We start from the raw sequence: 72089 nt of genomic DNA on the forward strand, positions 1-72089 counted from the left end.
TGAGATGCATTAACTTCTGGCATTGTCTTCTTTAAGTTGTAATACTGTAGAATACAAACTTTTGCCTGTTTAAGTGATTTGAACACATGTTGATGGTTCTCCTGCCTCACAAAAGGGATGTATTTCCTTAAGAGTTCTATTAATGACAAAGCTTTATCAGGAAGATTGGTATGTTCAGTGCTAGCAGCCAAAAAATCTGAGCCAACTCTGCATGTCTTATCTGTCTTAGAGAGTATACCTTCAACTTTGCATTGGTTGGGATGGATCACATAAACTGAACAGGTACAGCAAAAAATTTGGTCTAACCTTCATTCACTTGGCACTTCTTGCTGATGAGGACAAGTATTTCATAATGAGCTGACACCATCAGTAAGTGTAGATTTTGGTTGTGTTCCTTTTTTGTTTTGGCCATCACCATAGTATCATTTCAACACATACACATCCATGAATGTGTTCTGTAACTCTGCCTAGACCAAAATGTAGTCACTGGAAACAGTGCCTTCCAAATCATATTCTGAAAGTACTAATTTCTTTAGATTCATTTGACTAGTGAACTGGCTAACATCCATGCTTAATATGCTTCTGAAAAAGACGTTTAGCTCCTGTGAAATTTGGCATCCCTTCCTTTAATGGGGGAATTTGGGCTCTCTTTACAGAAAGAGTTAGCTGTCTAGTATCCAAGTGTACCCTTATTGTGTCATTTTTCTTTTGCACATACATAATGAAACTGTTAGTATAGCGACAATGGAAATATAGGATTATGCCATTATGTTCCATAAAACCTCGCACGCTGTTAAGCCTCACCTGAAAATGAGAGTTTTGCTTTTTCAGCAGGTCAAGTGATAGAATTGAATCTTGTCTGAGATTCAATACAACATCGCCTTTGAAATGTTCTATGCTTTAAAACTGTAAGGGTTGAATTGTTGTGAGTCCTGAATTGAGTCAATGTGTGTCTACAAGTAATTGGTATCTTGGAAATCTAATGAATGTCGCAATATTGTGATCTGTGCGCATCAGTAATCCTACTATTGGTGGTCCACTCATGTCTAGCAAGCAGGATTACATGTAGGACTGCTAAACTTATACTTCATCATCAATGCACCAATCCAACGGATGGCTGCAGTTAAGTTTGTTGTTGTAAGTTGTGTCATTGCCTTCCTGCGATTCAGGTATATATCTTTCAGGATTCTGATTTGAAGGATGTTTCCACTAATTCTCATGTTGACTTTGGTCTTTGAATGTGGATTTGCTGAGGCATATGATACAATAATGGCAATTGTTTCTAACTGTTTAACTTTATCCACACAATACATTACATTCAAAATATGGCAATCCTGCTTATCTTCCGGTTGAACATTCTTCCATTCGGAATCTTCACCATGGTTAGTTTTGGTGCTAACCTCATGTACTGATTGCATTTATCCAGATTTCTGCTGCATTCCCTGTTTCTGCTATGATCATAATGTACATGCTTTTTGTTTGGTTGCATCCAATTTGAGCCTCTGGTCGTACCTTTGAACCAGTTTCCTTACATGGGCAAGCCCAATGTCCTTTTGCCAGGCCTGACTTACAACGATCTTGCAATACAGAGAAGCTTCAAGCCTGGTGTAACAGACTGCAATTCTGATTCAGCTTGCATCCTGCAGTTAATATTTGCACGTTATTGTTTGACTGAAATAGCATAATATTTTGTGCCATGTTTAACCAAAGTGATGATGTTATGAACTTCTTTTCTCCAAAGGGAATTTTAAAAAATCTTTGAATATTTCACAGGTATTGAAGATATAACCAGGTCCCAACTCAGTCCCCGAAATATCACATCCACATCCTTGTCATGGCACTGACTTACAAAATGATCCAGCACCTGTTGTCTTTAAGACATCAGCTTGAGACAGGGAATTCACATTCACTTTTTTGAGAAGCTATCTTTGAACATTTTCCATAATTTGCCCATACGACTCCAGTCTCGTGAGACAGGTCAGAAATATTCATTTTGTAACCCCTCATTTCCAACATTTATCTGGTTCTGCAATAGATAAATATAAAATTTCCTTACTTTTTAAAAAATGCCTCAATTCAGATAAGGAAATAAGTAGTCATTTTTCTAATGTTTCCTGTCTTTTACGAATGTTATTAATCACTAGAGGTTTATAACAATCTTGCAATTGTAAAAATTCCTGTCTGGATATTCAAAAATACGGCTGCTATGTTTCCAGTGCTGTTTTCATTTAGCCCTGCTTTGTGCTGTTTTAGATGGCAGTTTGAGCTTCTTAAGAGAAACACAACTCTCAAATTAATAAGGCAACAGAAAGCATTTGGCCCACGTGTTAGAATTAGAAAGATCGCATGTGAATATTTCACTGATTTGAAGATAGGGCTAACATTTTTGACCTTGCCGCTTCATATAACACTTCAACATTCACCCAATACTCCTTGGGAATATTTTACTTACCTCAACTTATAAGCCAGGAACAGGGTACGCGCCGTCTGCATTATGTAAAAGTGGTGCTCGGAGAGCTGCCACCTCTCGCAATCAGAGCTGCAACCTCTGAATGGGGCAAGGGTAGCAGTGGCTTTGACTGTGAAAACCCTAAGATTGTTTGTGACATAATCTTTCTCATTTGGAGAGGCATTACATGCAACATCTCCCAGTTGGCCACTCACTGCTGCATCACTGCTGTATCCATGATCAATGATAGGAGAGGGAAGTTCATAATGCTCCCTCTCAGGGTGGGATGCACGTTACATTATGGGTGGCACCGTGGTAAGCACTGCTGCCTCACAGCACCAGGGACACAAAATTGATTCCAGCCTCAGGTGGCTGTGCAGTTTGCATATGCTTCCTTTGACTGCATGGGCTTCTGCTGTGTGCTCCACTTTCATCCCGCAGTCCAAAGATGTGAAGATTAGGCGGATGAAGGGTCTAGGCCCGAAACGACAGCTTTTGTGCCCCTAAGATGCTGCTTGGCCTGCCGTATTCATCCAGCTCCACACTTTTTTATCTCAGATTAGGTGGATTGGCCACACAAAATTGTCCCATAGTGCCCAGGGGTGAACAGGCTATGTGGATTAGCTATGGCAAAATGCGAGATTGTGGGGATAGGGTGGGGTCTGCGGATGGGTCTGGGTGGGATGTTCTTCAGAAGGTTGTTGCAGACTGAATGCCTCTTTTCACATTGTACGGATTCTATGATAGCCAGGATTATGGACTTTCTCATAGGCCAAGGCACATTGACATTGCACAAGTGGCATTGCAGATTTTTTTCTGTTATTCTTCTGGGACATGGCATCAATGGATAAACCAATATTTATTGCCCATTCCTTGGTGCCCTTGAGAAGGTCCTGGTATGCCACCATATTGAACTGCTGCAGTCCATGTACTGTAGTTACATTTACAAAGACAATGGGGTGTCAGTCCCGAGATTTTGGCGCAGCAATGCTGTAGGAATGCTGATATATTTCTACATCAGGATGGACAGTGGCTTGAAGACGAAGTTGCAGGTGGTTATATTCCTACAGATTTGATGCCACTGTCCTTCTGGATGGTAATGATTATGGATTTGAAGGGTGCTGCCTAAGGAGGCTTGGTGAATTTCTGCAATCCATCTTGTAGATAGTACACTACTACTGCTACTTGTGTTAGTGGTAGAGGGAATGAATATTTATACCTGTTATGCCAATCACAGTGATTACAAGGTTGTTACTTTGTCCTGCAATATGTTCACCTTTGTGAGTGCTAGTATAACTCGCCCATCCAGTCAGGTGGGGAGTAATCCATCACACTCCTGATTTGTGCCTTGTAGCAGGTGGACACGCTTTGCGAAGTCTGGAAGTGAGTTACTCGCCACAGTTTTCCTGACATCGGACCTGTTCTTATAGCCATCGTATTTATATGGCTAGCCCAGCTCTGTTTCTGTTCGATGATAATGCCCAGGATTTTGATTGTGGGTGATTCAGTGACTGTAATGCCATTGAATGTCAACGGGTAACGGTTAGGTTCTCTCCTGTTTGAGGTGTTCATTGCATGGCATTTTGTGGCACAAATGTTACTTCCACTTATCAGTCAACACTGAGTTATGTTCAGGACTTGTTGCATTTAGACATGAACTGCTTCAGTATCAGAGGAATTGCGAATAGGGCTGAATATTGTGCAAATTTCAGTGAACATCCCTACGTCTCACCTTATTATGCTGATTATGATTGTGTCTTGGACTCTGCCCCAAGCAACACTTACAGAGATGCCCTGGAGCTGAGAGGACTGACCTCCAAAAACCACAAGAATATTTGCATGCATGACATGAAGTTTCTAGACATCGATTATAATACCTGGGAGCCACTAGCTGATGAAAAAGGAAAATATCATCATTTCCTGCAAACTGCCAATACCACCATGTTGACCAGAGGCTCTAATAGCACGGAAGCAAGTGCCAACTGCGTAGACAATGATCCATAATGACACTCAATAGCTTTGTGTGCCGCATTTGCGACAGAGACTACCTCTCAAGAATCAGTGTCAAGGAATACCATCTGAAGACACCCCATCTGACGTTGACTTGTTTGCTGTATGACTATCAGCTTTTTGTGAGATACAGTCATAAAAATATGCTCCAATACAAGTACGGACAATCTGCCTCAGATAGCTAAATAGATTTCTTCAATTATTCACATCTTCACTTTTTGAAAGCAATGTAATTGTTATCAAATAAATTCATTGTATAGTTTTTTTCCTATTCATTTCTGGACCTTTTATGGATTTCTAACATTCATTGGTTCCTCTAGCTCTATACCAAGCTTTCTCACTTATCTGTTGCCAAGGCAACAATTATCTTACCCAGGAGGGTATCTTCGCTCCTCAGATTTTCATCGGCATGCTTGGTTATGGCATCCATCATGTTATTTCTCTGTGTTTTCAGTGGAAAAATAAATGCTTCACAAGAAATCTGTCATTTTGTTATGTGCTTATCAAACTTTAATGATAGAATGAAATTGTTTTTTCCAATATATTTCAAATCAAGTCTTTTTGGTCATTCAACCATGATTAGCTCTAATTCAGGATGGAAAAATATTTGGTATGAAACATAATAGTTAACTTTCATATCACTTTTCGCACTGCACTTGTCAGCAAATAGGGTGAAATTCCAAAGAGACCAGACATCCTGTTAAAAATTATGATTTTATTTGAGGTGCAAGCTTTTCTGAAGTTACAGACCACTTTAATGTCTCTGCGGGTAAAGCCAGCTTCCTATTAAAGTACCAAATTATCCAAACTGGAAAAATCCCAGTTCAAATCCCAGATAGTTTTGAAATTGTTTATTCTCAGCAGTGATAACTCAAGGAGGATGGTGTGAAATGGGGGAGGTGGCATGGTGGTGGCAGTGGGGATTGAGGGGGGGTAAATTAGTCAAGCTTCCTAATCCAGACCACCATTCAGTAATGTCCATGAGAAAGCTAGAAAATATATTTCTGTGGATTTTAGTTAAGTATAAGCAAATGCAGAGATTTTGCAAGGGCAATATCAAAGCTGCAAAGTTTCATACAAAAACCAAGCTGACAGGCTGGATCCTTTTTACTGGAAAAAGGGAGGATAAAGGGTGACTACAGTGATGTTTAAAATTATGAAAGATTCAGTTAGAGTTGATAAAGAGAAAATGGGCTGAATCTTACGATTTTTCGCCAAGTGTTATCTCCATTGAGTTTTTAAAGGGTTATTCAATAGAAACCAAATAATGTTTCTGATCATATTTCACCAAACTTGCCTGCCTCATTAACAACACATCCTGACACCATGGTATCCCATAGCAGAGGTAATGGTTTAGTGTTATACAGTCAAGAGGGAGTTGTCCTAGGAGTCCTCAACATTGATTCCATGAAATACACTCTTTTGGGTCACAAAGAGCATCCAAAGCGTTCTGCAGATGCAGTTAAATGTAACTTGGAGAAGACTCAACAACAGCAATTTGCTTAAATATGTACATTTATTAAATAGTATTTAAAAAATTGGTAAAGAACGGGATGAAAAGCAATATGTTTCATGCCCTTCTGCCCATCAGTGACCCGTTGATCAATGGCTGGTCCAGAGGCTTAGGTTGTTCCTGGTACTGTTTGAGGTAAAGTCCAATGACTTGAAACAAAACTATCTCTTTCTTATACAGTGTAACAAAAAACAAGTTCAGAAAAGCAAGTATGGAAAACATTCTTGATTGTGCCGTCTTTGACATGTACAGGACTGTTCACAGGACTCATTCAAGGTCATGCAGCTGCTGACAATACTCCTCGCATTAAAATACAGTCTCAATATAATTCCTTGAAATTCAATATGGCTGCACTCCTTCTGCTTGGTTCCTTTACTAAAGTATGCTAGATGACCAATCCAGTTCAGTTTCTCGTCAGTGGTAACCTTCAGGATGTTGATAGTAGAGGATTCTACCAGGTAGCCCCTCAACTTCTGAAGTTCAAATGTAATAAAACGAAGTTTGTCCAATCTCTCCCCACAGTTAAAATCTTCCAAAGCAAGCAACATCCTAGCAAACCTTTTCTCTTCAAATCCCTGTGGTAGTGTGGCAACCAGAACTATACACAATGTTCCAAATGAGACCTAACTAAAGTTCTGTACAGCTGCAACATTACTTACCATTTTTTGTACTTCGTGCCCAGACTGATGAAGGCAGGTATGCCATAATGCCTTCTTGACCATGTTATTCACTTTGGGAACTGTGGACCTGTATGTCTCAATCCCTCTGCATGTTAATGCATCTAAAGTCTCAACCATTTACTGTATATTTCCCTCCTGCATTAAGCCTTCCAAAATTCATCACCTCCTATTTGTCCAGATTAAATTTCCTCTGTCATTTCTCTGCATAACTCTCCAGCATATCTATATTCTGCTTTATTCTTTGGCAATCCTCATCACTGTTTGCAGCTCTCCAGTCTTTGTGTCATGGGCCAAGTTACCAATCAAACCACCTACATTTTGCTCCATAACATTTATATGTAATACAAACAACATGGGTCCCATCACTGACCCCTGTGGAACATCACTGGTTGCAGATCTCCAGTCAGAAAAATACCCTTCCACTACTGCTCTCTGTCTTTTATGACCCAGACAGTTCTGTATCCATCTTATCAAGTAACCGTCGATCCCATGTGACTTCACCTTCTGTAACAGCCTGCCATAAGGGACCTCATCAAAGGCCTTACTAAAATCCAAGTAGACAACATCCACTGTCCTGCTCTCACCAAACATTTCTGTCACTTCCTCAAAAAAATTCAATCTAGTTTGTGAGACATGACCTCCCTGCACAAAGCCATGCTATCCATCGCGAATAATTCTATATGTTTCCAAATGTGAGTAAATCCTGTCCCTAAGAATCTTCTCCAATAATTTGTCTACCACTGATGTAAGGCTCACTGGCTTGTAAATTCCCAAATTATCCCTGTTACCCTTCTAAAACAAAGAAACAACATTTCCCTTTCTAGACTCATCATCCACAATGTCCAAATGTTAAACAAATATTTCATGTGTGGTCTTCAGTTTGGAGAAGGAGGATGTAGGTACAGAATCCAGGAACAGGGACCGTGAAGTTTTTCAGCAGTTTGACATAGAGAGTGAGGAGTTATTAGAGGTTTACAAATCCCCAGGTCCGAATGAGCTGTATTCCAAACTGCTTAGGAAGTGAAGGAGGAAATTACAGGGCCCGTAATCCAAATTTTTAATTCCTATCTGACCACAGGGAGTTGCCAGAGGACTGGAAGACGGCTAATATGGTTCCACTTGTGATAGAGGTAAACCAGACAATAACAAAGCAATGAGTGTCACATCAGTCATAGGGAAACTATTGGAGAAAATTCTGAAGGAGATATTTAATCTCCACTTGGAAAGGCAACGTTGCTCAGGATTAGTTGGCGTTGTTATCAGAGGGAGGTTATGCCTAATATGGATGTTCTGTTTCATGAGGTGATCACACTTCTTTAGATCAGCTACCTTCAATTTGGTCAGAGGTCAGTGATAAGAGGTTGTCACTACATGAAGAATGTTGGATCAACTACAATTATATTGAATGGCAAGCAGGTTCGAGTGGCCGAACATTCTACACAGTTCCTATTTCTTCTAGTCTTATGATCAAATTTGATCGAATTTTTTGAGGAGGTGACCAGGTGTGCAGATAAAGTTAGTGCAGTTGATGTTGTTTCTAAAAATTTCAGCAAAACATTTGGCAAGGTCCCACAAGGGAGACTGATAGAGAAAGTAAAAGCACATAGGATTGAGGGAACTTTGCAGGTTTTATCCAAAATTGGTGATTGATAGTGAGGAAGAAGGTCTTAGGTTACTGGAAGATATAGACAGGTTGGTCAGAATGGGTAGATCAGTGGCAAATGGGATTTAACCCTGATAAATGTGAGGTGATGCATTTTGGAAGAAGAAACAAGATAAGGTAGTACTCAATGAATGGAAGGACACTAGGAAGCTTAGATGGATAGATAGATCTCAGGGTGTGTGTCCTCAGGTCACTAAATTTGTAAGGACAGAGTAATAGGGCAGTTAAGAAGGCACATGGGACTCTTGGCTTTATGCACCATGGAATAGATTATTAGAGCAGGGAAGTGATGCTGGAGCTGTAAACAACTTTGGTCCGGTTGAAGCTGGAGTATTGAATACAGTTGTAGCTGCCTGACTAACAGAATGGTATTACTGAACTAGAAAGAAAGCTGAGGGGAATGACAAGGTTAATGCCTGGGATTGGAGATAATGGGAACTGCAGATGCTGGAGAATTCCAAGATAATAAAATGTGAGGCTGGATGAACACAGCAGGCCAAGCAGCATCTCAGGAGCACAAAAGCTGACGTTTCTCTGATGCAGGGTCTAGGCCCGAAACATCAGCTTTTGTGCTCCTGAGATGCTGCTTGGCCTGCTGTGTTCATCCAGCCTCACATTTTATTATAATGCCTGGGATTGAGTAGTTTAAATCCAGAAAGAAGTTATATAAGAACAATAGTGGCTTTTGCTTTCTATCAGTATAGAAATATAACATTTCCTCCAATAAAATGATTAACGATAGGTGATGAAGGCCATGTGACAAGCTGTGCAGATAAGATGGGCTGAATGATGTCCTTCTGCACTGTAGAACACTTCTGTGATTCTGCTCTTTGGTTGTACACACAATATAGTAAGCTCGGGTTGTTTTCTTTCAAGCAAAGAAGGCTGAAAGGGGACCTGATAGAGGTGTACATGGGGCATGTACAAGGTGAATAGATAAGAGTTCTTCCCCTTAGTTGAAAGGTTAATAACAAGGGAATTTAAGATTTAGGTGAAAGGCAATGGGTTCAAATGGGATTTGAGGGAAAAGTTGCACAGAGAAAGAGATGGGATTCCAGAAAGCACTACCTGGGATGGTAGTTTACGTGGGAAACCTCACAGCCAGAAAATACCTAAAACAGAAACTGCTGAGAAAACTGAGTCGGTCTGGCAGTAGCAGTGGAGAGAAAGCAGAGTTAACATTTCAGGTCAAGAGACCCTTTTTTAGAACAGATTGATGATAGGAAAAGCTGGGCCTGCCAGACCTGCTGAACTTCCCAGAAATGTCTGTTTGTGTTTCTGATTTCCAGCATCTGCAGTTCTTTGTGATTTCTTTACCGTTATAAAGTACTTTGATTAAAAAGTGCGATGACTTGAAATGACATAACATACAAGGCCAAGCACTAAGTCCTAGAAAGTGGGACTAACGTAGATTTAGAGTAGTTTTTATCAGTGCAGACACAATGGGCTGAAGGGCCTTTTCCGTACTTATAATTTTCTAATAAGATCAGATCAGAGGCTAGGAATCCTGCAGCAAGTAATTTACCTCCTGACTTCCTGAAGCCATCTATGAGGCACAAGTCAGGAATGTGATGGAATAGCCCCCACTTATGACTGCAGCTCCAGTAATATGCAGGAAACTTAACACCTTTCCGGACAAAGCAGCCTGCTTGATTCACACCACATCCAGACACATTCAGTCACTGCACCATAGACGCTCAGTAAGAACAGTGTGTGCTACAAAATGCACTACAGAAATTCACCAAAGATCCTTAGACAGCACTTACCAAACCAACAATGATTTCTATCTGCAAGGACAAGGGCAGCAGATAAATGGGAAGCACCACCACCTACAAGTTCCCCTCCAAGCCACTCACCATTATGACTTAGAAATGTATCAGGTTTCTTCACTGCCATTGGATCAAAATCCCCTCCTTAATAGCATTGTGAGTCTACCTCCAGCACATGGACTGCAGCAGATCACGAGGCGGTGCACCACTACATTCTAAAGGAAACCAGGGAATTGGCAATAAATGCTGGCTAGCCAGTGATGCCCACTTTACATGAGTGAATAAAAAAAATGCCTGGAAGAATGGTTGCAGATTGTGGGAAAGGAAGTTGGTAAAGATTAATAATATCATGAACAGTTTGAACCATTTCAATTAATTAAGCATTGTACAGTTTTTAAGCATAAAAAATTGTTTACTATTTTATTGTTTATGTTTCATTCTGCTGCTTATTGAATCAGCATTACAGTAAGTAACTAAGTCACAAAATACATTTGGAATCAGATGTCAACATGAATCTAGATTATAAGCATAATATTTCATCCATAAATAAATTTTATATATTCTAATTGCTAAGTTTTGGATTATTGGAATAAATGAAATGGAATATTAAGGCTTATATATGAAGACCAATCACTTTGGTTAAGATATTGAATGGTTATTGACATTTCAACCAGTCAAGAATCACTGCATTTTGAACAAAAAGTAGATTGAAGAAGAGAAAATTTAAAAGTGCCTTTGATAAAATTATCAAATTCACTATGTCTGAAAATTCCAGACGGGAACATTAATTCATTTTCAATTACTTAGTGCTTCAAATCCACCAAAAGCTATTAGTTACAAAATTGATTTCTTTATGCATGTCAATGAAATGCAGTTTGAAATTATAGACATTGGATAGCTTCTTATATCAGTTTCAAAACACCCTGATTTTCATGTGGCCATACGATATTTTAAAGGTTAAGAAATAAAGAGAAAGTCCTGAAAAAGTTTTGTGTATTCGCACTTTTAATTTTTGCACGATAAGATGACACATTTCTGGATTACAGTGATCTCTAGTGGTGAAACTTTGGACATCAGTTTAAACAGATATTCCAAGAAACCTTTCTTAAAATTGTGTGAGTTGGTGTACACCAATGAAAGATGAAATATCAGCTACCAGTCCAGGGAATTCAACCAGTATCAATATGCATTACATATTATGGGTCAGTGATCAGGTGTGTCATGAAATGGAGATAGGTTGTCCATGGAACTGGTACCATTCCGGTGTAATTTTGTTTGAACAGATATGGAATCAAAGTTGACTCACAATGAATTGAATGCTGCGATGTGCTTCTGCCTTTTAATTACAAAACTAAAACACACAATTACTGTAGTTTTCAGCAAGACTGAACCAAGTCAATTTTGCTGAAGGTCAATAACAACATCTACATAAGTCATGCCAGGGAGAGTCAATGACATGAATACTTCAACAGTTAAAAACATAAATACAAACATTATTTTTTCCCATCTTTTATACATTTCTTTTTTTCCCCAGTTTATTTCCCAGATTCATGTATTCATAGAAGATTAATCCTGGATTATTTAATCTATAAATTTGCATTAGAACAGCCTCTCAATTCAAGGATCTGAGTTACTGCATACCCTATGACACATTACAAACTTTTAATATGTTTCTTAATGGTGGCTCAATACCTCTAACACCATGCTCTCTCTTTACCTGCTGTTGAGACCCTGGTCATTGAATGAATAAATGCAAGATTCAACTACTTGAATGCTCTCCTTCTGAGGCTCTCTACTTTGTATTGATTGCATCTTACCTAAAGTATTGCATCCGGTGTGCACTCTTGTACAAGGCTTTGAATTCGCAAAATGTCCATTGAATGCTCATCTTCATGTTTAAATTTCTCTATGATCTTATTCCACCTTACAGCTGTCATGTCTCATGTCAACATGTAACCACTCCTGGGCCAATTGTTTACTTCTTGCATTCTGCTGGACTATTGGTAACTATGTTTTCAATCATTGTGTTCATTTGTTCTGGAACTCTTTTCTGTAATCTTGCTTTTCAATCCTGGTTTGTCAATCTTAGCTGAAAGTCATTTTGCTGGAGTGTCCCAAATCCTCATATTCTTTTTTGTCTTGTCATCATTGATGCTGTGAAGATTTGGTCTCCATGTGCAAGGTGCTGTAGAAGTGTACAGTATTGTTAATTGCCAGCTGAAGATGGTGAATAATACGTAAGTGCACAGTTGCACTTAAACCTACACCTTATTAATGTTTCAACAAAGTTGTTATTCCCCACAAATACATATCTATCTTTCACCCTCGTGCAAATAATCACAGAATCCTTACAATGTGTAACCAGACCATTTGGGCCATTGAACCCACAGTGACCCTCCAAACAGCATCCCACCCAGACCCACACACCTACCCCATTCCTGTAACTCTGTATTTCCCATGGCTAACCCACCCAGCCTGCACATCCCTGGACACTGTGGGCAACTTCGCATTGGTCAATCCACCTCATCTTTGGACTATGGGAGGAAACTGGAATATCAGGAGGAAACCCACACAGACACAGGGAGAACATGCAAACTCCACAGAGACAGTAGCCCGAGGGTGGAATAAACCTATGCCCCCGATGCTGCAAGGCAACAGGGAGCCACCGTATCACACAAAAGTATTCTAAAATGTTGGAAAATGATTTTCTTGCGGCGTGAGATTAATGAAGTCTCCCTCAAGGCAATCTTATACTCTTCCTTATTAATTGGCCCCTTGTTATCTCACAATATTTTTCACATTGCTGTCTGAAATTATTCTCCCACTGCTCATGCAATTTTATCTTGAAATTCCATATACAATAAAAACTCCTTTGCTAAGCCATTCATTACAATCACAACTATCTGTACACTTTTTAGGCTATCAGCGCTTAAACCAATGTATTATTTTGACATCATTTCTCAGAGGAACTGGGAGTTATTAACTGATCAGATAAGTTAGAGAACAATGATTCTGAATAACAAAAAATATCTACTATTATGTTTGCAGTATACCTGACAAGTACATTCACTCATAGGAATCCATCGGGACTAAAATATAATGATGTTAGTTCCAAGAGGTGACAAGAAATTGGGCAGCAGGAGGAAATTGGGAATTCTATATTTTGTCTCCATCCTGTTCAATTTCAATATTCCTGTAATAATGACAGTGACATTGAAGAAATGAGTTCCATGAATTACACAGAACAGGCAGAGCAATCTGAGAGTATGCTATCCACGGAACTTCCAAAAGGTACCTCATCAGAGATGCCATTACAAGACTTGGCATGCTTAGACAAAATTTCATTCACCCAGACCCAGGCTTTGCATTCCAAAGAATTTTTTCAAAGTATAACATGTTGCTGTGGTCATTGTGTGAAGTGTCTGGCTTCAGAAGTTACAGGCGGAACACAAGAACATGAATGCAAAGGTACAGAAGGAGTCTACATTACACTTTTGTGAGGTCCTGGTGATGTGATCCTGGAGGTATATACGTATTCTTAGAATGAGTAGCAGTACCATATCCACCTGTTATGTGGTTCAGCACGGAGCAGACCTTGCACCTTGTATTAAGTTTTCTTAGCAATATTCAGGCTAAATCTTAAAGACTTGACTATCCTATAACAATCTCCATGATCAAGTTCTGCGAAGTGGTTGTCCGGAGACTAGAGAATCTGTTCCATATTCTATCAAAGAATCTGAGAAACCTCGAACTGAAAATGAAACGTGATTGAGAATTGAAGAAAAAGAAAAGTCAGAACAGACAATGGATGAGGTACTCTCGGTTTCAATTTCCTTCACTATCAGTCTCCATAATCCCAACCCCAGCCCTTTCTCCTATTTGAACTAAGTATTTAAAATGATTTGGGATCAGGCCACTCCTGAAACAGCAGAAGCTACAGGCTGATTGTTTACATATTCACAAAAATCAAGAGCTACTTTGGAGGAAATTCCAGAGGCAGGCAAATCAGTTTTAGGGTCAATGTGGAAATAAATTGCGTAAAAGTGACATTGGAATAAGATTCAATTTCATGTTGATGAATTTCACTGATCAGCTTTGCAGGTGAGGAGGGATTTCCTTGGAGTAGTTGAGTTAGCAATTAGCATGTGGAAATAGTCATTTTCTGCTGTTGCAAATCAGGATTCTGTCAGTAGCAGCCAACCAATTTCCTGAGCTACCAGCAACTTGCCAGGGCCAACATTGTGAGCATACTGTAGGTGGAAAATCAGTGACAGTGTGAGCCCTTTCGTTTTTGGGCATAGGCTCACAAATCACGAGGATGCAACCGCTTCCAATTACACAGTTACATTCTTGTGAGCAAACAGCAAAACACCTCAAAGAATGTAAGATGGTATGAGAGGATGTCATTTACATATCACCACCCACCCCCACCAGTGCCCCCCTCGCCCCGTTCTTTTACGGTAGCTCAGCTAACACTCTACATTTAATATGAGCACTAATTCTTGACTCTGTTTACCCTGTCTCAAAGTTATTCTGGCCAATATTTCAAACTCTAACCATTTTCTCCAACCTTTTCAAGGATGGGTGGTGTGGATGGCATGTACATGGTTCTCTTTGTAAATGCAAGACTTTGGAAAATTGGACTTTTACAACCTGCTAATAAATTAAGTGCAAAGGCATGGTCCCGTTTCTCTATTTGCATAAACTTGAGGCTGGTCTAAAGTGGATAACAAGAATCTATGCCACAATAGCAAGAATCGTTCACCCCTCAAGTATTAAAAGTTCTGTCACAAATGCTTCATCAGGCCACCTCTCCTCTTTGTAGGTCAAAGTACCCTGGGCATGAGGTAAAAGGAGGGTTTTACCATCAGAAAGAAAAGAAAACTTCAGAAGTGGACAATCTGTGATTCTATCATCAGGGATGGGATTTCTAGCCCTGATCTACAGACTTAATATAAGATTGAATAACAGTAGGACATGTAAAGTCTGTGACATCCCTATAAATCTTGATCTCATCAGTCTGGGTTTAAATTCGATTTGACTTGATTTGATTTATTGTTGTCACATATACCTAAGTACAGTGAAAAGTTTTGTTTTGTGAGCAATACACACAGATCATATCATACAAGTACAGGCAGATCACAGGGTGCTTAGACAGAGCAAGGCAAACAAGGTTACAGCTACACGGGAGATGTACAAAAGCAAGGTCATGATTAGATTTGGAATTAGAGAGGTCCATTCAGCAGTGTAATAACAGCAGGGAAAAGCTGTTCTTGAACCTGTTGGTGTGTATGTTTAAGCTTCTGTATCTTCCGCCTGAAGGAAGTGGTTGGAAAAGGGTATTACCAGGGTGGGAGGGGTCTCTTTGATGATATTGCCTTTCCACGGCAATGAGAAGTGTAGAAGGAATACATGGATGGAAGGTTGGCTTATCTGATGGTCTGGACTGTGTACACAACCTTCTGTATTTTCTTACTGTCCTGAACAGAGCATTTGCCTTACCAGGCCATTATCCACCCAGACAGAATGTTTCCTATTGTACGTCAGTAAAAGTTGGTGAAGTCCTTAAGGAATTTCCTAACCCTCCTGCGGAAGAAGAGGCATTGTTATGCCTTCTTGACCATTGCATCTATGTGGGAGGTCCAGAACAGTTTGTTGTTTATTGTCACTCCTAGGAACGTGACGCTCTCAACTCTCTTCACCTCTGCTACATTGATGCAGATGCGGTGTGTCCTCCTCCTTTTTTCCTGAAGTCAATGCTCATTTCTTTAGTTTTTCTGACATTGAGGGAGAGATTGTTATCATTGCACCAAACAGCACACTCCTTTAGAGATAATGTGAACTGCACATGCTGGAGAATCCAGGATAAAAAAGTGTGAAGTTGGATGAACACAGCAGGCCAAGCAGCATCTCAGGAGCACAAAAGCTTTAGTTGTTTACAATAGACAGAATATCGAGTGTACACAACCAGCTTGTGCTTACAAAACTCACAATGCATTTCTTTGGTCATAAAGCTCTTGCTAAACAATCCTGAGTGTACCAATAATTACAAATTTAAGATTATAAGTTGCAAAGTAGCTCACTAATGTTTGCAAGAAGCTTTATATGTTAATTCACACAGATATTTCATTCTATCTCCCTCCTGTATTCTGACCAACTTCCTTCTCCACTTCATTTTTAAACTTCTCCTTCAAAAACTCATAATTATACTGTAGTTGATCTCTCTTTCATTAATGAGATTTTGCTAATCTAGAATCGCCTTTTGCAAACTTAAACAAAGATGATTGTTCCTTTATTTGAGATTTTCTTTTTCAGAAGTAAGATCATCAGTTGTGGATTCCCCAAATCAGCTGAATTCCTATTTTCCTCTAAGAACTTCCAGTAGGCTGTTAACAACCCTACTTGTTCTCAAAGCATTCCTATCTGTTTGCATTCTATAACTTTGCTAAAATAACACACAAACAAATATGTTCTCATAAGTTTCACAGAATTTTTATAATAATGAAACTCAATAAAAGCATTAAATTTAGTCAATTGTCAACATAATACTCGTCAAATATTCTGGCTGCCAGGAGACTTGTCTCTTATTTGATTCTGTTGTCTGTTATTGTGCACCGGACTTCCAAGAGCAGCAGCTTTTCTTTATGTACATCCATAAGTGTTGTTACACACAACTGATTGGTATTTTTCTCCCGTCACCAAATCATCTTGGCATTATTCATCTATTAACCTTCACCAGTAAAACATCCATATTTTCCAATTGATTGATTCACACGCAAGCCTGTTAATGGTAATGCAATAACGGCAAAGATGGGGGGAAAGTTGGGAGAGAGAAACGGCGCTAAATCATTGTGATATCAATCATTCATAGGACCAATTCTTTTTAAAACAGCTTGCCTCTCTCAGCCAATTTAACTAGATCTTCTTGGATTAAGGAAAGATTGAATTTATTAGCATTGAACATGTGAGGAAAATAATGAAATATACAGTCACACAGATTAGAAATGAGAACCAAGGAAATATGCAATAGGTAGAAAATAAGATACAAAAATCAATTTAGAGCGTTTATTGTCAGGAGTGGATGGTGACATGTTGTGGCCATTCAGTTGAGTGGTTCCAGTAACACTGCCCTGACAATTGAGAAGTTGGCCTGGAGATGCTTAATTTTGCAAGAATGCACCAGGGAATGATTGTATCCCACTATTTATTGAATTCAAAAAGGCATTATGTCTGAACACATTCCCTTCTCACTTTGAGATTATGTCCTCTGTTGCTAGACTCTCCAATGATGGGAAGCATACTCCTAGCATTTGCCCTATCAAATCACTGAAGAATCCGAGATAACAAAGTGTGGAGCTGGATGAACACAGCAGGCCAAGCAGCATCTCAGGAGCACCAAAGCTGACATTTCGGGTCTAGACCCTTCATCAGAGAGTGGGATGGGGAGAGGGTTCTGAAATAAATAGGGAGAGAGGGGGAAGCAGACCGAAGATGGATAGAGGAGAAGATATGTGGAGAGGAGAGTGTAGGTGGGGAGGTAGGAAGGGGATAGGTCAGTCTGGGGAAGACGGACAGGTCAAGGAGGCGGGATGAGGTTAGTAGGTAGGAAATGGAGGTGCGGCTTGAGGTGGGAGGAGGGGATAGGTGAGAGGAAGAACAGGTTACGGAGGCAGGGACGAGCTGGGCTGGTTTTGGGATGCAGTGGGGGAGGGGACGAGCTGGGCTGGTTTTGGGATGCAGTGGGGGAGGGGGAGATTTTGAAGCTCGTGAAGTCCACACTGATACCATTGGGCTGCAGTGTTCCCAAGCGGAATATGAGTTGCTGTTCCTGCAACCTTCGGGTGGCATCATTGTGGCACTGCAGGACGCCCAGGATGGACATGCCGTCTCAGGAATGGGGGGGGCGCGGGGAGTTAAAATGGTTTGCGACTGGGAGGTGCAGTTGTTTATTACGAACTGAGCTGAGGTGTTCTGCAAAGCAGTCGCCAAGCCTCCGCTTGGTTTCCCCAACGTAGAGGAAGACACAACAGGTACAGTCGATGCAGTATACCACATTGGCAGATGTGCAGGTCAACATCTGCTTGATATGGAAAGTCATCTTGGGGCCTGGGAAGTGGGTGAGGGAGGAGGTGTGGGGGCAAATGTGGTACCTCCTGCGGTTGCAGGGGAAAACCAGCTCAACTCGTCCCCTCCCCCCACTGCATCCCAAAACCAGCCCAGTTTATCCCCGCCTCCCTAACCTGTTCTTCCTCTCACCTATCCCCTCCTCCCATCTCAAGCCGCACCTCCATTTCTTACCTACTAACCTCATCCCGCCTCCTTGACCTGTCTGTCCTCCCTGGACTGACCTATCCCCTCCCTACCTCCCCACCTACACTCTCCTCTCCACCTATCTTTTCCTCTATCCATCTTCGGTCCGCCTCACCCTGTCTCCCTATTCATTTCAGAACCACCTCCCCATCACCCTCTCTGATGAAGGGTCTAGGCCCAAAACATCAGCTTTTGTGCTCCTAAGATGCTGCTTGGCCTGCTGTGTTCATCCAGCTTCACACTTTGTTATCTCGGATTCTCCAGCATCTGCAGTTCCCATAATCTCTGAAGAATCCAATATGTTTCAATCAGATTACCTCTCATTCTTCTAAACACCAGTGAGTAGAGTATCATCCTGTTTAGCCTTTTCTCATCAGACAATCCCTCCATGCTGAGGATCATCCTAACGAATCTCTATTAACTCCTTCCGATGAAACCTGATATCTTTGTTCTAAATAAAGGGGCCAAAACTGCTAACAATATTCCAGATGTGGTCTCACTCGAACATTGTACAATTACAGAAAGATTTCCCTACTCTTGTACTCCAACCCACTTGAAATAAGGACCAATACTCCATTAGCCTTCCTGATTACCTGTATGTTAAATTTTTGTATTTTGTGCACAAGTAAAGCCTCAAATCACTTTGTATTGCAGCTTTCTGCACTTTTTCTCCATTGGTTATGGATTGCCAAACGGAAAAAGAACCCCTTTATCCCCACCTGCTGTCTCCTGCCCAATTCTCTATCTATGCCAATATACAGCCTGCAACATGTGGACACTTATCTTATGACTTAAACTTTTGTGAGGTAACTTGTTGAATGCCATCTAGAAATCTAAATGTAATGCATCTACTGGTTGGACCCCGTACACAAACCCATACAGATCAAAACCCGAAATGACGCTACTCACCAGAAACAGACCGGACAGTATAAATTCCAAGTGGAGTAGAATAACACTGCTTCATCGGAGGCTCCACTGATGATGTCACCTAGCATGGTGATGAAACGTCTGAAAGAGAACAAGCTAGCTCAGCGAGTAAGTCAACAATTTCAACCACAACCCAAGCTACAAATCTTTGCTTAAACTTTACATGGGTATGAGTTACTCAACTATTTCCAAGAATCCATATATACTTTGTGATACTTACTGATAGCGACAAAGCGGGCAGAAGTAAAATACCTTAATCAAAGCACCAACTGAGAACAAACAGTAGATGAGTTACAGTATATTTTTACTCTAACCTACTCTGCCATTCAATAAGATCATGACTGATCTGATTCTGGCCTCAACTGCACGGCTTTGACTTTCCCACTTTGACTCACTAGTTGCTTAGTTAGTCTATCTACATTAAAAGAACTCAATAGCTGTGCCTCATCACTTTGGAAAAGAGAGTTCCAAGGATTCATATTCTTCTGAAAGAAAAAAATATCCTCTTCAGCTCTAAATTAAATTGAAGATGTTATTTTTAAACTGTGCCACCTGGTTAAAATCCTTCCCACAGCAGAAAATAAATGTTTAGCATCTACTTTGTCACCCTCCTCTGTCATACTCTGTCCAAACTGTCCACTGTCCTCAAAACTTCTCCATCCCAGGTATCAGTGAACTTCTCTCTAACACATTTTTACTTGTTCCTGAAAAAGAAGTATTCCAGATGTAGCATCAGAAAGACTCTATATCACTGTAGCAAAAGTCTTCCTACTTTGATATCCCCCTTGCAATAAATGCCAATATTCCATTTATCCTCCTAATCATTTGCTGTATCTTCATAGTAACATTTTGTAATTCACGTATCAGGACACCGAGAGTCTTCTGCATCGTAGAGTTCTGTGGTCTCTCTTCATTTAAATAATATGCTGCCTTTGTATTATTCCTGCTAAAGTTGACAAGTTCACATTTTTTCCACAATTTACCCCAGCCACCATTTTTTGCCCATTCACTTAACCTATCTAGATTCCTTATGCCCTCTTCATAACTTACATTCCTACTTATCTTTACATCAACAGTAAATCTAGTGATATACATTCATACTCTTCACTCAAGTCAGCTTTTTAGGTTGAGGCTCCAGCACTAATTGTTGCGTCGCACCATACATTATATCTAATGAACCCAGATTCACCCATTAACCATCCTTTGCTTCCTACTGGAGTCCATCAGGACAACGAGATTTATCGGATTTTAGTTTTAATAATATTCTCAGTACCCTTTTCCTGGTGATTGTAATTTTTTAAGTTATTCACTCCCATTCACATGCAGATTCACAATTATTTCCAGGATGTTATTTTATCCCCTTCAGTGAACTGAGCAGTAAATTATCTGTTAATCTTCCATTTCACTATTTTATGATATTTAACTCCCCGTTCTCAATCTCTTGAGGACCAATGTCCAATTTGCTTACATTGTTTCGTTTCAAATACAGGTCTTTTTCTTATATTCCCAGCTGGCTTTCCAACAGACTTCCACAAAATTAATCATTTTGATATTCTTTGCTGTCCTTTATATTCTGTCCAATCTTATGACCTGCCACTTATCCTTATGGAATTATACAGTTATTTTTTAGTTTGATACTTGCTTTAGTTTGCAGAGTTAGCCACAGATGATGTATCTTTCCATTGGAGTCCTTCTTTTTCATTGGAATGTACATTTTCTGACTATTCTGAAATACTTCCTTAAATGCCTGTTATTCTAACTCTACCAAGCTATTTCTTCTTCTGGTTTCCAAATTCCCTTTAGCTAACTCTGTCTTCAAGCCCCCATAAATGTTTTAGTTTAAGTTTGAAATGTATATGTTCAATCCACTCTTCTCCCTTAAAATGAATGTTAAATTCAGGTCACCACTATGTAGGATCATTCTGAGGTCATTAATCAATCTTGTTTCATTGTGGACTAACCTGAAAAGCATGTCTCATCTCACAGTCCATAATTTTGTTCTACTCCTTGGTGAAATTTCATGACATACCCTCACTTCTCCAGATCATTTAATATTAAACGGCATAGCTGAAACTTCTTTTAGGATAGTCAATGAAACACTTTAATAACAAGGGTTACATAGGTATTTAAAACTCAGTATGATACAGCAGTGAATTTTTCAAGGTTAAGTGATGGCCTAGTGGAATTATCACTCGACTTAATTCAGAGACCATGCTAATGTTCCAGGGGCCTGGGTTCGAATCCATTTTTTTTCCTTTATCCATTCACGCGATGACAGCGTTACTGGTTAGGCTATTTAAGTAACCTAATTATTTATTGCCCATCCCTAATTGCCCAGAGGGCAGTTACGAGTCAACCACGTTGCTGCAGGTCTGGGAATCACATGTAGGCCAGACCACGTAAGGAAGGTAGTTTCCTTCCCTAAATGACGTTAATGAACCAGATGGGATTTTCCAATAATTGACAATGGATTCTTAGTCATTATTAGACTCTTAATTCCAGATATTTTATTGAATTAAAATTCCAATTGCCGTGGTGGGATTTGAACCTAGGTCACAGGAACATTATCTGGGATTCTGGATTAACAGTCCAGCAATAACTTGGTCATCGCTTCCTCCACATCCTGCTATGACAAATGGTGGAATTAGAATTCAATGGGAAAAAAAAATCTGGTTCACTAATGTCCTTCAGAGAGGGAAACTTCCATTCTTACCTGGCCACTGGCCAATTAGGGATGGGCAATAAATGCTGGTGTAACCCATAATGTCCATAATGCCCACATCCTATGAAAGAATTTTAAAAAACTGAAGTATAGCACAGTCTTATACTCCACTATAGGGTAAACACCTGCTGGGGTTTTGATTACTTTAAACCTTATTCTTGAGTTTTAACTTTTCATACTATTAAAGTTGAACATAAAAAATTCAGTCAAAAGCATTAATTTGACACTAACAAAGAGAATACAGTTTCAAGAGTACTTTTATGGACCATATTCCTCCCACCTCCTCATCATAAGTCACACCAGCGGAGTGTGAGAAATGTCATAGAAGTGTGTTGGTTGTAAGCATTGAAAAAGTGAGAAAGATCAACTTGGATCACTTGGTTCCAATTAAAGAATGAAACAGAGTATATGATATGCTCAATCATGAATTCATTCTTAAATGCGAATCAGTTCAGTTTACAATGTCTTAAACATAAATTCCGAGGAAGAAACAGAATCGTCTTTGAATGCTGAAATCAGTTGGTGTAAATTCCATTAATGGAACATCCACAACCTCCTGGTGAAGGGAATTTCAAAGATTCACAACCCTTACAGTGGTCAAGACCAAAACCTCTCAGAAGATGAGAAAGATATTATAAACCATTTTCTCAAATTGAATTATGGACACAATTGTAAATATAATTCAAGGAGGAAAGTGCCCAAAATAATTTATTTTTGTAAAAAGGGCATGTGGTGTATAATGAGTAATTTCTTCACTGTAAGAGTTGTGAATCTTTGAAATTCTCTTCTCCAGGAGGTTGTATTAATGAGTTCATTTAAAGCTGGGAGAGGCAGATTTCTAGTCCCGCAGTGACAAGGGATATGACAAGCAGGCACAAAAGTGAGGTTGAAGCCCACGATATGCCATGATCATACTGAAAAGTGGAATAGATTCTGACAAAGGTTAAGACTTGCAATTTATGTTTTTGTTTGTTTCAGATCTCCAGTTTCTACAGTTCTCTTATAATATCAACAGGTCCTTTGGACTTTTCCTGCTGTTATTTCTTATGTTGTGCTCTAATGTGTTCTAATTATGCTAGTGCCACTCAATATATTACATGTTGAATGTCAGTTTCATTTAAATTAACATTCAGGACAAAGTAGGCATTTAGTGCATGCAATATTTTGACCAGGCATAGACTAATTGCATATTGTTATTCTTATGCCAGTTTTGGGAGTTACCAAATATTTAGTCCTTAGTGCATCTTAACATCTTTTTCTGAACGTGACAAATGTATAAACTTACTCTCACTGTGATTTATGCAATTTTTATTCTTTTTTATTGCCACTCATTTGGCAAGAGAGAAACACAATGTTATTAGAGGGAGAAACTGATAATAACAATTCTTTTCAGAAAATTACCAGATGAAATGTTCAAGTATTTGTAAAATATAAATCACGAAAGCTATTCTGTATGGCAGTATTTGCATTTTCTGTATTGCAGTTATGGCTTTCCACTGCTGTGTATTAGTTTCATTAAAACATTGTAATCACTTCCATTAGCGTTCATAAGCAACTATTGTCATTACAATTGTCACTAATGACTTACGTTCCAAATCCAGATGGCTAGCAGTGGCTGACAGCATCAGATTGATATATTTCCCAATTATGCAGAAATTAATATTGTGTTCAATTGCATTCTGAACACAGGTTGACCCCACTGTGATGAGTTAAAATATTTTTAATCCCTTGAGCATCTTCCTAGAACAAACATAGTTCCAGCAGCAGGTCAATTCATCAAAGAGCTTGCCTGAAACCTTAGCATATAAAGCTTTGTAGTGTTGGAAATAAACACTGTCATTGTCATCAGAAGCTTGGCAACATAATCTGGAAACATATGACAAAAATACTCTTGCTCTTTAGTGCATGTTGTAGGAAAGAACACTGTCTTTTAAAATATTCAAAGTTGCTGGTAATTCATTGTCATTACCTTGCATTTCATTGCTCACTGGAGACTTTATTTCATCCTCTAATTTTACATATTTTATGATCTCTGTCTCTAGATAGCAAACTTGGACGGAAGACTGTTTACTTCAAATGAAGTAAGAGCTTAAAAAAGGCCCACTGGTAATAATACAAAGCCTGAACTAATACTGCAAAGCAATTAAGCTTTTTTTCTCTCTCTTTTACATAATGATACCGAAAGTGCACTGAATACATTACAAAATACAGACGAGCAGCTAAAATAAATAAAAGTCTGAACCACCAAACTCATAAAATTTTCATTCAAATGTAGCTACATAGTATTTTGTTGTAACACAAAGAGTTCTTCTAGCTAGTCATAGAACTTCCTTTATTTATCGAATATAATCCTCAACACCAGTGCCCCACAAGGCTGCATACTCAGCCCCGTACTAAACTCCATATCCATTCATGACTGTGTAGCCAAATTCCACTCCAACTCCATTTATAAATTTGCTGATGATGCCACCGCTGTAGATCGGATCTCAAACAGCAACGAGACAAAGACACAAAAGGGATTGAGTGCTCGGGGGCACAGTGTAAAGACAACAATCTCTCCATCAGTGTCAGAAAAATGAAGGAGTTGGTCATTGACTTCAGGAAGTTGAATGGAGGGCACACTCCTGTCTGCATGAGTGGTGCTGAAGTGTCAAATTCCTGGGAGTGATGATCACCAACAATCTGTTCTGGTCCACATCAAGTTGACACAATGTCAAGAAAGCACAACAATGTCTCTGCTTCCTGAGGAAATTTGGCATGTCCACTAAGATTCTTATCAACTTTTATAGATGCACCATAGAAAACAATTTATCAGGATGCATCACAGCTTGGTATGGCAACTGCTCTTACCAATTGCACAAGAAACTAAAGAAACCATGAACACAGTCCAATTCCATCACACAAACTAACTTTCCTTCCATTAACTCCATATATACTTCCCACTGCCTCTGGGAAAGCAGCCAACATAATCAAAGACCCCTACCACCCCAAGTATACTCTCTTCCACCCTCTTCCATCAGGCAGAAGTTATAAACATTTGAATATATATACAAACAGATTCAAGAACAGCTTTTTCTCCACTGTTATCATACGTTGATTGAACCTCTAAAAATGCTACTATTGATCTCTCTCTCTCTCTGCACATTCTCTGCCCCTGTAACACTGTATTCTGCACTCTTTTCTGCTCCCTGGTGGCCTCTGAGTGGTATGATCTGCCAGCATAGCACACAAAAATAACATTTTTCACTGTATCTCAGTGCATGTGATAATAATTAATCAAATCAAATCAGGTGACTATTCACGCTATGATATCTGGAAAACAAATATTACCCTAATTATTTTCTACAATTGAACAGGAATTCTTGAAATTACTTCTTGAAAGTCAATATGAAATGATCAGATTTACAAATTAAGCTAAGATTTCTAAATGAAACAAGGTTATGATGAAATCAGGGCCTGGCTATGAGCATGAATTATAATCCCTTTGGGTTTTGACATGCAAACCTGTTACTCATACAAATTTCTTACATGGAATAATCCCAGTTCATGATAAAACTGCAGCCAAAATGTTGCACGGTTGACAAGATACAAAGGTGAATAAATGGCAATATTGATTTATTTAAGCAATGGCTTTGGAAGGTTTTTGCCAGAGAAAGATTCATAGTTAAAACAGCAGTTGAATAAAGAGAAGTCAAGGGTCTTCTAAGGAGCATACAGAACCCTGCCTTTTTTCAGATCCAAACTATTAGACTATAGCCAAAGTTATCTTCAGCATTCAACGCTGAAACATTGTCTGTTCTGTTCTGTATATAAACCAGTTCCAGAGCTTTATCCCTTGCCAAAATTCTTTGGTTGCCAGGACATGCAAGTCATGATTTCCATCTTTACAGGGTCAGGCGACTTTATTCAGGCTAATGTGCTATTGTCACCTGGACAGATATTCTACTCAAAATTATTATCAACATTCCAAATGTCATAGTGTAAATTTGATTTAATTTGATTATTTATGGTCACATGTACTGAGATTCTGCATCCTGAATAGCTGCAGAAGCAAATACTAAGAAAAGATTCGGCCCGGAATGATGCAAATCATACAAAATAACAAGAGTTTTCTTTCTTTAATTCTTGAGAATGTCTGTCATTGCTTGGATGGTGCAATTTTTGGTAGAAATATTTGGCTTAGGAGACACTACTGAACTGAAACAGTGGATCTTTGGGTATTACCATGGATGCAGATTTTGCAAAAAGGATTTCTCTTCTTATTCAGGAATTTTTGTGTTATTATTTATCACGCTTTGAAAACTTTCTTTTCTAAAACTATTACTGAGTTTGTGGCTGAGGCTGTCCAAACAGGTATGCTAAGAGGAATTTCATTCTCCACTAATTATATACTGAAGTGACAGGAGCAGTAAGAGCACCACAAGGCAGCGAACCAGGCAGCTCCAGTTAAAAGCCAGACCACTCCAGGACTATCATCCAGCAGCACCTACATACTCAGGTTCAAGACAGAAACTCTGACCCAGGAGATCAGCATCAAGAAAGTGTATTTCAGTCATAAATCTTTGGTGGAAGTGTTTCTTTGCCACATAGGCTGGATCCGCAAGGAACAAAAGAACATATTTTTAATTATATCTTTCAAGGTATCAAGGCATTTAAAAGCACATTGCAGCCAGTGAAGTACTTTTGAAGTTATCACTACTGTACGGAAAAAAATGAGAAGGGTTTTGCAGCGTATTTCTCTCCATGATTTCTAACCAGTTATTTTCTGCAGTTTTGCCCTAACCGCTTCATTATGCTGTTATGGTACCACCCTTGTGCTATCATGTGCTTGCCAGCAGCAGGAGGACTTGCTACAGCTAGGGCCCTCTGGGATTCTTGCCTCTGTTTTATATTTCCAGTCCAGCTCGTGGGCCAGCTCAACTGCTGCAATCCAGGGATGATCCTGCACATTAGCAGGGTCAAAGAAATTATCAGAAGATAGCTGACTGGGGCAAGTTGGTACCTTGATTTTCTGATAGGGACCCAGAGCTCCTGTTGGATGGGGTGATGAGTAGGAAGGCTATCTACTTTCTTCAGGACTGATGTGGAGGTGCCGGCATTGGATTGGGGTGTTACAAAGTTAGAAGTCACATGACACCAGGTTACAGTCCAACAGGTTTATTTGAAATCACAAGCTTTCAGAACACTTCCTTTGTCACTTTACCTAAGGAGCAGCACTTCAAAAGCTTGTGATTTCAAATAAATCTCGTTGGACTCTGACCTGGTGTCGTGTGACTTATGACTTTCTTCAGGGCTGTCAGTGGAGACCCTGCTAACCTGGTCTGAAGCTGCCACCAAGGTCAATGCAATATCCACAGTCTGGAAGGCAGAAGATCAACAGCTCTCTCAGCTCCACCAGGGCTGATGCCACCATCTTCTCTCTACTGTTTTACACTCACTCTCTGCTAACTGCACACACTAGCCATGAAGGCTCGTGTTCTACCACTCTCACAACTGTAAGCAGCATCTTTTCTCACCTGCTCTTGCCCATCCCACCAATTGCCCTATTACCCCTATATGCCCTCGCAACTGCTTATTCACTCACTCAGGGGCATCTCAGCATATTTCCCACCTGCACCAGCATTAACAGCTATGCCATTTCATCTCACTCAATCCCTCCCTTTCTCTCATTGCAAGAGAAATCATTCTACAACAAGGCAGAGCAAGCCAAGACAGGTGGTATGGAGCCTGAAATTTTATCTCCTCTCTCATTGTAAAGAGAGGATCTCTGTCCTAGCTGGAGAGGACCATGAATACTCATGTGGTAATACTGAGTCTCCCATGTCCTAGCAAATAAGTAAGAATCATTGCCGAATACAATGCTGGTCTTCTGTTACCAGTAGTGTGAATGTTGATATTTTCTAATCAACCTGTTCAGACATGTTAGTAAACACCTCCTGGCTCAAAGATGGGGAAACTGCCACTGCACCACAGAGCCTTCTCAAAAATAGTGCAGTCAGTCTGATGCATAGCAGTGAGTTCTGATGAGGATTGATCATGCTGCATGGTACAGATTGTGTTTCACTGCCCCATACTACATACTTCATGAGAGGATTAGCCTTTCCTTTTCTGCTCCAGTGCCAGAATTAGTCTGACACCCAGAATTTTACAATTCAGCAGAAACTAAGCCATGGCTGAAAATACAAAACAATGTTATGTGAGAAGTTTATAGATGGAGTGGATAATCGAACTAGATAATTCCCATTTAATGACCAATCTAATATCAATAACTAATTTCTGAATATGCATGCACAGTAAAATAATTGATGCATCAATATCAGGTGAAAGAATATAAGAAACAGAAGGCATCCTAAATTAATTCCATCATTCAGGTTTGAACTTATGCATCAGCTGCCCTGTCTTCATATCCAATGATTACCTCGGTTGACAAAAATCTATAACCTGCAGCCGACCCTGACCGAAAACGATATAGATGCAGTACTGCAAGGTAAGCTTCACCAGTGCCAATCAGACCAGTTCCAACAAAGGAATAGGGAGAAGCTATGACCAGGAGGAGGAAAGGAAAGCAAGCAAGGGAAATGTTAGGCACGATTGGGTGAGACCTCTGTTGAGTAAAGCATGAATGAACAAGCTCACAGCCAGGCCAGGAGTGCTTACCTAGTTGTTGTATAATTAAAAACTGTTTCATTCAAAAGCAACCAAATCATCCAAACTTTCTGAGAACTTTCTCCATTCTGAGGAAGGGTCACTGGATCCAAAATGTTAACTTTGATCTTTCTTCACATATGCTGCCAGACCTGCTGAACTTTTCCAGCACCTCCGGTTCTGATTTACACATCCGCAGTTCTTTTGGTTTTTATCCAAACTTTTTTTTGGAGCTCTTGAGGCAATTGCTAGATTGGAGGAGGATAGAGCTAGGAATATACACACTTGCAGCTTCTTAAGGTTGGATTAGTTGGCAGTAGTGAGGAGGCAGGTTCCAGAGAAGCTTGAAAATGGCACATGTGCTTCTATTCATCTGTTTACTCATGGCCTCATTTTTACTTTTGCTGAGTGGCCACATGATATTATGACCACAGCTCTGGAATCTTGGAGGTGACACTGTAAAGTGCATTTGAGTCTAAGTTATTTCAGTGATAGGTGTGGATTTAGATTATAGCTGCTGCAGCTGAGCTGGGAGGGAAATCTTATCTTGGAGGGCATGATAACAAAAAAAAACAGATGAATTACTTTGGATTATTGCCTGATTGCTTTTGGGAATCAGGCAATTTTCTACAGAAAAAATGCCCTTATGCAGCCGCCTCTGTAAATGAGAAGCATGTATTGTTTTCTAGTGGTGTTTGAGGAGCCACATGATCTTGTTTCTTGATTTCTTTATCCTCTTACATGTTTGTGTTGCTGCGGTGAGCACTTAGCTAAGAAGCAAGGAAGTAATATGAAATAGACAGCAGATTAATAAATTGGTGGGATTTTAACAAGCCGCTGTGGAATTGTGATTTCATTAATATTAATGGTTATATCTGTCATGTGTACACATTGGCCATATTAATAATGATAATAATAGACCTATTTATGAATTAAACCAAATTTATTAGTGGTAGTAAAATACGTACTCAATAAACTGCCTGTCAATCAAAAAGAGATAAATATGATTGATGAACATTGCTAGCAGAGTCAGTGCAACATCAAGAAGACAACAAAATATGCTGGGAGTATATAAAGGATAGACATCTAAACTCAATTCAAATCACAAAGATTAAAGTTTCATTAGTATTAGCATGTTGTCAACCTAGATTAGGCACAACAAAAGGAAATTTTTTAAAAATTGTTAAAAAGGAAAGAAGTTCTGAACGGCTTAAAAATCAGTCAGGCAAAAGATCCACAGACGAAAGGTTGTGGCAGAGGAATTTAAGGAACACTTGTAAAAAAAAAGTGTCATGTTAGCGTTTATTCAGGAGTTTCAGGAAGAGACGTTGATTAATGGAATAAAATACAGTGAATGCAGAAGTTTTCCAAAAGCAAGCCAATTACAATTCTGTCACTGAACAAGGAACTATAATGTAGAAATATAATGGTACTGGACAGAGGTTTGAGTACCCATAAAATTATTGCTGTTGGTAAAATGATTGATGTTGAGAATAAAGCCATTTCAAATGCTTCTTATATGGTATCACATGATTTGTGTTTGTTTCATGAACTTTAACATCTTTCTATTAAAGGTCCACTGATGACCTCTTGTGTGAGTATATCTAATGACTGGTCACCCCTGTAAACATAAAGCAAAAATAAAACTTATGGTCCATTAAGCCAGGTTTCACTCCAGGATATGACTGATCCAGTTTTACCCTTGGAGAAAATTTTGGAAAAAAACGGTAATCATCTAGTTAGTTCTTTTTTTAAGTACTTAGATTACCCAAAGTAATGCAGGTTCAAATTTGATATCACAAATATTCAAGGAAATAAATACGTTGGAAACAAAAGAATTTATTTCTTTAGCTTGTCATCCACAATCATAAGAAGCATTGGAAGAATAGCATCACACTTTTAAAAATCATCATTAGAGTTTATTTATGCCATAATTATTGGATTAATGGAATTTGCTTATTCCCATTTGTCATTTGACGTTTCCTTAATGAGTCCATAGGATTCAGTCCTTTTGAACATGTGGCGAGGGGACTCTAAGTTAATTAAAGAAAAAAGTATAAAACAAATCTCTGAAATGACACTTCCAACCTCATATGCTCAGTTTCAGAAAATATGAACCAAAAAGTGTGCGAGGTGGCTAAAACAATTTTGAAGAGTGTTCAACAAACAATGGCAATTAGAGCAGATTAAAAGATCAAAGCTTGGAATTGTGTCACCACAGACAAGATGACGGTGCCATTAAGCAGATTTCAATGGCTCTTATGAAATCAAAAACAAACAGTCTCGAGGTCAACTCATGATTTCAGAATTCCAAATCTTTAGCACTTGCAGCAATTCAAAAAGACAGCTCACCACCACCTTTTCAAAGGCAGCTAAGGGCAGTGGGTAATAAATAGTGGCCAACCTGTGACACCCACATCGATGACAGAACAAACTGGATGATGTGAATTATGTAGTGAGTACTCCCAGACAGGAGGAATAATGAGAGTGTCATGCTATTAAGCTATAAAGATATTATGGCAGGGAGGATAGTCGGAAGAAAAGTATGGTTTATTGGTAGTGTGAAAAATGGAGGTGAAATGCAAATGAAGATAATTTGCGATTCAATCAGAAATCGGAAATTCTAAAGTTGACCCTTCAGTTATTAGATTGCATGGAAGGTTAGATGGAGCAATCTGCTCTCAAAAATCTTCCAAAGTGACTTACAAAAGTTATTACACACTCGTAAATAAATTTATCTGTATAGGCAAGGGAAAATGTCTTTGGTTATACAAGATTTTAATGTGGTAGATAGGTTCCCATAAAACAATATCTTTCCATCTCAGTACGGAGAAGTTAGTCAAATTGATGAAGAAATCAAGTTCATGATGGGCAATGACATTATTGAATTGGGTCATCAGGCTAAATCTTACATTTTTCTTTCAATAAGTGCGAATTGCGTGGAACTTTTTTGGGGGAATTCTTGCTGAGGCAATGATATTTTTCATCAAATCTTACCAAACACCCTTCATTAACAACTTGCTCTGACCCTATGAATTCCTCATGCTGATTCAATCCATATCTAACTGTGAGGCATTCCCAGAACAACTTGATACTCAGTGGATATCTATCAAACGATGAGCATCCTTTGCAGCCAAGCCGTCACTAAAGGGCCATTGTGCAAAAGACAATTGTTTGCAATGCCGCTCTGCCCGTCACCAACAGGATAATGGTATAGCAACCAAAGCACCACGGTGCTCATGGCTGACACTAATTCATGGAAATAACTCCATTCATTCACCATAGTCGATGCTTAACCACCATGGTACACAGTGTGCCCATCCAGCACTACATTCTGTCTATACACACTCTCTAAGTTATTATTATTCTGTAAACTGCAGCACATGGCTCCCAATATTAAGCTAGGCCATGCTAGATTTCTTGTCCAATTCATCCACAAATCCTGCCACAGGCCACATACTCAGCCTGCTGTAATATTCTGCTAAAAGTAGGTGCAGCTCACCTATTGTGATGATGCGGAAACTAGCTGGATAACAGTGATTATACATAGATTATCACAAATTTGGTATGATGGCAAATGTGGTATCAAATCCAATTTATGAGCAGTGAGTAGTGCACTGGAAGTTAAGCACTGTCAGTCCCACAATCATCGCAGAAGGTAAGATTTTATAAAGTATGCAAAAATTCTCCTATTTACCTGGTGCTCAGACCAAGAATAATAAAAGGTATGGGCCAGTTTTATGTACTGTAGAAGAATCACCATAAGTAATTAGACCTTGTCTATAGGCAAACATTTATAAACCATCAGTCTATAAAACTAATTAAAACTCTAATTCCCTTATAATCTCCTCTTACACACACAGAGACAAACAAGCTGGAATTGATTATGGACAGAGGAGAAAAACTAGAAAGCAAGTTCAGTTGTCTTTGTTCCCATGGTTCTGTCGTTAAATCTTGTGCCATTTCAGTTGGCCAATATGTTCCTCCAATTGCCTCTCTCCGGTTTAACAGAACATAGAACATAGAAAAGTACAGCACAGTACAGGCCCTTCAGCCCACGATGTTGTGCCGTGGAATAATCCTAATCCAAAAATAAAATAACCTAACCTACATTCCCCTCAATTCACTGCTGTCCATGTGCACGTCCAGCAGTCGCTTAAATGTCACTAATGACTCTGCTTCCACGACTACCACTGGCAAACTATTCCATGCGCTCACAACTCTCTGGGTGAAGAACCTCCCTCTGACGTCTCCTCTATACCTTCCTCCTAACACCTTAAAACTATGACCCCTCGTGGCAGTCAATCCTGCCCTGGGGAAAAGTCTCTGGCTATCGACTGTATCCAGGCCTCTCATTACCTTGTACACCTCAATCAGGTCACCTCTCTTCCTCCTTCTCTCCAGAGAGAAAAGTCCGAGCTCAGTCAACCTCTCCTCGTAAGACAAGCCCTCCAGTCCAGGCAGCATCCTGGTAAACCTCCTTTGCACCCTCGCCAAAGCCTCCACATCTTTCCTATAATAGGGCGACCAGAACTGGACACAATATTCCAAGTGTGGTCTCACCAGGGTTTTGTAGAGCTGCAGCATAACCTCGCGGCTCTTAAACTCAATCCCCCTGTTAATGAAAGCCAAAACACCATTTGCTTTCTTAACAACCTTATCCACCTGGGTGGCAACTTTGAGGGAGCTATGCACTTGAACACCAAGATCCCGTTGTCCTTCCACACTGCCGAGAATCCTGCCTTTAATCCTATATTCAGCATTTAAGCTCGACCTTCCAAAATGCATCATATCGCATTTATCCAGGTTGAACTCCATCTGCCATTTTTCAGCCCAGCTCTGCATTCTGTCAATGTCTCACTGAAGCCTGCAATAGCCCTCGATACTATCAACGGCACCTCCAACCTTTGTGTCATCAGCAAACATATTAACCCGCCCCTCAACCTCCTCATCCAAGTCATTTATAAAATCTACAAAGAGCAGAGGCCCAAGAACAGAGGCCTGTGGGACACCACTCAGCACTGACCTCCAGGCAGAATACTTACCATCTACAACCACTCTCTGCCTCCTGTCAGCCAACCAATTCTGAATCCAGACAGCCAAATCACCCTGTATCCCATACCTCCTGACTTTATGAATGATCCTGCCATGGAGAACCTTATCAAATGCCATGCTGAAGTCCATGTACACCACATCCACTGCTCAACCCTCATCAACCTATCTCGTGACTTCCTCAAAGAACTCAATAAGATTTGTAAGGCATGACCTGCCCCTCACAAAGCCATGCTGACTCCCTTTAATCATGCTATGCTTTTCCAAATAGCCATAAATCCTATCCCTCAGAATTCTTTCCAAAACCTTGCTGACCACAGATGAAAGACTGACTGGTCTGTAATTTCCAGGGATTTCCCTATTCCCTTTCTTGAAAAGAGGAACAACATTTGCCTTTCTCCAATCTTCCGGTGCGACTCCCGTGGAGAGTGAGGAAGCAAAGATCTTCGCCAGTGGCTTAGCAACCTCCTTTCTCGCTTCCCAGAGCAACCTAGGATAAATCTGGTCTGGCCCTGGGAACTTATCAATCTTAATGTCTACCTGGTTGATGAGAAATGCAAGGTGCATGGGTAAAAATTCTCTGATTTATCCATTAAAATTCAAGCATATAAATCTGTTGCTAGAACGATAAACTGATTTACTTCAGACTTACAGTGAGCTTTGACTGCAGGGAACACAGAGATATGTCTTGAGTTGAGGAAGAATTGACCCCTTCTCTCTCTTTCTGTAACTTGTTCCCAGTTTCAGTCTATTCGCTTACCTGAGAACCAATCTCGCAGTTGTTATCAGGCAAAAATATTACAGTCATTGATAACTGGTTAAACGTCCATAGACCATTTCTTTTTTTCGCAGCAAAAGTTACACCTATACACCCCCTTCAAATTGCCTTCAATTCAGACCACAATTGCTGCTTAAGCGAACAGTTGTTTACATGATGCCTGGCATGGGTGTCAAGTTATTGCTTCCAAATCATGCCTTCAAACATTGCTTTGTTTTAAGAAAGAACAGCACTTTCTCAACTCAATTCCCAATTTTTAAAAACAAAAATTTCCTTAAAACTCTTGATTGGATGACTTTTGAAATAATTAGATAAACTCGGTTTATTTTAAAAAGTACTTTCAGAAAGGACATTGGCACCTTTCATTGACTGATATAGCCGAAGAAATATTAGATTATTTAGTCCAGGATGGAACTGATCAATGGAAAGTCATGCCAACCAGAATTAAAAATGTACCAGCAAATTTTTAATACTTAACCAATAGGTTGTTGACAGATTATGCAAATGTGTTGAATATCTCATAACTTGGTTTTGTTCTACCAAACCTGGAAGGGACATTAACAAAACTTAAAGAATTGTTTAGTCAAGTTACAAACAGCCAATTTGGCCCTTTATTGGTGGCAAATGAATTTGCCAAAGCGACAATGATTTATTCGGGTCATAGTGTGAGAAAAAGCCAAATAGCTTCTAGAGAAGCAAAAGGAAGGGTTATCTTAGAATTATCCATTGCAAACATAACGTGAAATTTTGCAGTATATTGGTAGAAATATATATTATCAGAGATTCAATCCAACTTTCAATGCCATCAGGGCTCCTGTGGCAACTTTCTTTCAAAAAGGCAAAAAAGATGTTTAGGCTAAAGCATGTTAGAATACAGTTGGCATCATGAAAGCTGCTCTGACTAATATAATAATCTTAACAACACCAAATAGTGCTAAGCCATCCCAACTGGCTGTGACATTAGTGCTGGTACAGTTCTATTACAGGAGGACAAGATGGATGAAGAGTTATTGGAGCTGAAACACTAACTTTGTTTTCTCTCCATAGATGCTGCCAGAGTTTCAAGAGCAATTTCTGGGTTTTTTTTGGCCAGAGAACGGTTGGCACCTATTTTGTTGAGTTGAAATAGGGACACCGTATGGACCTCTTTCTGTGCACAAATCACAGAACACTATGTATTGATATTGAGATCAACAAATGCCCTACACCGCAAGACCAACTGACAATCCTAAATTGGATATCAGTTTGATTTGTCATGCAGTCAGAAATAGCTTGCAGATGTGGTCCAATTGGGGAACCATGTCAACTGTTGAATACTGTGTTGTGAGTTTTCCCCTGCCAGCTGTTTGGCACAGCTAGTACCTATGAGCAGCTGAAGTGATATGCTGTTCAGCATCATTCAAAGTGGGACTAGGTTAGTTTGGGAACATGGTCGGTGTGAACTAGTTGAACCGAAGGATCTTTTTCCATGCTATATGACTCTATGATTTTGTGACTTTGATTCTATTAGTCTTTGGGATGTACAGCCAACATACCTAACATTACACTGACACTAATGATCAGATACCACACTAAACATTTGTGTGATAGAATATCATTTTTTCTTTGATGGCAACATCCTGTTTGTGGTGAATGCCACTCATGCTGTTACTGCATATAAACCACATGAAACAGATGTCTTCACCTGTTGGTCAAAACTTTGGGATACTAACCTAAGGTGGACTGGGCATATTTCAGGACCTCAAGCCTTAGCTCTGATCATAAGATTGTGTCCCATGTAGTGAGGAACAATCTGATCAGTATAGTCATTACTTTTATCCATTTTCAGTGCAGTCATTCTCTGGTAGTTTGGGTTGTTTCTCAGCGCAATGCCATGACCAACCAGAGATTACAAGCCTGGTTTAACATTTTAAAAAAGCCTGGATGTTACTTGTCAGTCATTATTAACTGGTGCATTCCCCATGGCAATGCTTCTACCAATGAGTCCAATTTTTAACAAATCAGCTCCTTCCTCTTATGCAGTATAAGTGTTACTTACTGCTAGCTACAGTCATATTCATAGAATCATACAGCATGGAAACAGGCTATTCGGCCGAACACATCCATGCCAACTTGGTTTCCTAAACTGAACTGTTCCCATTTGCCTGAACTATTCTCATTTGCCTGAGCTTGGTTCATATCCCTTTAAACCTTTCCAATTCATGTACCTACCCAAATAATTTTTAAATGTTGTAATTGTACCTGCCTCTACACCTCCTCTGGCAGCTCATTCCATACCACTGTGAGAAAACGTTGCCCCTCAGGTCCCTTTTAAATCTTTCCCTTCTCACCTTAAACCTATGCCTTCTAGTTTGGACTCACCTACCTTGGGAAAAAAGATCTTGGCAATTCAATTGATCTATGCCCCATGATTTTATAACACATTACAAGGAAACCCCCCAATGTCCTATGCTCCAGGGAAAAAAAATCTCAGCCTATCCAGCCTCTCCTTATAACTCAAACCTTCCAGTCTTGGTCTCATCCTTGTAAACCCTTTCTGTACCCTTTCCAGTTTAATAACATTTATCCAATAGCAGTCTGAACTCCAAATGTGGCCTCACCAATGTCTTATACAGCTGTAACATGATGTCCAACTCCTGTATTCGGTGCTCTGACCAATGACGGCAAGCATGCCAAATGTCTTCCCCTCCACACTGGTACCTGCAATGCCTCTTTCAAGCATCTATGTACCTGTACCCCGAGATTTCGCTGCACAGCAATAGTCCCTAGTGCCCTACCATTAGCTGTTTAAGTCCTGCCCTGGCTTCTCTTACCAAAATGCAACACCAAGTATTTATCTGAATAAAACTCTCTCTGCCATTCCTCAGCTCACTGGCCCAGTTGATTAAGATCACATTGTACTCTTAGATAATTTTCTTCTCTGTCAACTATACCACCAATTTTGATGTCATCTGCAACCTTACTAACCATTTCTCCTATATTCTCATTCAAATCGTTTACATAAATGGCAATCAACAGCAGACCCAACACTGATTCTTGTTGCACACTGCCGGTCACAGACCTCCAACGTGAACAACCCTCTACCACCACCCCCGTCTCCGTCCTCCAAGCTGATGTATATCCGATTGGCTAGCTTTCCATGGATCCCATCTGTTCTAACCTTAATAATCAGGCTACCAAGCGGATCATTGTTGAATTTCTTGCTAAAGCACAAGTAGGTAATGTCCACCATTCTGCCTTCATCAATCTTCTTGGCCAACTTTTCAAAAACCCAATCAAATTTGAGACATGACTTCCTACGCACAAAGCCATGCTGACTATCCCTAATCATACCTTGCTGAAATATCTACACAATGGCCAGTATCCCATCACTAAATCATCCTTTATTAAATACAGAAAGCCCTTGACATTGGCCCAGCTCCCTCAGAGCCAACTCTCAGAGACATTGTGACATTTCTTTTTTATTAGTCATCCGGGTTAATACCCCTAATCAGGGAAAGCATATTCAAGAGGTACACTTGGCTGACCTAATTACGATATTGCCTTCTAACTTCTTCCATCAGGCAGAAGATACAGAAACTTGAATACACACACTAACATGTTCAACAACAACTTTTCACTGCTGTTATCAGACTGCTGAACAGAACTCTCGAATTTCAAATCTAATTTTGACCTTTCTTTTGTGTACTTCTGCGCAGTCGTAAGGCCATGAACTCTCATTTTCTTGCTTTTGAAGGCCTCTCACTTGCCAGACATCCATTTACATGTGAACAATCTACCCCAATCAACTTTGAAAGCTCTTGTCTAATAGCATCACAATTGGCCTTGCTTCAATTTAGAACTTTAACTGTGGACCAGATCTATCCTTTTATACAACCATTTTAAAACTAACAGATTGATTTTCACTGGTCCCAAAGTGCTCCCCCACCATCACCTTAGTCACTTGCCCTGCCTCATTTCCTAAGAGGAGGTTGAGTTTTGCCCCTTCTGTCGAAGATCCATCTATACATTGATTGAGAATGTTCTCCTGAACGCACTTATCAAATTCCTCCCTACCCAAACCCTTACAAATGAGACAGTCCCAATCTATGTTTAGCAAGTTAAAATCCCCTACCAAAACAACCTTATTATTCTTACAGATATCTGCAACCTCTCTAAGTATTTGCTGCTCAATTTCACACTGACTACTTGGGGGCTACAGTACAATCCCATCAAGATGATCATCCCCTTCTTATTTCTTAGTTTCATCCATATAGCTTCGCTGAATGACCCCTCAAGTACTGCTGCGAGGTTTTTAAATAAAAAATGCTACTCACTGTCCTCTTTTGTCTCCCCTTTTATCCTTCATATAGCATCTGTACCCTAGGACGTTGAGCTTCCAGCCCTGTTCCTCCCTCAGGCATATTTCTATAGTAGCTATAATATCCCAGTCCCACGTATTCATCCATGCCCTGAGTTCATCTGCCTTGCTTTTCAGGCTTCTTGCATTGAAATAAATGCAATTTAATTTATCAGTTCCACCTCATTCTCTGTTGTACTCTTGCTTGCCTTGTGTAATTACCTTGCTCTCTTTAACTTCAGTACCAGCCTCAACCCTTTCTTTCATCTCACTACTGTTTAGGGTCCCACCCACTGCCACCTCCACCAGCACCGTGCACAACCCCCCCAACCCACTACCCTCACTAAACTAGTAGCTAACTTACTAGTTAGTTGCTCATTAGTTGCTACTGCTATGATTCTATATATTTGTTATATTGCTTTTAAAAATTGCCAAAGTCTACAGTGTGCAAGGACAAACATTGAAGGGAGTTTTTGCTTACTTCAAATTTCTTGAACACATAGGCTTCTCCTAGCCATGGGCCCATCAGTCACTATTTCTCTTGAAGGACTACTAGGGCTTGAAGAATGTGCAGAGACCATGCAGAGCAGTACAATCTACTGGAAAAAAGAAGAGGAGAATTTATCTCAGCGAGTATTTTTCCTGCTTGAGACTCAGCAATTTACAATGTGAAGGATGTTTTTGATTCAGTCTCTATAGCCATAATTAGCCAGAGCCTTATAGCAGAGCAAGCTAAACTGCCAGGAAAAACGTACAACACATGACAGCTAATAATGGTTATAATGACAGTATTTTGTCTGTTCTATAGCGGGTCTTTTTTGTTTTGTTCTCTATCCTTTGGAGCTGAGGGTGGGAGCAAGGTCTGCAGCTGGTATGAATTTCTTCAAAATGTCCTTTCTGTCTGAATGGATTTTACTTTTCTCTCCAGTGAGTCTGTTTTAACTTTTCTCTTCAGGTAATTTGATACTATACGGGTTGTGAAATATAACTTTATCAGGCATGTCTGTGAGAGAGACATGTCCTTGGCAGAGATAACAGCCCTGTGTCTGTCACATAGCAAGTTGCAATGGAAGATTTCTTCATGAAGGGCTAATTGTTTGCCTGGGTGGGGAGATGTATTTAGTATATGAATAGGCACAGTTTTTTTTAAGGAAATCCACTGTTCCCTGCATTCCTGATTCCGAGTCAATTTCCTTTGGCCTTTTCTGGGATAGGCAATACCCAGTGTGTAAAACTCACATCCACTTTCACTGAGCTACAACATAGGAAATAGAACAGTACAGAGCAGGAACAGGCCCTTTGGTCCACCATATCTGTGCCAATCATGATGCTCTTCTTAACCAATTTTGCCTGCACATGGTCTGTATCCCCCTGTTCATAGGCCTGTTCATGTGTCAGTCCAAATGACTCTTAAGCTTTGCTAACCTATCTGTTTCTACCACCTCCTCTGGTGGCACGTTCCTTATTCTTCCACTCTATATCAAAAACATTCCCTGCACACCTCATGTAAACATTTTCCCTTACTATAAACTTATGTCCCCTAGGATTTGGGATTTCCATCCTGAGAAAAAGACTCTGACTATCCCCTCTATCCATAACTCTCATAATTTTGCACACTTACATCAGGTCTCCCCCCAGCTTCCAACACTCTAGTGATCACAATCCGACTTTGTCCAACCTCCACTTATTGCTGATACAGGCCAATCCAGACAGCATCCATGAAACATCTTTGGCACCCACTCAAATGCCTTCACATCCTTCCTATAGCATGCTGACCAGAACTGCACACAATACTCCAAATGTGACCTAAATAAAGTCTCATACTACTGCAGCTAATGAAGATAAGCATGCCATATGCAACCACCTTATCAAGTTACGTTGCCACTTTCAGAGAGCTATATACTTGGATACAAGATCCCTCTGGATATCAATGCTCCTAAGGGTCCTGCAATTTACTGCATACTTTCCTTTTGCATTTTGTGCAAAATGCATCACTTTACATTTTCTGGATTAATCTCCATCTCCTATTTCTCTACCAAATTTTCCAACTGACCTGTATCCTGCAGTATCCTTTGACAATGTTCCTCCTTATCCACAATTCCACCAGTGTCATCTGCAAACTTACTAATCAGACCTCCAGTCAGAAAATACCCCTCCAAACTACTTTGATGTCCAAGCCAAGTTTGTATCCCACATCTCAACTCACTATGGATCCCAGGCAACTTAATCTTTGGACCAGCCTGTGAAATACCATGTCAAATGCTTAGTAAATGCCCTACCCTCCTTAACCATCTTCGTCACTTTCTGAAAAAACTCAATCAAGTTTGTGAGACAAGACTTCCACTGAAAAGCTGTGCCAACTATCCCATATAATCCATTTTTCTCCAACATCAAGTAAATCCTGTCTCTGAGAGTCATCTCCAATAATTTCCATGTCATTGATGTAAGTTTACTGGCCTATTATTTAATGAAATATCTCTGTTGCCCTCTTAAAGGTCTACTGGGACCTCACCTGTGGCTAAAAAGGATTCAAAGATCTCAGTCAAGGCCCCAACAATTCACCTCCTTTGCCAATTTCAACATTTTGGGATAGATCCCATCAGGCCCTGGGGACCTATCTACCTCAACGTTTTTCTAAACACTCAACACCTCCTCCTCCTTTTTCTTCATATCAACATGCTCCAAGTATCGATACGCACCTCTCTTATTCTTACCAACATTATGTCCTTCTCCTCAGTGAATGCCAATGTGAAGTATTCATTCAGGACCACATTTACTTTCTTTAGCTCCATGCATAAATTTTCCTCGAGTGGCCATACCCTTTACCTCTTGATCATATTATTTGTTTAAAATATCTTGCAGTTCTCCTTAATTCTACTTGATAAAGATGTTTCATGGTCCCTTCTAGACATCATAATTTCTTGTTTAAATTCCTTTCTGGTTCCTTCATTCTCCTCAAAGGCTTTGTTTGATTTCAGTTTCCTAAGCTTTATATATGCTTCCTTTTCCTTTTTGTATAACCTTTCAATATCTTCTGTCATCCAAGAATCATGCCATCCTTATCTTCCATCCTAACAGTAACATGCTGGTCTTAACCTCTGATCACATGGCCTCTAAGACTCCTCCATGTCAGATGTGAAATTACCCTCAAACATTTGTCTTCAATCTAATTTCTCCAGTTCCTGCCTAATATTGTTATAATTAGCCTTTCCCCCAGTTTATCACTTTCACCCAAAGACCTGCCTTATCCTTATCTATAATTATCTTAAATCATATAAAATTATGATCACTATTTCCCAAATTGCTTCCCACTGAAACTTCAATTGCCCAGCCAGACCCATTCCCCGAGACAAGTAGAGCCCCTTCTCAAGTTGGACTATCTACACATTTCTTCAAGAAACCCAAACCAATTCTGCCCTCTTTCGGCCCTAGGTACTTAAGGAATCCCGGTCAATAATGAAGAAGTTAAAATCACCTTCTACAACAACCCTGAGATAGCAAGAACTGCTGATGCGGGAGTCAGAGATAACAAAGTACAGAGCTAGAGAAACACAGCAGGCCACGCAGCATTTCGGGTTCCCAGGGTCCTAACCCAAAGTATCAGCTTTCCTGCTCCTCTGATGCTGCCTGGCCTGCTGTGTTCCTCCAGCTCCACACTTTGTTATCTTCTACAACAAAATGGTTGTTTTTGCATCTTTCCATGATCTGCCCACATATCTGTTCCTCTATGTCACACTTTCTTTTGGGAGGCCTCTAGTATAACCCCACCATGGTGATTGCACATTTCTTATTCTGAAGTTTAACCCATAAGGCCTCATTAGATGAGCCCTCCAAGATGTTGTCCTATAGTACAGTAATGTAACTCCCCAACCTTTTTTGCATCCCTCTCTATCTCACCTGAAATCACCAAACCCTGGAATTTTGGGCTGCTAATCACACCCTTCTCTCAATCAAGCCTCTGTATTGGCTACCACATTACAGTTAGATGTACTAATCCAGACTCTAAGCACTTCTGCCTTACTTGTAATACTCCCTGCATTAAAATAAATATTGCCAGTCCCACCATGTTGATTAACCTGTCTCAGCCTATTCTTCCTACTAGACTTACTTGACTTGACATTGAACTTCTTTTCAATTTCTTAGCATGGTGCCCAACTGTTCTGCTTCCCAGACCACTGCTACACAAGTTTAAACCCGTCTGGGTGATACAAGTAAACTTGCTGAAAGGATATCAGTCCTTCTTGCACTGATCCTATCTGCCCTGGAAAAAAATTCTAATGTACCAGATATCCAAAGCCCTCCCTCATGTATCAGTTCTTTAGCTATGCATTTAACTTTATCATTTTGCTAATTCTGACCTCACTAATATGTGGCAAAGGCAGTAATCCTGAGATTAAAATCCTAGAGGTCCTGTTTTTCAAATACTTGCCTAACTCCTTAAATTCTCTTTCTAGGATCTCATCTTTCTTTCAGCCTATATCATTGGTACCAACAAGGATCATGACCTTTGGCTGCCGACTCTTCCTGTGCCCACTCAGAGACATCCTTGAACCTGGCACCAGGAAGGTTACACACCATCCAAGAGGGTTACTCTTGGCCACAGAAACACATACGCCTACCTGTGCCCCTGACTATAGTATCCCTTGTCAGTATGACTCAATGCCACTTCAACTCTGTCTACTCTAGGACAGAGCCAATCATGGCACCACTGAGGTGAAAGCCATTGAGCTGGTGGAAGGTGCTGGAGAAAACCACACTGATGCACCCCTTGAGAATTCACTGGCTTTCTCTCTCAGAGGTGGAGCTAAGGATCTCCTATGTTAGCCTCTTCTTAGCGAAGGACACCTGGGTGCTGCTAAGGACTGTGTAAGAGAGAAAACTAGCTATAGAAGCTAGATTAAGGCCGGTGCAGATTCAGAATAAGTTGACACTGATGGTAATGGGAGAGAAGCACAGCACAATGAATATTTCTGGAATGGCAGCCTATTGGAGAGGCCGAGCTATTGACTGGTGAAGAGAGCCTTATGTGTAGTGACAACCCCCTTCACCCAACCCTAATCCCCACCATTCCAGGGATTCTAGGTCCAGTTGTGGGTCATTTGTTTCCTGCAATGAATAAAGGGAGGGATTGAATATGAGGGAAGGAGATGAAAGTATAATTAACAGGATGACGTATGAGCAGGAGACATGGTGAGGTGTCCTCATTGTGCGAGGTTGAAGTACACAAGGCAGGAAGCATTAATAGTTTGGGAAGTGAGGTGATTGAGAGACTTTGAGTAGGCATGACGCACACAATCATTTGAGTTGTAGTCCATGAACCTTGGTGAGACAAGTGGCCGATGGATAAATGAGAGTCAGTGCTGGTCCTATGTGTGTGAGGTTGCAGAGAGAAGACAGTAGAACTTTTGTGAAGAATAGAAGATCATTTTTCTGCACTGCTGGGCACCCCATCTGACGCGGAACATATCACTGACTTGCATTGAATTTTTTTTCCTGGCTGACAAAACCTACAAGTTGTGCTTTCTATATCAATTAATAGAAAAAGGAACATTCCCCTTTCCACCACCCCATCCAGCAAAATGTCCAGATCCCTACCCTGGATTTTGGGAGTCAGCTTGCCTTTCCTTTGTGACATTTCCAAACTTCAGGATTGAGAACTTCAGATTGAGGAGTAGTCGCTGACTTGCTGCATCTGAAGTGGTATACACCTGGGTTTAAATATAAGCATGTATGATAATTAAGTATGCTAGGGCATTTGTTGTGCAATTCCCTGAGAAATGTGCCCAATAACTTGGTTGCATAATTACTGAGGCAAAAGACTGTATGCAAAAATTTCCTCTGGACCATGGTAAACAATTTATCATGAAACCTATTCCTCCCCATTAACTGCAAATAGGAAAATTCAAACCCTAAGTTTTATTAATAAGGGTATAGATTACAAGAACAAAGACATCATGTTAAACCCATATAAATCACTGATGTAGCTGCAACTGGGCAAATGGGCACCATACTTCAAGTAAGATCTAAAAGTTAGGACAAAAAAGGTTTGTGTGAATGGGTCTAGGAACGAGGAGCTTGAGATATGTTGATACATCAACAAAATTTGGACTGTCTTCCCTAAAGAAAGCAACATTCAGAAAAAATGTGAGAAACATTTTCAAAATCCTGAAGGGTTTGAGCAGAGCAGATAGTGTGAAACTGTTCTATTTTTGGAAAGATTGAGATCTAAATGCCACTAATTTAATGTAAATGTCAAAAGAAGAAATGATGATATGAGGAAATTTTTTGTAGGGAGAGTGTTTAGAATGCACAGTCTGAGAGTATGGTGGAGACAGATTCAACTGAGACTTTGAGGAGGAACACAATTAATGTCTGAAACAGAAGATCGTGCAATGTCAAAGGAAGAAGATGGGTGAGCGACAATAGGTGAATTACTCGTCGTTACGGCCAGCAAAGACATAAGCAGCCAAATGGCCTCCTTCTATGCTCTAATTATTATGAGAAGATTTTATGATTCAGATGCTACAAAATATAAAACATGTTGCAAGCACTTTTTCCAAAGTTCTTTTTTAAACAGCTAACTTCATTTTTCCAAAGACCATTGTTATGCATAAACTAAATTATACGACATCTTAACCACCTGGAACGTGATGTGGGTGACGAAAGAACATCATTTCCCCATGCATGAACAATTGCTGACAGATTTAACAAGCATGTCAGCAGAGATTTCTACTCTTCCAGCATCTATGTGAAACTGGCATGATCTGCAATAAATGAGTGGTATCTATGGCCTGGGCAGGCAGCAGGGAAGCAGTTTAATCAATGAGATTTAAAAATCGACACCAAACCATGCAAACAGCAAGCAAAGAAGTTAAAAAACAAGAAATATGAATTACCTTTAAGTAATTGTATAGTTTTTGAAATAGACATTGGGAAATCATACATAATAAAGGAAGAAATGTTTAATGTAAAATAACAAAAAATAATATATTTATATATTCATTTTTTTTAAAAATGTTGCAACTGATTTATTTCTGAGGGAATAATATTTTGTGGTTATAAAATTCAGTTTTCATGACCAAAGAAATTGTTCAACAGTTAGGTGTGGCTCATTGATTAGCACTGCTGCCTCACAGTACCAGGGACCTGGGTTCAATTCCTTCAGGCAACTGTCTGTGTGGAGTTTGCACACTTTTCCTGAGTCTGTGTGGGTTTCCTCCAGGTGACCTGGTTTTCTCCCACAGTCTAAAGATGTGCAGGCTGGGTGGATTGGCCATGCTAAATTGCCTGTAGTGCTCAGAGCTGTGTAGATTAGGCGGGTTATGGGGGGATGGGCTTGGATGGGATGCTGAGGGTCAGTGTGGAAACAGGTCCTTTGGCCCAACAATTCCACATCCGTGTGGCATGCTCTTCAGTGGGTTGGTGTAGACTTGTTGGGCCAAAGGGCCTGTTTCCACATTGGAGGGATTCTATGACTGAGTCACCTTTTATCAGTAAACACGGTTTGCCATTAAAAGCTTTGTTGCTCCTGACTCTGTAAGTTTTAACATTACCATCTATTTTAAAAATAACAAATAGTGGACAATCACCCCAAATCCATACCATACCAATTGATGTCGATAGACAATAGACAATAGGCAATAGATGCTGGAGTCAGCCATTCGGCCCTTCGAGCCAGCACCAACATTCATTATGATCATGGCTGATCATCCACAATCAGTATCCTGTTCCTGCCTTATCCCCATTACCCTTGATTCCACTATCTTTAAGAGCTCTATCCATTTCTTTCTTGAAAATATCCGGAGACCTGGCCTCCTCTGCCTTCTGGGGTAGAGCATTCCATATATCCACCACTCTCTGGGTGAAGAAGCTTTTCCTCAGTTTTTCCTCTGTTCTAAATGGCCTACCCCTTATTTTTAAACTGTGTCGTCTGGTTCTGGACTCACCCATCAGCGGAAACATGCTTCCTGACTCCAGAGTGTCCAATCCCTTAATAATCTTTTACATCTCAATCAGATCCCCTCTCATCTTTCTAAACTCAAGTGCCTGTTTAAATTCCATTGGAAAGGACTGTTATCGCAGAATCACAGAATCCCTACAGTGTGGAAACGGGCCATTTGGCCCACCAAGTCCACACTGCCCCACCAAAGAGCACCCCTCTCATACCCATTCACCTACCCCTGCATTTCTCACGTCTAACCCACCTAATCTAAACATCCCTGGACACTACGGGCAATTTAGCACAGCCAACCCACCTAGCTAGCCTGCGCAACTTTGGACTGTGGGAGGAAACTGGAGCGCCTGGAGAAAATCCAAGCAGACACAGGGAGAATGTGCAAACTCCACACAGACTGTCACCCGAGGATGTTGTGACACCTGGTAGTGTCTCTCCCTCTGGACCAAAAGGACTGAGTTCAAGTCTTACTTGCCCTGGAGACATGCCACGACACATTTGAATAGTTGATTAAAAATATTTAGATGCCATTGGTGAGTATTGCAACAGTGCACGTTCTAGAGGAACTGGGTAAAATTGTAAGGAACTTTTTGACTCCTGCATTCAATTGGCCCAATGATAATGAAATTCAGACTATATTTATATTTAGCAAGTCTCAGATATTTTATATCAATTACATGTATAATTGCTATAATGAAACATTATATTTATCTAAACTGTGGTATTATTATAAGACAATAAAATGAGATTTTAGTGAACAGAGACACTTACGTTGAGATAACTAAATGCATCCCACTGGTAACACTGCAAATTTCACAAGGTTAGCATTTTAATTTACAACAGGATGTCAATTAAAAGAGCAGCTCAGAATTTTTTCCAACCAAATTTATTTAAGCCCAGCCATTGAATGAGCATGAGGCACCATGTTTACTAGCATATTATAATGAATGTCAACAATTTTACTAACATGCTATAGTCATGACAAAAATCATAAAACAGAAGCTAATACTGACCTGAAGTGGTGAATATATCTAAAGGAAGCAGTTACTCATTATAGACTTACCATTTCCAGAAAGCAAAGAGACTTTCTCTGCACTAAATCAGTGTTATCGAAGTGAACAGGATGAACACATGGATTGACTATGAAATCTAAACCATAAGTAACCAAAAACTCACAAATATCTCAGGATTCTAGGAATTAATTAACAATCTTGAGCAAATAGCAATGAAAATGTTGAATCATTTAATAAAAACACTAAGGTATAAGGTGAAATCTCTGCAGTTATATCTCAGTTGCAGTGTACATGAAATCCAAAAATCTTCACTGACTCCACAGAAAAATCCTCTCAAATTTAAATATAGAGCTCACTATCAGTATTCAAAGGAAAACAGTGACCAGACTCAGGAGGACATTATGTCCTAAGGTAAAGAAGACATGCTAACCTACACAGAAGGTACAGCATTCTAACAACAAGGGCTACCTAACAGGAAGCCCAATTCATATTAATGAATAATTATCAGAATCTTACTCAGGATATTCTTTATAAATTCATTGATTTTCAATAACAGGCAGAACAATGTCAATCCTAAGAAACAGATCTTGGCTCCCCACAACTTCAGCATCAATCAGGGCCATGCTGGAAGTAGCTTCATCTCTGTTACATTACGTTATTGACAATATCAGTGAGAACATCCTGATGTCAAAGAACAGAGCTAAATATGCTAGCTAGCTTGTTACAATTGACAGAACAAATTGGCCTCCAATCCATCTAGTCACCACACTGGTTAAAAGCAAACAACCTACAAAAATAGCAAAAGGGCAAAACTAAAACTTCATATCAGAATGCATATTGCATTCAAAATGAAACAGATGAATTAACTGTGCAAATAGAAATAGAAAAGAATGTTGAGGTAATGATTGTAGAGCATTGGCTGCAGGATGACACAGATTGAGACCTGGATATTAAAGGCTATATGATATTTAGGAAGGACAAGAAGCAACAAAAAGGTGAAGGAGTGACTCTGTTCATTAATGATGGTGTTAGCACAGTAGAGAGGAGAGGCAAAAGTTTATGAAACCAGGATGTAGAAAGAGCTTGGGTAAAGATGAGAAGAAAAAAATGCAAAAAATGGTGTGTAGGCATTCTCATGGTAGGACGAGTTATAAAGGAAGAAATAGTAGAAGCTTGTCTAAAAGATATGCAATAATTATGGAGAATTTTACTCTATGGACTGACTAAAAATCAATTGGGAAAAGAGGCTTGGATGAAGAGTATATAATGTTTTCAGAATACTTTCTTAGAATGGCATTTTCTGGGACTAAGCTGAGAGCATGTTATACCAGACCTGGTCTGGTGCAACAAAATAGGATTAATTAATAAGCTGGATAGCAGCAACTAAAATGTGATTGATTTTTACATTCATTTGAGGCAGAGAAGATGGGTCCAAAACTAGTGTTTTAAGCTAAAATAAAAGTAATTGTGATCACACCAAAGTGATCAAGAAAATTAAACCAGGGGATAGTTCAAGAAAAATGCAATTTCAAGGGATATTTTATAATATACGGAATAGACAAGTTCCAACAAGAAATAAAAACTCCAAAGGAAGAACCCACCATTTATGTTTAACTGAAAAAAAATGTTGTACTAAGCTAAAAGGAAAAGCAAAGATGGCTGTCAGGTGAAAATGTTTACGTGCGAAGTATATATGTTTAAAAAGCAGAGAAATAATAATAAGTTAATATGAAAGTAAAATTAAGACAAAGTTAGCTGTAAATATAAATTTAGACACGAACAGTATCAATGAATATTCAAAAAATAAATGCTTTCAAAGTGACCATAGGCTGATTGACTCTATGGAATAAATAACAGAAAATAAGAAGATGGCAGATGAATTGAAGATATGCTTTGCATCAGTCTTCACTATTGAGGAAACAACATCCAAGAAATAGGTTTAAACAAGGAAATACAAAGGGTGGAGGTACTCAAGAGCAAGACAATCATCAGGGAAGCAGTACTGATTAAATTGTTGAAACTACAAGCTGACAAGATCACAGGTACTGTTTGAATGCATCCTCGAATCTTACAAGAAATGGCTAGTGAATTAGTTGATGCTGCACTTTCATTATTGCAAAATTCCTAGATTTGGGAAGGGCTTCATCACATAGGAAAATAGAGGATGTAGCTATTTTATGCAAAACTTGAAGCAAGAAACTATCAGGATAGTTAGCTTAACTTCTGTCATAGAGAAGCTGTTAGAAACTATTATGAAGGACATTATAGCCAGGCAGTTAGAAATTTTCAAGCCAATGAGGAAGGATGTAAATGTCTTGAAAGTAGTTTGGAGAAGATTTATGAGTCTAGTACTTGGAAACAAATGATTCTGTTAAGAGGACTAATTGACAGGCTAGGCTTGTTTCTGCTGCTGTTTAGAACAGAAACTGTCTTCATTGAAACATTTATGATCCTGAGGGACCCTGACAGGATTCATCTGGAAAGAATGTTTTCAGTTGTGCGAAAACCTAGAACTGTGGTTTATAGGTGCAAATTGCCACAAGTGATTTGCTCGTGAAAAAAAAGCTGAAAAAAAAGAAAAAATAGAAGTGGACATCACTGTTTAAAACTAAAGGGTCACCCATTTAAGACAGAGATAGGGAGACTTTCCTTTTCCTCATGAATAATCATGATCTATGGAACTGTCTTCTTCAGCAAGTGATTAAAGCAGAATTTCTAAACTTTTTTTTAAGATGGGGTAGAGTTTTGGTAGATAAGGATGTGACAGGTTATTTTGGATTGGCAGGGAATATGGAATGATCAGATTAGTCCTGACTTTATTGAGTAGCAGTCTGTGCTTGAGTGGCTTACTTCAGCTCCTAATTCATATGTTTGAATGTCCTCGCAGTATTAAGCAAATGAAGTTTTTTCCATAAACATGGTAGACTCATTTCTTTCAAATATAAGTTTTGCTGCAACATTGCATATGTTGGCTAGTTTAGAGCCCTTGTCAATTCATTACCCTGAGCGATTTATTTATTAATATGACTGTGACAAGGATTATTACTTTGACCACACAGCTTACAACTTGCAAAAGAATCCTTTCTGACTCATCATTTGCAATACCACAAGAGATAACTGCCTCTATAATTAAACACTTTTCATCCGTCAAGAGGCCATCAGGTCTGGGAACAAGTCCATCACACAATCAAAATATCAGGGGGCAGACAGTTGTGATTGGTTCACATATCAAATTAATTTTAAAAAGGCAAATCACTGTTGGGTGAACTATATTAATCAACTGAAATGTCAGTAGCAAATTAACAAATCCTACCAAAAATTAAGCAGCTCATAACAATTAAAAGGTAGTTAGTGCTAAAAATTAAACAGCTTGTAGTATATTTTTCAAAGTTTTTTTCTGTAGCTACCACATGTTGCTTTCTAATTCATTTTCTATAGATTTATTATAAACACATTTAAAGTATAAATATTTAAAAAGGCAGCAAGTTTATTATTCACATAATTGGAATCTCTGTGCCGACAATTCCTTGCAATCTCAGTTTTAGCCTTCAGTCAGTTTCACTGTTCCAGGAGCTTTGTTGTCAGTATTTTCCATGCTGCATGATTTTAGTGTAACTAACTTATTAGTGCCTTGGCTTTAAATCCCATGGAATAGAAATTGAACTTTATTGCGCTCATTTCATGACACAAAATAAGGATTATTCTCTTCAATTCTGGGGATCAACACCTGGCCCCTAAGAACAGGTGAGTGATGATTTCATGCCTCCAGTCTCATTCAGGCCAATAGACAGCAAGAATTTGCTAACAGCTCTGTCTGTTACAATATCATTCGCTTCACCCCAGGTGGTGTCCAGCTCTTGGAGGTCTTCATCAAATCAACTTTACCAAGACTTTTTTTTGCAAACTGCCTTTTATTATTTTTCTGACTGGTATTATCCAGCAATATTATGGACATAGAGGCACAGCTTCATTGGTACATTGCTTTCCCTGGATACTCACAATTTACAGAGCTGCTGCAAGACTAATGTAGCTTTGCTAATTTTTGTGAGGCATTAATCATTACATTATCCGCCCTAGAAATGTTGATTGAATGATGTTCAATCCAATATTGTGTTGCATATTTTTTCAGACATTGTGGTGTTTATTGTAAGAGAACTAATGTTTAGGTTTTCATAGAATCCTTACAGTGTTGGCCCATCAGGTCCACCCTGACCTGCTGAAGAGAATTCCACACAGATTCATCCCCCAACCCCATCCCTGTAACCTTGCATTTCCCATGGCTGACCTAACTAGTCTGCACATCCCTGAACACTATGGGCAATTTTAGATCCCTCAGGAGCTTAGGTATCTACCTCTACTCAAATTTTCCTCGTGGCTATGCAGGCAAAGAATGAATGCCTTTTTTTCAATGTGAGGAGGACTCTGGCATTTCATATCTTCTCCCAGTACCACAGTGATCCAAAGAGGTGTTCCCAGCTTCAGCAGTCCCTCTTCCATTCCTACCCATATCTGCCTTCATAATTAGCATTAACACTGCCTGTGGTGGTGAGGCAGATGACATTGCACTTCCTAAGTAATTCTAAAGTGATCTGGAGCCCCAGTTTCAACTTGGCCTTTGATCTTCCAGCTGTGATAGCACACAGTCACGGAACCCAATGGAGGCCCTCAAAAAGAGTTTTTAAGTTTTTTTTGGATTTTCATCCAGATATCTCTGAGAAGAATTCCATGATAAAAACGTTTCATTAGTCTTGGTATCTCAGAAGTTGTTATCCATTGGATTCAATAGTAACCCATTCAATACTTTTCACCAACAAACCTTTCAGATGTGGCTGAGCAATTGTCCAACTAATTATATTAAACTGCTTGAAGAACTCTAAGAGCAATGAAAGTTGATATACAATAGATTTTGTCATGGAAGTTATGTATGTTCCACATTGAACAACCAATTGAAAGTGCTATGATGGTAGTGGGATATCAATTACATGATGAAAAGTTGACCTGTGGACATTTAAAAACTTGTGCCAACTGATTCCCCCACTTTGCAAGTGATGTTCCAGATGTTTGGGGCTGGTAAAATCTGACATGTTATGTTTAAACTTTTGAGTGCTTAATGATAAATCATGCACATATAGAATATTTGCATCTGTACTTTCAGATTCCATTGACACATGCACATAACATTTTAATCAAGGAAAGCAAATATAATTTGTTCTTGTATATGCCTCAGTAATGACAGTAAAATGTTTTGATTTGATCATTTGTTTTTAATGTCTTCATAATTGTAAATAAAGCTTGCAGTGCGATAGCTGCAAGCTTTAGTATGCACTGTCTTGTGTCCAGTCTCTGGAATGATGGATTAGTTCCTTTGAACTATTGTCACCGATTAAGATGGAATAGGTGTCAGGCTTCTAAATCAGTCAGAATGATGGGTCAGGAATCTTTAACATGAATTGCTGTGTGCATAAGTGGCATGATGCCAAGTTTCAGTCTTCAGTGATGGCACTATTAGAGTTAAAAGAGGAATATGTAAGTATCCTGTCATTACAATGTAGTTAAAATTCAGATCTCTCAAACTGCATTGATATTTATTACAAACATGTTGGTGTAGCAAGCAAATTGCTCCTTTTATCATATTTTCAAAGTGTCATTTTCAGCATCGTCCCAGAGTAATTCATCAGAATTTATTTCCCTTAGATCAACATTTAATCAGAACGTGGCATCAGATGCCATAATTTCTGCACTGCGGCAGTTTACATTTCATAAAATATGCAAGGATATTGAAATGTTAGAATAATTTAAATGTTAAATTGAAAAATGTTTTCACTCATTTTCAGCTTTCATATTTAGCTATATTGGCAAAATGAACTCCACAGGGCTGTAGTATATTAACATAAAGGTGATTAGTAATAACAGTTTTTAAAAAAACTAATAATTAGCATCTAGTTTGCACATCAGCTTTGAGGTTAAGTTAAACACTATATACTCACAAGAATCCAATCTGTAATTTGAAGAATTTACTGATGGGTCTTTGGACCCCAAAACAGAAAAAGGTCAGATGCTCAATGCACTTATATGATAGCAGACTAAACATCAGAGGGTTGGGGGAATGAATGCTTAATCTTCAATGTGCATTGCCTGAGACACTGCTTCATAAGAGCATTCACCAGCAGGCCCCTCAAAAAGAATTATTCTTCATCTCATTAACTTTCTATGATAATTTACTTCATATACATATTACATTTTGTGTAAAATAATTGTGACTAATTTTCTATTTTTTCTTAATTTTTGAATGATTAAATTATATTTTATAGTTATGACCTTTCAGCACTATGAACCAACTATCAGGACCAATGTTACCAGGGCCTTTCATAATCTTTTAAATTCCTATTCAATTACTTTGGATTTGGTCCATTCAAACTAAGATTTCAATTTCTGTATCCTTTCACATTACTTAGGCTCCCAGAACCAGCTTTCATTTGAGTTATTCTTTGAAGCATACTGTCACAATTACTCATAAAGATCCCATGTTGTATTCAATATTTCAGATAGAATATTCAGTAATTACTACATTTTTAACAATTAAAGATTATTACACAGTACCACAAAAAATTATTTGTTTTACCACAGTCATTTATAATATTATTAGAATTCAGTATCTAAAACTGCTTTTTAATACCTAAATGACCTCATTCTATCCATCTCAAACTTCTTTAGTGATAGACTTATTTTCTCCTTAGCAGACAACTCCCCAACCCAAGAAGTCTATGTTCCTCTGACACTCATTGTGTGTGAAAGATATGTCTTCAACTGGTTGAAACTTCTATTTTTTTTCAGCTCGTTCCCTGGTTAACTGAACTCATGCTGCCAATGACAGAAGTTTGTAAACATTTAGAATTGCAGCCCATTGGTATTTAAGGACAAGTTTATTTTTGGGAGTATATTTCAGTTTGATAAGTCATTTTTTACAGGCAACAGGAATTGGTGAACAATTAAAAGACAGACAAATAAAGCCTGGATTTTCATAAACTACAAAAGAATTTACAAATGGCAGGTTGAACCCAATCTGGGATTCCTAACCTCATTCTGTCCCTTTTTGTTTTGCTAGCACATAATAATGGTGCGAGTAGTGAACCTACACCCTCCCCTCATAGATTAGACAGCTCTAATGTGGTGGACAGCTAGCTTTTAGCTCCTATCCCCATCATTTTTACAAAGTTGGGCCAGCTTTGACATGATTCACGGGATAAGGAAGTCGGGGTGTCTTGAACCATAGTCTGAAGTCAGGAAATTTTTGACATGTAAGTTCATGTCCCTCCACACTAATTCAATTTCTACTCATCTCCCATACACAACCCCAATGACCTCTCATACTGTTCATATAATCACACGCCCTTCCATTGCTATTCATCCAATATATACCTTGTAGAGAACAAATATGGTTGTATGAATGTCCGACTTACGAATGTTCATTCTTACAAACGTGATCTCATGCAAGGATGCAATTTTAAAGATCTGACCTGTGGGCAATTCCTTTGCTTATAAACAGTTCCTTTACACTGTCCTGTATTGCGTTCCGGCTTACGTACTGATAGGCCTTCAAACAGATTTAAGAATGGAACCTATTTGTGTTTGTGACAATTTCATACATGAAACTGCTGAGAAGTAAAACTCATTTAATCTTCTAAAAAAAAATTGGTTTACCTCGAAAAGGTTTGATCAAATATATAGTTCAAACGAACTACCATTCCAACTTAATCACTTTATTGGGCAGGACTTTCAATAAGCATTCAGCTTAAGGTTAATGATGGTGCCATGTTTAAATCCTTTTGCTTACACCTCCCTTTGCATGCCTCACTGGATTACTTGTCTCCTGTGTAAGGGATTCCCATGATGGCTGGCTATTGGTATTGTAAAGACCACTCTTTCAAATGCTTTCACCAAGCACCTGAAACCACTCCCTCTCAGTTCCCTTCAAATCCATCCATGAGCCTTGAGCCAGATGGCACTATGGAGGATTGAACCCTATTCCTTGGTACCTGAAATCACCTACCTCTATGTAGTGGCCATGCTGCCCAGACATCCTGCGAAGGCTAACCGCCTGATCTAACTACTGCCTACATATACCTGCCCAGACACAGGTGCTCTGTGTACATGCTGCAAAATTCAAGTATGTTCATAAAATGACTAAGGAACACCATGACTCTGATATTTAGAATAAGATGGTATGAATGTGGGACAGATCAAAAACATTCTGGGGACAAACGTCTGGAATGTAGATAACCTCTGAATTTAATGTGACCACAATTGTTTATTTTCTTCAATTTCCCAACTGACAATGAGCTTAGACACTTCAAAAATCAGCAGGTGTTTATAAGTAGGATATGACTGTGATTGAGGCTTATCATTTTGATTCTCCCTGACTCCTAGTTGTCCATTGTGCTCGGTTGATTTTAAGGCCATTAACACCTCTCTGGTTCAAAGTTGCTTATTTCTGCAAGACCAAACTCTTTGCTGTTTTCCTATTTTCATTAACTCTCAGGATGTGAGTCAAAGCTGGTAAGACCACATTTATTGCCAATAGCTAGCTACACTGAGACAAGCATTGAAGTGTTCGACTAGGTAATATGATCACATTCTGGAGTGGTGCTTACATCTTCTGACTCAAAGGAGAGGATGCTATCAGTAGGCGTGGGTTGACATTTCCTTTGGAAAGCTAAAATAGAAAATGAGGCTAAGACAGCAAAATATATAATGTCAAGCATTTCTAAAGATTTTGTCAGCAAGTGAATATAAAATGGAAATTTTGATCTAATGTTGAAACCACAGGCCGCCTCCCCAGCATAGTGATTATGCCAGATCATGTTCATAACAGCATCACCCATGCTCCTGGCTAGCAAGGTTCCTTTAAAATGACAGGGCTAATGAAATCAGTATGGTTGTAAGAGACATCAGTAAAAAAAAGTCGGATTGTGCAGAGAACATATGTATTAACTTTTAAGTGCACATTTTCTTGCATTGGGGCCAGTTAGGAGGGCAAGATGCTAAGGCTTGCATCCACAGTTAATGAAGTCTGACAAATCATGCCAAACCAGGATTGTTGCCTTGAATCAGTTGTTCTCAAGTCCATGCAACAATCACTGTCAGAAGAACAGATACTTTGCAGGGAACTTGGGATCTTGGGACATTTTCTCATCTCAACATTGCTTAGAGGTCAAACTAATCATCGATGGAACCTCCCCAATGCCCACCACCACCTTTTCAAGGGCAGTTAAGGATGACCAATAAATGCCAGCCTTGCGAGTGACCCCCTCATCTAATGGCCAAATGAAAAATTACCGTCGTCTAGCTTTTCCTTGAAATCTTCGTGAATTTTGGTCTCTTGCCTGGTGAAAGTAAACAACTTGTGCACTTGCTTTTCATGTTGGACTTATCGTATGGCCTCAGGATGTCTTATTGTCATCAAAATCAATGGAGTATTCCATCAAAATGTGTTTCTTTTTTAGTGCAAAGCACATGTATCAAGTGAAAGAGAAGTATTCAAGTTATAGATTTATCATATATTTAGAACCTGCTGGCTCTAAAAGAATCCCTGCCCCACAGCTAAATATAATGTTAGTTACACTTCCTATGGTTAGTTCTCACATGAAGATAGCCTACTAAAACAAAAAGGAAAGCATAGTTTCATAAAATGCAATGATGCTAGCCTCTCCTCTGTCAGCCTGAGCCCATCCAACATGCTGGTGAACCATTATTCTGTGATAGTTTAAACTTCAACACTTTAATAGCTGTTCAGGGATTTGAAAAAAAATCAGCAATAACCCCACCAGAATTAACTGTTTCCTGGCGTTAAAGGAATAAGGAGAAACTGGTATAAAGGAATTAGAAGTAACATGCTAACGCGTCACCACTAAGAAGTATTCAAAAGAACATGAACAAGTGGTCTCCTGGGGGAGAGGAGTTAATGCTGCTTGATAGCCTATTGCCTTGTGACAACGTCACCACTGAGGTTACCTGCAGAAAGAATGTCCTGAGGTAAAAGCGTTAATTTCAGGGAAGTTGTGTTTTGAACACATAGTTAATTCCATATGTAAACAAGGAACAGGGAATCTACTTCTGATAAGAAAGCAAGCTACAGACTTGAGGATTTCAGAAGTGTAATCAATCTTGAGGATGAATGGATCTAAAGGATAATTAATAATGTCACATCAGAAACTTCACAAAACAGAAATTCATATTGAAATTCAGGCACAGGAATCTTCAGTAGGAGAACTTTAAAGAACAACACTGCACAAGAATCAAACCCTGGACATCCAGAGGCAGACACTGTTGGTTGGAATCGAGTCTAAATTCGACCATTAGTCGGGTAATTGCTAAGTTGAGTAGTGAGGTTTAACATGCTTACTTGAAGGGTCTTATTTTAGTTGCAACGTGCAATAAAGCTTAAGTAATTATTTCAGTATTTGATTGTCTGTGAGATTTCTTATAAGTAGCCAAATTAACTTTAGCTTGTAGTAATTCAATAGGTAGCTTGTGGTAATTAAAACACCAAAATTCAATTTTATTTCAAGAAAAACGTAGCTGTCAGCTGAAAATGAAATGATTTTCCTCACTGCTGAAGTTACAGAAGAGACATCCAATATTTTTGGCTTATTCCATACCAAGTGCAATCTTGTCCTCATTTTGTCTGTAGTGACATATCTGGTGAGATTTTGATGACAATTCTCAAAGAAGACTTATAGGTATGGTAATGATGTCAATTTTTGCTGCAACAACGTTTCTTCTGGAAAGCAAGCAAAAAATAACTTGTTCTCAATATTGTCCTTAGAAGCCGTTATAAAACAATCAAAAGTGGCATAAAAGTTTTCTCAGTTTCTTACATGGCTACCATATGAGGGGTTCAACTGTCTACTTCCTAAGAAAAAGGGCAGTGGTAATGTTGTTTGTTAAACCACACCCATTGTTTGAAATGCAGCCAGCATGCCAATATGTAGGCACAGATTCCTTGCTGTTCATTGTCTGCACCCATAAGCAGGTGACCCAAAATTGTAACTGTCCAGCACTTCTTGAACGTAGCATGAACTGATCAAAGAAGGCAGGTGCCAGGCTCTTTCGAAAAGAGAAAATGACCAGAGAAACAGTGAAAAACCCCCAACATATGAGAGAGCTGGCTACAAGGTTTTTGCTACATTGACATACATTGTAGAAAACATGAAGATGAATTCCTTAAGGCAATGAGAACAGATAGGCATTGTAGTCAATACTCCAGGACTTCGATACAGTGGGACAAAAATATAGTCAACTCAGTAAATGTATCTTCAAATGCCATACCTTACCAACTATGCATCCAGCCTTAGCCGAGACTGCCACTATGCTAGTTTAGGAAAAGTTGGGCGTGGAATCCGTTTGTCAATTCTGCTACACCCCAGCCATCATTACCTGTTTCTAAATAATTTCTATCAATCAGATGTATACCAGACACTTATCTTACAAATCTCAGCCTCACATAACTAGCAGTGCTACGAGTCCCTCGCCGACGTATCACAGATTGTACACACTGACAAACATTTAAACATGACGGTCACGTCAACTAAACATGGCACTCACTGGTGCACTTTCCTTTCACTCGCAGGGAAAGGTGATGCACAAATAGCAGCAGCAGGAGTTAATTGTTAGGAGGACAGAATCAGTAGCTTATCCTATATTCTGAGAAGGAGCTGGTGCTGGCCATTATTGGAACAACCAGAATTAGCGGCTGGGTGAGTCAATTAAATATGACATCCTCCAACCTGTCTTGTGACAAATGTGGAGTGTATGGGAATCTGTGGAAATGTCTGCACTGGTTGGAGTCATTCTTGTCACAAAGAAAGATGGTTGTGCGTGTTGGAGGTGACTGAGTCAGTTCCAAAACAATACAGCAGGAGATCCTCAGGGTAGAATCTTAGCCCCAACCTTCTTCAGCTGTTTCACCAATGGCCTTCCCTCCACCAAAAAGTCAGAAGTAAGTATCCTCCAACCTAATGCTCTTTCTCAGATTCCTTTTCTGCCTTATCCTGCGATTTCTTCCAGTTTATTTACTGCAGGTGTTGTAGAAACATGCATCATAACCTTTTCCCCGATTCCAAGATTCCAATGTGCCCTTGTGCCTTTTAACTTCTAGGAACTGCAAGCTAGCTGAGCATTGGATGAAGAAGAGGATATTTAGTTATGAGAAAGGAATACCATCAGTTTGTTTTGCAATCACAGCCAATGTTGCAAACACAGTGGGAGAACAGTAAAACAAAATAAACGGTTACCAAATGACCCCATTGAAGGAATGACTTACACTTTTCACAATATTTGCCAAATCTCGGGAATCAAAGTAGATTGAACATGAATGAACAAGAAAATTACATCTAACTAAAAAGGTAAAGTTTAATTTAAATAGTCAATGTCACAATGAAATGTGAAAGAAAAACAAAGTGCTGGAGGATCCCAACGAGTTTGGCATCACTAGTAGAGAGGCAATCACAGTTAACATTTCGAGTCCAGTGACTCTTGGTCAGAAAGGAAAACTGATGGGAAAGGGTGGCATTTATATGACGAAAGGTTGAGGGGCATGGTGGGGAGTGGGGTGCATGGAATAACGTGCATGGAAACAATGCTCAGAGAGAAAAATAAAAAGGGATAGGCAAAAAACAAAGAGATGGCCAATGATAAGCAGAATGAGAGATAAATGTTGGGTGGGGCACTAATGAAAATTGTAAGTGATTGAAAATTGTTTGTCTGTAATGGAGCAACCCATAAAAAATAAGACCAAGACTTTTAGGGGAAGGCTAACAAACATAGAGGAATGGGAAGGTGTTCACAGGGGAGGAACAACACCTCATCTTCTGCCAAAGGTTACTTCAAGCCTCAGGACTCAATACTGAGTTTAACACTTGTCGTAAATGTTTGTATACAACTTGAAACCATCCTTTTCCAATGTAGAAGTGTTGGACAACTCCATGACCACACATCTGGACTGAACCTTGATGCCGGACCAGCTTCCACTGCAAAAGAAGAGCATCCACCCAATATCTGGGCAGCATGGTGGCTCAGTGGTTAGTACTGCAGCCTCACAGCGCCAGGGACCGGGTTCAATTCCCACCTCAGGTGACTGTCTGTGTGGAGTTTGCACATTCTCCCTGTGTCTGCATGGATTTCCTCCAGGTGCTCTGGATTCCTCCCAAAACCCAAAGATGTGCAGGCTAGTTGGATCGGCCATGTTAAATTGCCCATAGTGTTCAGGGATGTGTGGGTTATAGGGGGATGGGTCTGGGTGGGATGCTTCAAGTGGCAGTGTGGACTTGTTGGACCAAAGGGCCTGTTTCCACACTGTAGGGAACCTAATCTAATCTAATCTGTGTGCTGTAATGAACACTGCCTTGATAATCTTGGATGTCAGTGTGTAAAGGGACTGCCTAGGTGTTACAACACATTTGTTCTCCAATGCAAATGCTTCCTCCAGACATTCTGCAATTATGGCTTCCTATTCAGAGTCCCCTATTACCTCTATCCCCCTTTCCTGTTTGCTGTTTAGGCAGTACTTTCTGTTCCGTGTGGTCTCTGGTTAATCTTCCAATCATATAAAATGCAAGAGAAACTCTCACCATGCCTCCCAATCTGGGAACAACAGTCCTGTAAACAAGTCTTGAACAATTTGATTCGCCCCATGTGATATCAAGAAATGGTTGAAAGCATTAGGTACGACAAAGACTATGGACTTTGACAACATCTTGTAATTAGAAGATGTGAACTCCAGAACTTGCTCTTGTGGCACAGCTACAGCACTGGCATCTACCAATTTTTTTGGAAATTTCTCAGTTTTATTTTAGGCAGAAAAAGCCAACAATTCCATCCCAGCTAATTGTTACTGCTGTCTGCAATTGATAACCAGTAAAGTGATAAGAACATATCATCAACAGTGCTACAAAGCAGACTTGCTTACTAGTAACCTGCTCACTGGTGTTCAACATTGGTTCTGCTAGAGCCACTCATCCTTCTGAGCTCAGTACAGCTTGGATCAAACAGGGAAAAAGAGCTGAATTTCCCAGGTGATGTGAGAATTCCTCCACTTGATGTTTAAGGCCACGCTTGTTTGGGTGTGGCATCAGGAACGCCAGTAAATCTGGAGTGTATGGGAATCTGTGGAAATGTTTGCACTGGTTGGAGTCATTCTTGTCACAAAGAACGATGGTTGTGGTTGCTGGAGGTGACTGACTCAGTTCCAGAACATCATAGCAGGAGTTCCTCAGGGTAGAGTCTTAGCCCCAACCATCTTCAGCTGTTTCACCAATGGCCTTCCCTCCATCAAAAAGTAAGAAAGAAGGATGTTTGCTGATGATTGCACAATGTTCAGCATGATTCACAACTTCTCAGATACTTAAGCATGTACAAATTCAGTAAGGTGAGGCTTGGGCTAAGAAGTGACAAGAAGCATTCATTCCACACAAATGCCAAGAAAGGGCCATTCCTGACAAGAGAGAATCTGAACATCAATCTTTGATATTTAATGGCATTGTCATCACCTTCTCCCCCACTACCAATGTTATAGAGATTACCATTGACCAGAAGCTGAACTGTGCTAGCAATGTAAAAACAGTGGTTACAAGAGAAGGTCAGAGGCAAATAACCCTTTAGGGAACAACTCACCTCTTGACTTCACAAGCCTGCTCACAACTTACATGCCACAAGTCAGGAGTGTCATAGGCTACTTGCCAGATGAGACAAGCCCCAGAACACTCAAGAAGCACACTATCATCCAGGACAAAACTGCCAATTTGATTGGCATCATATCCACAAACATTCACTCTCTCCACCAGCAACATTCAATATCTGTAGTGTGAACCATTTACAAAATGCACCACAGAAATTCATCAAGGCTCCACATACAACACCTTCCAAACCCATGATCACTTCCATCTGAAAGAACAAAGGCAACAAATACATGGGAATATTACCAACTACAAATTCCCCTTCAAGCCACTCATCATTCAGACTTGGAAATATTTTATTGTTATTTCACTGTCTCTGGGTTAAAATTCTTGGAATCATTCCCTAATGGCAGCCTGGGTCTACCAATTGGACTGCAGTTCATCAAGCAGCTCACCATCACCTTATCAAGAATGAATAAATGTTGGCCCAGCCAACGATGCCCAAGAGTAAATAAAAAAAGTCAGTGAAAAGTCCTTCAGCACTGACACACCACTCCCTCCAGACTTCAACAATACAAAGCAGTTATGGAAAACGCCAAAAATGAGTGAGTGTAGCAACATTGAGAAGAATATAATAAGCAAGTAACATGTAAGCTGTTCATGATCGCCTGCAATTAAATTGTGGGGTTGCTTTTCATGTTATTCAATGCATCTTCAGCTTTGTAAGATTAATAGAGGCTGTCTATGGATGTGGCAGTCAACAAGAGCAGCAATGGAGGCACTCTAACATTGCAGGCTGATTCAGATCACGGTCTGTAGGAAATTGCATTCTTCTAGCAGACATTAACTGTGTACATTATTGTCATCACTGATTTGGCATCAAATTCACATATGTCTGCAGTATTGTACCCATAGAGCCAGTGCAGGTGCTAAGAAGCCAATTTTGTGGCATCTAAGCAGAAACAACTTCATAGATACAAAGTTTACAGCAATTCTAAAGGAAGCTCTGTAATACATATCATAATTAGTTAACATTGTATGCCAGATAAAAAGATGCAGAGCTGGATGAACACAGCAGGCCAACCAGCATCTTAGGAGCAGGAAAGCTGACATTTTGGGCCTAGACCCTTCATCAGAAATGGGGGAGGGGAAGAGGGTTCTGAAATAAATAGGAAGAGAGGGGGAGGCAGATCGAAGGAGAGAGGAGAAGATAGGTGAAGAGGAGATAGACAAGTTAAAGAGGTGGGGATGGAGCCAGTAAAAGTGTGTAGGTGGGGAGGTAGGGAGGAGATAGGTCAGTCCAGGGAGGACGGACAGGTCAAGGGGGCGGGATGAGGGTAGTAGGTAGGAAATAGGGGCGCTGCCTTAGGTGGGAAGAGGGGATAGGTGAGAGGAAGAACGGGTTAGGGAGGCGGGGACGAGCTGGGCTGGTTTTGGGATGCAGTAGGGGGAGGGGAAATTTTGAAGCTTGTGAAATCCACATTGATACCATTGGGCTGCAGGGTTCCCAAGCGGAATATGAGTTGCTGTTCCTGCAACCTTCGTGATAAAACATTGTATGTCATATCTTTTGTTCGTGGTTACAGTCATTTACTAAATCAATATTTTGTGCAGCAAAATTAATATCTTATTTTGACTATAGTAAAATGACCATGGCATTGAGGCAGTCTATTGATTATTGCAGGGCAATATTGAGCTCTAATTTGTTACTTTCAGGCGTATATCCAGACATAGTGGAGGTTAGTCGTGCTACTTAAAAAGTCATCAGAGATGTAGAAGTTTTAGTTACTTTTATTAGGCTAATCGTAGCCAAGTGTGTACAGCCTTGGAAAACCTGACCTAAAATTGCTAAGGGCTGAGCTTAGAGCTCTGAGTTTAACAGGAACCATTGACTCAACTATCAATTTTTCTCACAGTATAAGCTAACTTTAACAAATATGTTAATAATGAAAGTTAGCGCTATATCCAGGTCTTATACTAACGTTATACGACAGACTAAATAAAGGCCAAGTTATAACTGTAGTTTCCTTCTCGTTTTTGCAGTTATTCCTGTTGAATGGTTGCTGAGTGAAACCAGGGACAGGTTTATGGAGTGTCCCCCCCACCTCCCCCCCACCACGATGTCACACAAAGCAGTTGGAGGAAACAGATGTGAACATAAGTTTCCTTGAAGGTCAGCAAGTCTAGAAGTAAGACAATGATTTGCTGCTGGAGCCTATCTGTCGTAGGGAGGATCAAAATAGGTCAACAGTGGACTGATGTTCTCAGAGAAATGGTTCAGTCATGTATTGTTGCCACAGAGAAATGGAGAAAAATTGTGTATGGGTCAAAGTGGAAAGTAGAAACCAATGAGAATCTAATCTAATGTTATTCAATGCAATACATTTTCTAGATCTAACAGGCTTGACTAACACACGGGTATATCTATTTTAACTCATTTTAGTCCTATTATTAGCCAGATTTCCAGCATCCACAGCATTTTGCCTTCATTAATATATTTCCAGGTTAATTAGTCAGCATGGGACTGATTCAACTCCAGGCCCTTGCTGCATCGGACAAGGAATGGCCTGGCCAGCTGTCTGAAAGGAGGATGGATATAGATAGATCAACTATCTATGTCTTAGGGAAACATAGCTACTGAAGCAGGGAGTGGGCATTCACTAAAGTGAATATTATTGAACTGTTTGATGATTGCATTTACAGATATCAAACAATAACTTTTAGATGCTTTGGGAAAAATCTTGAGTTCTGCATAATTGATATCCAGAGTAAACCTCAGAACACAGATGATAGAAATGGTTTACAGAATTGCTGGCATCAACTAGACTATTAAATGTTGTGACTTGTGAATTGGTACAATTAATCTAATTCCTTTTTTGCTGCTAGCAATTATAAAAACATCTAATATGTACTAGTTCCCCTTACTGTAGTTTCCTTCTGCTCAGATTATTTAAAAAGAAATATTTGGCCTGGTGAAGTTCTTCAGTCTAGATTCCATTTCGAGAAATTAAACAATCACAAATGCGGCAGCCAGATGATCTCAATGGTATTACTTTCATTCTGAAGCCAAGGAATCAGCATTCACAATCATTTCTTCAGATAATCTCAGAAAACAGATTTTGCATCAGAATTTTTGACTCTTGTCTCTGTTTCAAAACTCTTTGGGGTCTAATTTTAGTCTTCTCTTACAATTAGCCTAAGGAAATAAGTTTGCAATATATTTTTAAAACTTCATGCTGTGTTGATGTTCTTAGAGAAATAATGTTTCAGAATGTACTGCTTTTTAACTGTTTTGAGTATATTTTGACCAAGTGTAAATGTCGATTATCATGCTAATCAACAAATTAAATTTGTCTAAATGGGGGACGACTTCAATTTTATTATAAACCATAATCATTGTGGAACATTGCCCATTTTCTACAGTGCAATGCATCATACACATTTAACCGTGCCTTCTCCATAGTAACAGCATGCATGAGGTATGCAGATTATAACGTCAATAAAACAAGCACATTATGATATTTCTCATTTTTCTCAAGAAATAAGAGTGGTGAAATCCGATGCAAAGTTATTCAAGGTAATACATTTTGCAACTCTAACAGGCTTGAACAGTACATAAACATATCTGTGTTAACATAGTTTAGTTTTATCATAGGCCATTCAGATTTCTCGTATCCACAGTATTTTGTTTTGATTAATATATTTCTGAGTTCATTTGTTGTCTGAAGAACTTAGATTCAACATTGGACAGTCAACGCATTTAATGTTTTCCACTTTGCATATTCATATGGACATATTTTCCTTAGCCATTACCTTTCATATTAAGTTGTAAATGCACAAGTGTAAAGAAGGGCTTTCTGATGGTGGTTTCAATGCAATGAATCCACACAATACATTCAGCAGTAAGTTTTCAATTGAGACACAGCTATCACAACCAATTATTTCACATAACTGAAGCAGTTAATGCATTCCTTAACTGCTTACATTGTCATGTAATTTGATTTTATGTAGCTGTACCTGAGACTCCACGATCATGACTGATTTTACAAACAGAAGGTTATCTTAATTTTATTTTAAGATTTTTAGAGTAGATTTTAATTTGTAACACATTCAAAATTACAGTAGATTATCATGGACGGGGAAAGAGGCCATGCAAAATGAGAAAGGTTATGGAAAAATAAATGAAAATATTGTAGAACAATCCATCAAACAAAACTTAAAACATGAAAAAAAGAGTCATGACTTCAAAAAGATCACTGAAACTAGTTTCAGAGATAGAATGATTTGCAGATGCTAGAGAATCTGAGATAACAAGGTGTGGAGCTGGATGAACGCAGCAGGCCAAGCAGCATCAGAGGAGCAGGAAAGCTTACATTTCGGGCCTAGACTTTTCTTCAGAAATGGGGGAGGGGAAGGGGGTTTGGAAATAAATAGGGAGAGAGGGGAAGGCAGATCGAAGATGGATAGAGGAGAAGATAGGTGGAGAGGAGACAGACATGTCAAAGAGGTGAGGATGGATCCAGTAAAGGTGAATATAGGTGGGGAGGTAGGGAGGAGATAGATCAGTCCAGGGAGGACGGACAGGCCAAGGAGGCAGGATGAGGTTAGTAGGTAGGAGATGGGCGTAGGTCTTGAGACTCCCTCCTCCCACCTCAAGCCCCACCCCCATCTCCTACTTACCACCTCATCCCACTCCTTTGGCCTGTCCGTCCTCCCTGGACTGATCTATCTCCTCCCTATCTCCCCACCTACGCTCACATTTACTGGGTCCACCCCGCCTCTTAGACCTGTCTGACTCCTCTACATCTATCTTCTCCTCTATCCATCTTCTATCTACCTTCCCCTCTCTCCCTATTTATTTCAGATTCCCTTAAACCTCTCCCATTTTTGAAGAAGGGTCTAGGCCCAAAACGTAAGCTTTCCTGCTCCTCTGATGCTGCTTGGCCTGCTGCGTTCATCCAGCTCCACACCTTGTTATATCAGTGAAACTAGTTGTCAGGTTATAGAAACAGCTACCTTCTCTTACACAGTTATGTTATCTGAATAGGCAAGGAAAATATTAATTCATGAAATTATTAATTAAATATACCATTAGACAAATCTAATGTAACATGGAAGTTGTATCAGAAATATTACATTCTGACTGAGGGTAAAATGAGAGCGCAGTCTCAAGTGAAAGATGGCAATATCACGGTTTAAGTCAGCCTGTTTGATTTTACATTCCTGTTGTTGTTACAGGGAGGGATGATATGTAATCACCTTGTGCGCATAGGCACAGATGGTGGTATTGATACCAATAAGGAACTGACATCCTTTGAGGAGATGACAACATTACAGCAAAGACTATTATAGGCACACCCCTGCAGGAATATGAAATTACTCATAGCCCAGCTGCCATATACCTAATGTAGACTAGTTGTTGGATTTGTAAAGCATACAACTTCTACAGTAATACCGCAAGAACATTTAACACAGAAAAAAAATCCTCAAGACATTTCACAGGAGAAAGTGGACACTAAGGTGACAAACAAAGAGGAAAGTGATTAGGTCGATAACCAGATATGTTCTTCCAAAAGGTTGGTTTCATAGAAAATCACAGCCAAAGCAACAGGCAATGAGGTAGAGATGTTTAGGGAGAAATTTTAAAATGTTGGGTAATGACACAGCTACCTATGGTGAAACAGAAAAGAAATGAAACACAACAGTGGGAGTCAGTATAAAAGAGAATTTAGAAAGAGTGGTAGCAGGCCATTGTGGAGTAAGGATAACTTTTCAGAGAAAGCAGCAATGACCAATAATGGCTTCAGGAAACAATTACTGAAATTGGCTTTCAGTTCTAGATTTGTGTTAGTTAATTAATTAATTAATTGAATTTGCTGGTGGGTTCTTTCAGATATGCACAAATCTTAGAATCCCAATCTCACAAGGCTCATGACTCAATGCTTTAGATTTTACCAGCACTTTATGAACAGGTTAAGAGGGTTGGGGTTTGGGGTCAAGGTGTACATGGGTGATTAAAACAGCAAGAAAAGGCAGTCATGGGTATTGTAATGATGCAGCTGAAATTCTTTGATTAGTGTCTCTGCCATCAATCCTTGCTGGTAGTAATCTGAGTTGCAAATGCCAAGTTGGAAAGAATGCCCATATTAAGTCTTCTACAGAAGAGAAACATAATCTTGGCGTGCAGTAAGCAAATGTATTGTATGTTACTTAATAATCATTTACATTACGTTTGATTTACCTGATCGGATCTTGTGAGACAATAGGTTCAACTTGAGAATAAGTTTGTATTACTGCTACTGAAACATTTTCACACAGCTTTGGGAACACACAGACTAATTGGCTCCTCCTGGGAACACTCATCTATATCCTGATGGGTACAAGTTGTCTCAGGCAGTGACTTATGAAACATCTCTTCCCAAGCTTTTTCTGATTGTTAAATTATTCTTAATTGTCAGGGAAAGCTGTGGGAAAAGAATCGTTGAGAAAAAAAGCATTCATGAAGAAGGTCATTAAACTTGTAGGATTGTTTCGCTGATCACAGTAAAAAAAGGCAGATGTAGAAGATGAGTTTATTAAAAAACACCGTTTTGAAGTAAAACCTGATTTTTGTTGTGCACCTGAAAATAATCACAAAGATGTGAAGACAATACAATGACATTTATTAAGTTTAACTGAGTGAAAATCTGACAGAGAAGTCAAAGGGGCACAAAATATCCAGAATATAAAATATACTTAGAAGGAAAAACACAAATTAATTCTCTTTCTCCACTAGGAAAAGACTTTTTTTCTTCATTTTAGATAATTTCAGTCAGCTTCAAGTATTGAAAATAATCTTTTTCATCACAAGTAAGTGAACAGATCTGAAACATATAAACATTTTTTCAATGTTAATTAACAGAAATCAAAGAAAAATTCTGAAATGGAAAATAAGAAAAAAAATCTACTATTAAGAAATTTGTATCAGTGATAATGGGAACTGCAGATGCTGGAGAATCCAAGATAACAAAGTGTGGAGCTGGATGAACACAGCAGGCCAAGCAGCATCTCAGGAGCACAAAAGCTGACGTTTTGGGCCTGGGCCTGATGAAGGGTCTAGGCCCGAAATGTCAGCTTTTGTGCTCCTGAGATGCTGCTTGGCCTGCTGTGTTCATCCAGCTCCACACTTTGTTATCTTACTATTAAGAAATTTTGTTGTTTAAGGAAAAGATTTAATGGCAATTTATCTTCAGTATGTAACAAATATATTCAATATTTAATTAAAATATTTAAATATTCAATGAAGATTCAACATTTAATACAAGTAGAGTGATTACACTATTAAAATACTTACTAGAGAGTAAAACCATCTGCAATAAATTTTAAATTCCTTCAACAGTTTTCAAATCAATCACTGAAATCAGAACATAAGCGTGGATTAAAAACAGTCACAATAGAAAAAAAATACTATTCTAAGCAGCTATAAGATCACAGTTACTTCAGAGAAGAAGTTAAACTGGACTGTCTGAAATAGATAATTTATAAGGTGCAGAATTGTTTCAGAATTCAATGCAGCAGACATTAAATCTGACAGTTCACAAAGAACAAAAGAGAAATTCCATTGAGAAAGAAAAATTCTAAAGACCGGAAATGCCATCCATGATTAACTAAAAAAATTAAAGACAGTATCAAACTTAAATAAAAAGTATACAATTGTATAAAAGTTGGTGGCATATCAGAAGTATTGGCTGGGACTGGGTGTTTTCCTTTGTACCACCCGATGCAGCTGAGCTCTGTCATAGATAAGAAGTTTTTCATCCAGCTTAATATCTTGACCTCATACTCTGAAGATTGCCCCCATTCCCCCAGTTCCTTCATATCTATCACAGTATCTCATGGCCAGCTCCAGTTGTGTAGAGCATAGCAAGTCAAGATGACGTAGTATGCTCTGTGGAGGGCACCACAAACCACTCCAAGTTTCAGAACTAAAGGTTCAGCAACACCATTACGTGTTCCATCAGGGCCCAACTTGCAGCATGTACACCAACTTTGTGAAGGTGAGCGACCAACACATTATGTCCAAAAAGGGGGTGCCACACCTACCACAACAGCCTACATCAACCTGAGATGTTGTTCCACATCCTCCATATACACCCTTTACCCTTGCACCATCTTTAAACCCCCTCCCAAAATTGTTTTTGCTTTCCTTTCTAGGTTGTCCCCCAAAATCTTTTGGCAGTGACGTATCACTGGCCCTACAGGACTCTTTTGCATCCTCCTCAACTATCCAAAGATGGGTCCGCAGGACTATATGCAAGCCAGGTCTCTGACGGACTTCGACAAGCAGCCTAGATATGATGGAGACCCCTGGCCACTGTCTTTATGTTTACTTAAAAATTATTTGCTTCCTCTCCCCAGCTAACAATAGACAATTTCCCTGGCTGCGGCTGCTTGGCCCGACAGCGGCGAGTGTTAGTCGCTCCCCAGGCTGCATGTCATCTGACACTGAGAATGACAATTTGATGGCTCACCATGGAGAAGACTCTGGCCATGTGTGGACTGCATTTATGATGAATAGGAGCCCCTGTGTGACAGCTGTACCCCACTACTTGCCTGGGCTGAGGACTAGCCCCTACCCAATGTCTGGCATGGTCATTTGGTTGAATATATATTCAGTGCTTTTGTTATGCAGGTAGCTGACACATGCTACAAATGTTAAAACAGTTTGTTTATCCAAAATGGCTCCTGAGTTCTTATTTCTTTTCTTGCTTTTTTTCCTTCTTTTTTCAGTTTTTCTTTATTCTCTCTACTTACTTTCTGGAGGCAGCAGCATTAATGACAATGGCTAGGGCCCCAGAGCAGGGGTTTTGGCTATCAGCCATGAGGTAGTTGATGTGCTCAGGCAGAACTCTGATGGTCGCTGGTATCAGAGAAACGGCCGGGGGCACGGAGAGGCCCCAGCGTTAGGCAGCTAGTGAGCTCCCCTGACAGCAGTCAGCGGTCAGACTGCAGCGTGGAGATCAAGCCCAGTGTGGAGGAAAGACCAAGCCATCATGGGGAAAGCCCAGCATGGAGCAACTGAAGGTCTATGGTTAAAGAAGTAATTTGGCAATTTTAACTTTATTTCTTATGTACTGTTTTATACTGAGAAGAACTGTAATGTTGAACGTTTAACTTATTTCTTTATTTTTCTACTTTTAACCTCCGATTTGTCTCTAGGTACCTTGTACCTAAGATGGCACCATGAATGGCACCATTGCATATTTTCACTGTACTCCTGTACCCCTGTATTTGAGTACACATGATAATAAAAACTAATTCTAATTCTAAACTGATGTCTCATTGTACCATATATCAAGATGACTCCCATCTTGGACACATTCCTACTGATAGGCAGTCGATCTGGTTTCCACCCAAAACACCATGTCAATACTACCGAAGTGTTAGCTTTTAGCCCTGGCTAAAATGTGCCATCAGGAAATGCAAGGCAAGGCATGGATGCTTGAACATGCAGATAGGTCTAAGTGAGCAAACTTAGAGAGCAAATGAGCAGTCCTGAGACTCAGTCTGGTCTAATCCACGAGCTGGGTACATACCCCTGTGCACAAAATGTC

At 39.5% G+C, this 72089-nt stretch overlaps 1 long non-coding RNA gene across 1 annotated transcript; it reads right to left on the reverse strand.

Annotated features, from left to right (window-relative positions):
* Nucleotides 1-11877: 11877 nt before the first annotated feature.
* LOC132209627 (uncharacterized) lies at nucleotides 11878-39422 on the reverse strand. Its single transcript, XR_009445805.1, has 3 exons — nucleotides 39339-39422; nucleotides 19304-19402; nucleotides 11878-12269 (listed from the first exon to the last, which is right to left on the reverse strand). It is a non-coding gene; the product is annotated as an uncharacterized LOC132209627 (long non-coding RNA).
* Between the last annotated feature and the right edge of the window lie 32667 nt (nucleotides 39423-72089).

This window comes from Stegostoma tigrinum, chromosome 5 (genome assembly GCF_030684315.1).
Source record: "Stegostoma tigrinum isolate sSteTig4 chromosome 5, sSteTig4.hap1, whole genome shotgun sequence".
NCBI lineage: Eukaryota > Metazoa > Chordata > Chondrichthyes > Orectolobiformes > Stegostomatidae > Stegostoma > Stegostoma tigrinum.